Source organism: Chlorocebus sabaeus, chromosome 7, assembly GCF_047675955.1.
Source record: "Chlorocebus sabaeus isolate Y175 chromosome 7, mChlSab1.0.hap1, whole genome shotgun sequence".
Taxonomy (NCBI): domain Eukaryota; kingdom Metazoa; phylum Chordata; class Mammalia; order Primates; family Cercopithecidae; genus Chlorocebus; species Chlorocebus sabaeus.
In genome coordinates, this window is record NC_132910.1 from 50,918,989 (window position 1) to 50,991,077 (window position 72,089).

Genomic DNA, 72,089 nt, shown 5'->3' on the forward strand with positions numbered 1-72,089 from the left:
TTAGAGATTTTGTCACCACTAGGCCTGCCTTACAAGAGACCCTGAAGGAAGCACTAAACATGGAAAGGAACAACCGGTACCAGCCATTGCAAAAACATGCCAAAATGTAAAGACCATCAAGGCTAGGAAGAAACTGCATCAACTAACGAGCAAAATAACCAGTTAATATCATCATGGCAGGATCAAGTTCACACATAACAATCTTAACCTTAAATGTAAATGGACTAAATGCTCCAATTAAAAGACACAGACTGGCAAACTGGATAAAGAGTCAAGACCCATCAGTCTGCTGTATTCAGGAGACCCATCTCACATGCAGAGACATACATAGGCTCAAAATAAAGGGATGGAGGAAGATTTACCAAGCAAATGGAGAACACAAAAAAGCGGGGTTTGCAATACTAGTCTCTGATAAAACAGACTTTAAACCATCAAAGATCAAAAGAGACAAAGAAGGCCATTACATAATGGTAAAGGGATCAATTCAACGGGAAGAGCTAACTATCCTAAATATATATGCACCCAATACAGGAGCACCCAGATTCATAAAGCAAGTCCTTAGAGACTTACAAAGAGACTTAGACTCCCATACAATAATCATGGGAGACTTCAACACTCCACTGTCAACATTAGATAGATCAACGAGACAGAAAGTTAACAAGGATATCCAGGAATTGAACTCATCTCTGCACCAAGCGGACCTAATAGACATCTATAGAACTCTCCACCCCAAATCAACAGAATATACATTCTTCTCAGCACCACATCGTACTTACTCCAAAATTGACCACGTAATTGGAAGTAAAGCACTCCTCAGCAAATGTACAAGAACAGAAATTATAACAAACTGTCTCTCAGACCACAGTGCAATCAAATTAGAACTCAGGACTAAGAAACTCAATCAAAACCGCTCAATTACATGGAAACTGAACAACCTACTCTTGAATGACTACTGGGTACATAACGAAATGAAGGCAGAAATAAAGATGTTCTTTGAAACCAATGAGAACAAAGATACAACATACCAGAATCTCTGGGACACATTTAAAGCAGTGTGTAGAGGGAAATTTATAGCACTAAATGCCCACAAGAGAAAGCAGGAAAGATCTAAAATTGACACTCTAACATCACAATTAAAAGAACTAGAGAAGCAAGAGCAAACACATTCGAAAGCTAGCAGAAGGCAAGAAATAACTAAGATCAGAGCAGAACTGAAGGAGATAGGGACACAAAAAACCCTCCAAAAAATCAATGAATCCAGGAGTTGGTTTTTTGAAAAGATCAACAAAATTGACAGACCACTAGCAAGACTAATAAAGAAGAAAAGAGAGAAGAATAAAATCGACGCAATTAAAAATGATAAAGGGGATATCACCACCGACCCCACAGAAATACAAACTACCATCAGAGAATACTATAAACACCTCTACGCAAATAAACTGGAAAATCTAGAAGAAATGGATAATTTCCTGGACACTTACACTCTTCCAAGACTAAACCAGGAAGAAGTTGAATCCCTGAATAGACCAATAGTAGGCTCTGAAATTGAGGCAATAATTAATAGCCTACCAACCAAAAAAAGTCCAGGACCAGATGGATTCACAGCTGAATTCTACCAGAGGTACAAGGAGGAGCTGGTACCATTCCTTCTGAAACTATTCCAATCAATAGAAAAAGAGGGAATCCTCCCTAACTCATTTTATGAGGCCAACATCATCCTGATACCAAAGCCTGGCAGAGACACAACAAAAAAAGAGAATTTTAGACCAATATCCCTGATGAACATCGATGCAAAAATCCTCAATAAAATACTGGCAAACCGGATTCAGCAGCACATCAAAAAGCTTATCCACCATAATCAAGTGGGCTTCATCCCTGGGATGCAAGGCTGGTTCAACATTCGCAAATCAATAAACATAATCCAGCATATAAACAGAACCAAAGACAAGAACCACATCATTATCTGAATAGATGCAGAAAAGGCTTTTGACAAAATTCAACAGCCCTTCATGCTAAAAACGCTGCATAAATTCGGTATTGATGGAACGTACCTCAAAATAATAAGAGCTATTTATGACAAACCCACAGCCAATATCATACTGAATGGGCAAAAACTGGAAAAATTCCCTTTGAAAACTGGCACAAGACAGGGATGCCCTCTCTCACCACTCCTATTCAACATAGTGTTGGAAGTTCTGGCTAGGGCAATCAGGCAAGAGAAAGAAATCAAGGGGATTCAGTTAGGAAAAGAAGACATCAAATTGTCCCTGTTTGCAGACGACATGATTGTATATTTAGAAAACCCCATTGTCTCAGCCCAAAATCTCCTTAAGCTGATAAGCAACTTCAGCAAAGTCTCAGGATACAAAATTAATGTGCAAAAATCACAAGCATTCTTATACACCAGTGACAGTCAAACAGAGAGCCAAATCATGAATGAACTTCCATTCACAATTGCTTCAAAGAGAATAAAATACCTAGGAATCCAACTTACAAGGGATGTAAAGGACCTCTTCAAGGAGAACTACAAACCACTGCTCAGTGAAATAAAAGAGGACACAAACAAATGGAAGAACATACCATGCTCATGGATAGGAAGAATCAATATCGTGAAAATGGCCATACTGCCCAAGGTAATTTATAGATTCAATGCCATCCCCATCAAGCTACCAATGAGCTTCTTCACAGAATTGGAAAAAACTGCTTTAAAGTTCATATGGAACCAAAAAAGAGCCCGCATCTCCAAGACAATCCTAAGTCAAAAGAACAAAGCTGGAGGCATCACGCTACCTGACTTCAAACTATACTACAAGGCTACAGTAACCAAAACAGCATGGTACTGGTACCAAAACAGAGATATAGACCAATGGAACAGAACAGAGTCCTCAGAAATAATACCACACATCTACAGCCATCTGATCTTTGACAAACCTGAGAGAAACAAGAAATGGGGAAAGGATTCCCTATTTAATAAATGGTGCTGGGAAAATTGGCTAGCCATAAGTAGAAAGCTGAAACTGGATCCTTTCCTTACTCCTTATACGAAAATTAATTCAAGATGGATTAGAGACTTAAATGTTAGACCTAATACCATAAAAATCCTAGAGGAAAACCTAGGTAGTACCATTCAGGACATAGGCATGGGCAAAGACTTCATGTCTAAAACACCAAAAGCAACAGCAGCAAAAGCCAAAATTGACAAATGGGATCTCATTAAACTAAAGAGCTTCTGCACAGCAAAAGAAACTACCATCAGAGTGAACAGGCAACCTACAGAATGGGAGAAAATTTTTGCAATCTATCCATCTGACAAAGGGCTAATATCCAGAACCTACAAAGAACTCAAACAAATTTACAAGAAAAAAACAAACAACCCCATCCAAAAGTGGGCAAAGGATATGAACAGACATTTCTCAAAAGAAGACATTCATACAGCCAACAGACACATGAAAAAATGCTCATCATCACTGGCCATCAGAGAAATGCAAATCAAAACCACAATGAGATACCATCTCACACCAGTTAGAATGGCGATCATTCAAAAGTCAGGAAACAACAGGTGCTGGAGAGGATGTGGAGAAATAGGAACACTTTTACACTGTTGGTGGGATTGTAAACTAGTTCAACCATTATGGAAAACAGTATGGCGATTCCTCAAGGATCTAGAACTAGATGTACCATATGACCCAGCCATCCCATTACTAGGTATATACCCAAAGGATTATAAATTATGCTGCTATAAAGACACATGCACACGTATGTTTATTGCAGCACTATTCACAATAGCAAAGACTTGGAATCAACCCAAATGTCCATCAGTGACAGATTGGATTAAGAAAATGTGGCACATATACACCATGGAATACTATGCAGCCATAAGAAAGGATGAGTTTGTGTCCTTTGTAGGGACATGGATGCAGCTGGAAACCATCATTCTCAGCAAACTATCACAAGAACAGAAAACCAAACACCGCATGTTCTCACTCATAGGCGGGAACTGAACAATGAGATCACTTGGACTCGGGAAGGGGAACATCACACACCGGGGCCTATCATGGGGAGGGGGGAGGGGGGAGGGATTGCATTGGGAGTTATACCTGATGTAAATGACGAGTTGATGGGTGCAGCACACCAACATGGCACAAGTATACATATGTAGCAAACCTGCACGTTGTGCACATGTACCCTACAACTTGAAGTTTAATAATAATAAATAAATTTAAAAAAAAATAAAATAAAATAAAAAATAAATAAAAATAAATAAATAAAAATAATAAAAATAAAAATAAATTGCAAAAAAAAAAAAAAAAGTTTAAGTTATTTAATAAGAAATTATAGCCTAGATACTAAAGAAAATCCTTCAAGCAGAAGGAAAATTGACAATGGCAGTGATAAGATCAGTAGTTCTGTTGGGATGGGGAAGACAGGGAGGGGCAGGAATAGGAATCACAATGTGGCACAAAGGCTTTTGTGGCATAATGGACATGTTCATTACCTTGATTGTGAATACATATAAACAGTTATCACATTGTACACTTTATATCTGTGCAGTATATTGTATAGCAGTTATGATTCAAAGAGGTTTTTTTTTTAAATTTATTTTCTACTTTTTAAAAAATTTCTACTTTAACTTCCAGGGTACATGTACAGAACATGCAGGTTTCTTACATAGGTATACATGTAGCATGGTGGTTTGCTGCACCTGTCAACCCATTATCTAGGTTTTAAGCCCTACATGCATTAGGTATTTGTCCTATTGCTCTCCTTCTCCTTGTCCCCACACCCCTGACAAGCCCTGGTGTGTGATATTCCCCTCCCTGTGTCCATGTGTTTTCATTGTTCAACTCCCACTTGTGAGTGAGAACATGCAATATTTGATTTTTTGTTCCTGTGTTAGTTTGCTGAGAATTATGGCTTCCAGTTTCATCCATGTTCCTGCAAAGGACATGAACTCATTCTCTTTTTATGGCTGCATAGTATTCCATGAGGTATATGTGCCACATTTTCTTTATCCAATCTATCATTGATGGGCATTTGGTTTGGTTCCAGGTCTGCTATTGTAAATAGCACTGCAATAAACATAGGTGTTCATGTCTTTATAGTAGAATGATTTATAATACTTTGCCAAAAGCAATTGCAACAAAAACCAAAATTGACAAATGGGATCTAATTAATCTAAAGAGCTTCTGCACAGCAAAAGAAACTATCATCAGAGTGAACAGGAAATCTACAGAATGGGAGAAAATTTTTACAATCTATCCATCTGACAAAGGGCTAATATCCAGAATCTACAAGGAACTTAAACAAATTTACAAGAAAAAATCAAACAACCCCATCAAAAAGTGAGTGAAGGATATGAACAGGGACTTCTCAAAAGAAGACATTTATGCAACCAACAAATATATGAAAAAAAGCTCAACATCACTGGTCATTAGAGAAATGCAAATCAAAGCCACAATGAGGTACTATCTCATGCCAATCAGAATGGCGATCATTAAAAAGTCAGAAAACGATAGATGCTGCGAGGCTGTGGAGAAATAGGAAAGCTTTTACACTGTTGGTGGGAGTATAAAGTAGTCCAATTATTGTGGAAGACATTGTGGTGATTCATCAAGCATCTAGAACCAAAGAAGCTTTTTAAAAGGCCTACTTACACCTTATGAGATTGATCAGGGTAATCTTTCTTTATCACTCTTCTAACTTCTAACAGTCACCAGGCTGACTTTATCTTCCCATGTTCAAAAACCAAAAAACCAAAACAAAACCAAACCAAACCAAACCAAACAAACAAACAAAAAACCCTTATGTTGCAATAGGAATGTCTTTGATTAAAGGCACTGAATCATAAAGTTATCTTTTAAAAATATTGTAAACTTAAAAGGCAAAATGGTTTGATATATTACATAAAAAAAGATAGAAACTACTCAAATGGTTTCTATCCAGTTTCTATTCCAAATATCTAAAAGTTCAATTTGAATCTATTTTCCTATTGTGGCAAAAAACACCGATCATAAAATTAACCACTCTAGCCATTTTAAGTGTAATGTTTGGTAGTACTAAACATACATAAATTATTGTGAATTAGATCTCTGTAACTTTTTTATCTTGCAGTACTGAAACAATATTTTCATTAAACAAAGATAGAAACTACTTCCTTTACAAAGGAAATAAAATTATTTACTTTTCCATGTGAGTTAACATTAAAAATTTCTCTGGAAGACAAAGAAGTCTGATTCATGCAGTGACTGATATTCCCTTTCTAAGAGCAGCTCTTAACAAAGGAGGAGAGTGAAGGAGTGGAAAACTAAACAGAGGGTGACTATATGTCCTAATTTTTCTGGGTTCCTGATGGCTTGTGTCCCCTGTCTTACCATAGTTATCAATAATGAAGCCATTCATTCTTAAAACTGTACTTGTTGGAGGAGCAGAGCAAGATGGCCAAATAAAAGCCTCCACTGATCACCACCTGTGCCCCCACCAGGAGCACCAAATTTAACAACTATTTACACAAAAAGCACCTTTATAAGAACCAAAAATCAGGAGAACCATCACAGTACCAGACTTTAACTTAATATAGCTGAAAGAGGCACTGAAAAGGGTAGAAAAGACAGTCATGGGTCACTGATGCTACCCCTCCATTATACCCTGGCAGCAGCTTTGTGGTGCAGAAAATCTGTGAACTTGGGGGAGGGAGAGTGCAGTGATAGTGGAACTTTGAAGTGAACTCAGTGCTGGCCTGTCATAGCAGAAAGCAAAAGTGGGCTGAACTCAGCTAATTCCCACCCACTGAGGGAGCATTTAGACCTGCCTAGCCAGAGGGGAATTGTCCATCCCAGTGGACTAAACTTAACTTTCAGCAAGCCTTGATGTCACAGGCTAAAGTGTTCTTGCTAACTTAGAACTTTAAGGCCTTGAGTGAACATAGTTGGTAGCCAGGTAGTGGTTACAGTGGTTGTGGCCACAGGGGTGCTTGTGTCATCCTACCCTCAGATTCAGATGACTCAGCACAAAGAAAAAATTCCATTTGTTTGGAAGAAAATAAGGGAAGAAAACAAGTGTCTCTGCCTGCTAATCCAGAGAATTCTTCTCGATTTTATTCAAGACCACCAAGGTGAGTCTGCAAGAACAAAGACCACCTCTGTGAGTCTGCAATAACTACAGCATTATTGAACTTGGAGATCTCTAATCAGATATGGCTTAGATCACGACACTCAAGTCCCTTTCATATCTGGAAAGCCTTCTCAAGAAGGACAGGTACAAACAAGCTCAGACTGCAAGACTACAATAAATGGCTAATTCTTTAATGCACAGACACTGATGAACATTCACAAGCATGAAGGCCATCCAGGAAAACATCATGCCACCAAATGAACTACTTAAGACACTAGAAACCAATCCTGGAGAAATAGAGATATGTGACCTTTCAGGAAGAGAATTAAAAATAGCTGTGTTTAATTGAAAGAAATTGAATTGAGGAAATTCAAAGAAATTCAAGATAACACAGAGAAGGAATTCAGAATTTTAATGGATAAATTTAACAAAAAGATTGAAATAATTAGAAAGAATCAAGCAGAAATTCTGGAGTTGAAAAATGTAATTGACATGCTGAAGAATGCATCTTACTCTCTTAATAGCAGAACTGATCAAGCAGAAGAAAGAATTCGTGAGACTTGAAGACAGACTATTTGAAAATACACAGAGGAGACAAAAAGAAAACAGAATAAAAAAGCAAGAAGCATTCTTGCAAGATCTAGAAAAATGCCTCAGAGGGATAAGCCTTAGAGTTATTGACCTTAAAGAGGAGGTAGAGAAAGTGATAGGAGTAGAAAGTTTATTGGAAAGGATAATGTAAGAGACCTTAAAGTTGGTCTTTTGGAAAGATAAACATATTTGACAAACTTTTATCCAGGTCACTAAGAAAAAAAGAGAGCAGATCCAGATAAATAAAATCAGAAATGAAAAAGAAGACATTATAACTTGTACTTCAGAAATTCAAAGGATCATTAGTGGCTACTATGAGTAACTGTATGCCAAACACTGGAAAATCTAGAATAAATAAATTCCTAGACACATACAACCTATCAAGATTGAACCATGAAAAAATATAAAACCTGAAAAGACCAATAAGAAGTAACGAGATCAAAGCCATAATAAAAGATTTTCCAGCAAAGAAAAGTCCAGGATCTTATGGTTTCACTGGTGAATTCCATCAAACTTTTGAAGAAGAACTAATACCAATCCTACTCAAACTGTTCTAAATATAGAGGAGGAATATTTCCAAACTCATTCTACAAGGCCAGTATTATTCTGTTACCAAAACAGACAAAGACACATTGAAAAAAGAAAACCACAGGCCAATATCTCTGATGAATATGAAAGCAAAAATTATCACCAAAATACTAGCAAACAGAATTCAGAAACAAATTAACAAAGTCATTCATCATGATCAAGTGGGATTTGTCCCATGACTTCAAGGATGGTTCAACATATGCAAATCAATCAATGTGATACATCATATCAACAGAATGAAGGACAAAAATCATATGATCATTTCCATGGATGTTGAAAAAGCATTTGATAAAATTCAATATTGCATCATGAGATGTTGAAAATCCTGAAAAAAACTGGGCATAGAAGGAACGTACCTCAACATAATAAAAGCTATATATGACAGACCCATACCTAGAATCCTACCAAATGGGGAAAAGCTGAAAGCCTTTCCTCTAAGGTCAGGAACATGATAAAGATGCCCATTTTTACCACCATTATTCAACATAGTATGAAATCCTAGCTAGAGCAATCAGACAAAAGAAGGAAATAAAGGGCATCCAAATTTAAAGGAAGAATTCAAATGTATCCTTGTTTACAGATAATACAATCTTATATTTGGAAAAACCTAAAGACTCCAACAAAGAAACTATTAGAACTGATAAACAAATTCAGTAAAGTTTCAGGATGCATAATAAACATACGAAGTCAGTAGCATTTCTATATGCCAACAACAAACAATCTGAAACAGAAATCAAGAAAGTAATCTTATTTACAAAAGCAACAAATAAAATAAAATACCTAGGAATTAACCAAAGAAGTGAAAGCTCCCTATAATGAAAAGTATAAAACATTGATGCAAGAAATTGAAAATGCTACAAAAAATGAAAAGATATTTCATGTTCATGGATTGGAAGACTCAATATTGTTAAAATGTTCATACTACCCAAAGCAATCTACAGATTCAGTGCAATCCCTATCAAAATATCAGACATTCTTCACAGAAATAGAAAAAAACAATCCTGAAATTTATATGGAACCACAAGAGTTCCAGAATAGCTAAAGTTATCCCAAGCTAAATAAGTGAAGGAATCACATTACCTGACTTTAAATTATAGCACAGAGCTATAGTAAGCAAAACAGCATGGTACTGCCATAAAAACAGACACATAGACCAATGTAACAGCATAGAGAACCCAGAAACAAATTCATACATCTAGAGTGAACTAATTTTTGACAATGCCACCAATATCATACACTGGAGAAAAGACAGTTTCTTCAATAAATGATACTGGGAAAACTGGATATCCATATGGAGAAGAATAAAACTCGATCCCTATCTCTGACTATATACAAAAATCAAATCAAAATGTATCAAATACTTAAATCTAAGACCTCAAATTATGAAATCACTAAATGAAAACTTTCAGGAAAGATTCCAAGACATTGGAGTGGGCAAAGATTTCTTGAGTAATACCCCACAAACACAGGCAACTAAAGCAAAAATGTACAAATAGGATCACATCAAGTTAAAAAGCTTCTGCACAGCAAAAGAAACAATCAACAAAGTGAAGAGTCGATCCACAGAATGAGAGAAAATATTTGCAAACTACCCATCTGACAAGAGATTAATAAGCAGAATAAATGAGGAGCTCAAACAATTCTATTGGAAAAAATCTAATAATCCAATTAAAACATAGGCAAAAGGTCTGAGTAGACATCTCTCAAAAGAAGACATACAGATGGCAATCAGCTATATGAAAAGGTGCTCAACATCATTCATTATGAGATAAATGCAAATCAAAACACCAAGGAGATGTCTTCTCACTCCAGTTAAAATGGCTTTATTCAAAGGCAAGAAATAACAAATTCTGGCAAGGATGAGGAGAAAAGGGAACCCTTGTAAACTGTTGGTGGGGATGTAAATTAGTACAACTGCTACACAGAACAGTTTGGAGGCTCCTCAACAAACTAAAATAGAGCTGCGTTATGATTCAGCAGTCTCACTGCTAGGTATATACCCAAAAGAAAGGAAATCAGGATATCGAAGAGAAATGTAAATTCCCATGTTTGTTGTGGCACTCTTCACAATGGCCAAGATTTGGAAACAACCCAAGTGTCCATCAACAAATTAATGGATAAAGAAAATGTGAGGCCGGGTGTGGTGGCTCATGCCTTTTATCTTAGCACTTTGGGAGGCAAAGGCAGGAGGACTGTTTTTGAGTCCAGGAGTTTGAGATCAATGTGGGCAAGATGGCAACTCCCCATCTCTACTTTTTTTTTGTTTAATTAGCCCGCCATGGTGGCTCACATCTCTAGACCCAGCTACTCAGGATGCAGAGGCAGTAGGATCACTTGAGCCTGGGAGTTCAAGATGGCAGTGAACCATGATCACACCACTGTCCTCCAGCCTGGGTGACAAAGCAAGACCCGATCTCTTAAGAAAAAAAAAAAAAGAAACTGTGTTACATATACACAATGGAGTACTGTTCAGCCATAAAAAATGAGATCCTGTCATTTGCAACAACACTGATGGAACTGCACATCATTATGTAAAGTGAAATAAACCAGGCATAGAAAGACCCAAACTTCACGTTTTCACTTATTTGTGGGATCTAAAAATTAAAACAATTGAATTCATGGAGATAGAGAGTAGAAAGATGGCTACCAGATGCTGAGAAGGTTAATGGGGGGATCAAGGGAAGTGGGAATGGTTAATAGGTACCAAAATATTGTTAGAATGAATAACAATTTGACAGCACATCAGGGTGACAATAGTCAATAATCATTTAATTGCTCATTTAAAAATAATTGAAAGGGTATAATTAGATTATTTGTAACACAAAGGATAAACAGTTGAGATGATGGATACTCCATTTATCCTGATGAGATTATTACACTTTGCATGCCTATATCAAAAATTTTCACATACCCCATAAATATATATACCTACTATATGCCCCCAAAAAATAAAAATTAAAAAAATTGTATTGGTCAGATAATGATCTATATAGACATCTACCAAGGTTGGCTAATACACAGGAGATGGATGACTCAAGAGATGAAGAAAAGGGGCAGAAGATGAACATGGGGGATCACAAAGTGAAGGTCTTCTGTGTCTCAGAGTTGCCTAAATACCCTGCTTCCATATCAACCCTTCTGTGAAAAGAACATGGATCATTGGTGGGAATGGAATGGAGGACATGAATCATTGGTGGGAGTGGTACTAATACCCATTATGTTTCATGACATGTGGAGAAAGCCAGTGTATAGTGAAGTAAAAGGAAGCAAACTTACACAAAGAAGTAGATATAACAGTAAAGAGAAACTCTGTGCTGAAGCCAAGTTCTCTTCCAGCATTGCCAAGGCCCAAGTGCCTTCCTATGCTGTTCTTGGTTTGGTTGCTCACACTTCCTTGTATTCCATGACGACATATTCTCAATTTGTCATGGATATCTGTTGTTACTGAATCCAGAGCATTTGATTCTCCCTTCTTTTTATGTTAACTCCTCTTCATTTGGGAATTACCCTTCCTTTACTCCATGTTTTTCCAATGAACTTGCCACTGCAACAACCCAGCCATGGAGATAAGCACAAGAGCCAACTCTGTTCAATCACAGCATCACATTGTTCCATTCAAAGATTTTGGCTCTAGGATGAACACATGGCCCCAGCCATGCTTGTTTGACCTCTTCTTTGGGATTTTTAAGAAAAGATTCTAGCAGAGGGAAGTTTTCTTTCTTCTGGAACTGCTATGCTGGGATGACCTGAGTCTTGAGTCATCTGTATTCTATTTATCCACTGCACAAGGAAAGCAGATTGCAGTAGGAGGGGATGGCAACCACACAGGGAGAGCTGCTCAACAAACCTTGAGGGTGAATTTCTCTCATCTGCAGTTGGACAGACCTCACCATCTCCATAGTTTATCATGGACATGCTACAAGATATTTACAGGCAAAAACTGAAGCTGAGTGATTTGAAGTAACTGTTCCAAAGGTTAAACAGTTAGTAGAATAACAGAAACTTAAACTCCTCGTGACTTCTCCGCAGTGTCTTGGGAAAAATATTGCTTGCCTGTAACCTTAAGGGTTCAGAGAGTGTAAGAATCCACTGATGCCACTGAGGACCTGATTATCCCTCCTGATTTATCTGCTTTGCATGATTACTCAGCGACGAGATGGGGCAGGGGATTTTGCCCATTTTATAGACAGGAAACGGGGATTTTGCCCATTTTATAGACAGGAAACTGAGCATTTCCCATAAGGAAGAATATGATTCTGACCTTTCCTCTTTCCTACTTGGTACATCTAAACATGTCCATTGCCCTGACCTACCCATCTACCCACTCCGTGTGCATGGAAGCATCAGAGTTTCTCATAATGGAAGCTCTACTCTGAGCTGGTGAGACTTCAGGCAGAGACTACAGTCTAGGCCATCACCAATGAAAGGATTTTAGGAGGATCTGGGAGATATTGAAAGCTCTTATTGGAAGATGAAATGGGAATTGCATTGAACTGCAGTGGCAGCTCTCAACTCTGGTCTTTCTAGGCCTTTGACAGGGAACCTCCAAGATCTCAAGTGAGGGGGCTCTGGGCACTAGGTTACCCCATGGGCCTGAGAGTCAACGAAAGGGTGTTATGTGATCTCTTAGTATAAATTTATGTGCTTCAGTTAGTTCTGAACCCCCTCACTCCATGACTTTAGGGAAAAGAGGATAACGGGGGTAATGGGAGATGCCCTGAAACACCTAAAAGCTTTTTACTCTCAGCATGTATTCTCTAGGACGTGTAGTCTAAGATGTGAGACGGGACTAGGAATACTCCCTCAGTCCATTTGGGCTGCCATAACAAAATACCATAGACTGGGTGGCTTATAAACCACAGGAATTTATTTCTCACAGCCCTGGAGGCTGGGAAGTCCAAGATCAAGGTGCTGGCAGTTTGGGTGTCTAGTGAGGGCTCTCTTCCTGGTTTGTAGGAAGGTACTTTCTTACTCACTGCAGCCTTGACTTCTTGGGTTCATGTGATCCTCCCACTTCAGCCTCCTGAGTAGCTAGGACTACAGGCACGCACCACTACGTTGGGCTAATTTTAAAATTATTTGTAGAGGTAGGGTCTCACTATGTTCGCCAGGCTGGTCTTGAACTCCTGGGCTCAAGCGATCCTACCTTTCAGCCTGTGAAAGTGCTGGGATTACACGCATGAGCCTTCATACCTGGCCTCCAGCCTCTTTCATAAGAGCACTAATCTCGTTCATGAGGCCTTTCTCCCCATGACCTTATTACCTTCCAAAGGCTCTGCCTCCAAATACTATCACAGGGATTGGAGGTTTTAGAATTTTAACATATGAATGCTGGGGTTTCATAAATTTTCAGACTGTAGCAAACACCTCACAGGTAGAACTAGCATAAGGGCTCTGGCATGTTTATTCATCCAAAAGGGTTTCTTTAGGGCCTAAGTACTCCACGGGCTACCCCCAACATATAAATAAACAAGACAGTCATGTGACATTTAGAACTTGACCCACCATTCTACCTGTGCAGTAACTGAAAATCTGGTGAGTGGAGGTTTAAGGAAGTAAGTTGGAGAAGCCCATGTATTGCAGCAGTTCCCAAGCACTGAAAGTAGTAAAATTCTTACTTTAGTTCACTGGAGACTGAGGGCATCAGATTCTCCCACCTTCGGCATCAGTTCCCAAGGCTGTTCTCACTTTCGTTCACAGGATGCAGAAAATACTGACCCCAGCAGGAGGCAGTCTCCTGCTATGTCTCCAATGCTACAGAGAAGCACCAAAATCATAAGGATCCAAATGCTCAAAGGCTAATAGAAATAATCCTTCATCCTGATGGAGAGTTGCGGGCATATCTCCTTCATGTCCCTATTTCTTCAGAAAAGCATTGCATGCCCTGCTCCCAACCTCTCCAACCCCATTTCCCCTTCCTTAGCCAAACCCATGTCTGAGCTAGGAGAAGAAGGTGAGCTCTTCTGACTATATATAAAGCCATAATAATAATAATAATAAAGTCCACTTTGGATTTCTATCACTGTCCCTTTTCACCATGTGGTAAGCAGCTAAAGCCCAAAAGGACCTGGGGCACTCATAACTACATGCTTTGCATGCATCACTCTTCTGCTGGAACCAAGGCAAAGGGGCTCCACTGGCACCCCAAAACGTCAGTTGAGACCATTGCAACCTCACTTAAGACCACTTCTTAAACACCCCTTTCACTACCCCTGTGCTTCAACAGGACTTCTTTTCTATAAAGTTCTAAGAAAGTGGTAAGATTTTCTTAATCAACTCCCCATGTTGAGGGGACCCAGCCCATAAAGAAGCCCCTTCTTTTTAAAACTCGAGGCTTTCATAATCACTTTGGGAATACTGGTGAAAACTGTTAAAAGTTTGTCCTGGTGATTTTTACCATATTTTTGAATTCCGTTTCTGAAAGCTGAGCTAATCATACACAGGATTAACGATGTTTTAAAAGTTAATGGTTAATGATGAAAACACTTATGTTCTTGACCCTCCCTAATACTGAATTGTGGATGCAAAGTTCAAGAGAGAGAAACCCGTCAATACTGGAGTTTAAACAGACTGAAAACAAAATACGTTACCTAATATTGAGCCTGTAACAGCCATGCAACTCTGAAACCAGATATGGCCTCATTGCTTCCCAGAATCTGAAATAGTTATCTCAAAACTGATACTCAAAATAATGTCATAAAAATACATAAAGTTCCAACTTTGTTTCTCAAAGAACAAGATTTTTCATTCTCATTTTTAGGGAAAGAAACCATGTGTTCAATGAGAAAACAGAATCCAGCTACACAACAAAGTGTGGGTGTGATTAGAAGGTGTGGTGTCAAATATCCTGCTTAGGGTCCCAAGTGTGTTTCATAAATTACTAGGTTACCTTGGTAGAGAAAACAGATTAATTTTTCCCAGTAATTTGCCTTTTCAAGATGGAAATCTGCTTTTGAGCAGCACATTTTTCTATAGCCCTGAAAAAACAAATTTATATATAAATGCATAATACACTCAGATTATAAAAGGGGAAGGTAGTCAACTGCAAATTTCAACTGCAACACAAAAGTCAACTGCAAATTTCACATTGGCTTTCATTTCCCAATAGAACACCAGTTTATCACATCTGAAGACTTACTTCATCAGTTCTTGATCTTAGAGGGTCCTTCAGCTTTGAGAAGTATCAGGGGCAAAGTGCTAGTTTAGACGATAAACAAGCACATGTCTTTCTCTTGCTAAGCCTGCAAAGAGTAACAAGTATGTCAAATTGCTTTTCTTTTGAATGAGCTGTAAAAACTCAGTCTGGTATCCCTAGTTATTTTTTACTTAACAGAAGCTCAGCATTAATGTGTGGTTTTGGTTAATAGCAATGAGAAAAACAGTTACTACTTTAAAATGTAAGATTTTAGAGTAAGATTTAAGTAGTTACTACTTTAAAATGTCTAGTAGAAGAGTTACCTCAAAATCTGAAGCCTAATAGGGGGCTATCAAAATGAAAGAGAAATTGATGATGACTCATTAATGAAACATAAGTTATTGAAAGGAGGCCTATGATGGTCAGCCTCTGCCTGTGGTTGGTGAATCATTTCACCAGCAATTCTCAATCACATTTGGCCACTGCCCCTCTCAGGCAGCCCCTTGGCTATAGCTCCATTCCATCACTTGCCAGATTCTAATAACTTCCTTGTCATCGACCTTCAGGCCTAGGGGAGATAATAGCTTCCCACTGTAGCGAAACCCTGGATACTTCAACATCCGTTATTGGAGTGATTAACCCTGCCTGTACCTCTGGAAAAAAAGTATTAAATTATCTCCCATTAAGCCCTAACTTGATTAAACAGTGGTTCCCTGCTAAGACCCTGACTGATACAGGTCCTACCTTCAGGTTTTCCACCAGACAAATCAATAAGCAGTGACTACTCAGCATGAGTACTACTGTGATGGAAATTCTACTTCTCAGCCTAATCAGTTAGAAGTTAACCAACATAAGGAACTGAGAAAACATAACTTGAAGAATGTAGCAACCACTGAATGCTTAGGGTTGAATGAACAAAACCATTCTTTCAACCTACAATTATATATTTAGAACGCATAGGTAGAAGAATTGTGTGCCAGAATTAGAACACTTAAAATAGGCGAATGGGATAATTCTGTGGGATTAAACACTAATAAATGCAAATGAAGTATAAAAAGATAGACTTGAAGTCACATTGAAGATATAAGCAATCTCCCCCAATAACTCCCTTAGTCTATGAAACTGTAAGCCAGATAATAATTTACATACTGATTAGACCATTTTATGTCCATTTTTCTCATTCCTAAAGCAGTTCCCAGGGCCTGCATGACAAAAGGGAAGATGGGCTTTACTCAAGTTGCTCAGCCAGTCCAGCATTTCTGGGTTTGATGTCTCCATCCAGCACAAAATTCTCAACTGTGGCCTTATTTTTCTCAGTTCTGCTGGAAAAGAGAAACAAACAAGGCAGTTGGAAAAATGTCCCAAGATACACTCAAAAAGGAGTGCTTATTTCTGTTTCTCTTCCTAGCATCAGCATGAACTCACTGATAGCTAAATGCTGCCACCTTCCTGCCCTCCTAAGTCCTGCAGAGGAAACCAATCCTGAAAGGACAAAACTCGGTGGAATTAGAGATCATTATTCTAGTAACTCAGGAATGGAAAACCAAACACTGTATGTTCTCACTCATAATTGGGAATGCAAATGAGGATGCAAAAGCCTAAGAATGATACAATGAACTTTGTGGACTCAGGGGAAAGGGTGGGAAAAGGGTGGTACAGTGTACACTGCTCAGGTGATGGGTGCTCCAAAATCTCAGAACTCACCACTAAAGATTTATTCATGTAACCAAACACCACCTGTTTCCCAAAAATCTATTGAAATTTAAAAAAAGAAAAAGAAAAAGTATTACTTTTTTAAATCGAGTACTGAGAACCTCAAAAAAAAAAAAAAAAAAAAAAAGAAGAAAGAAAAGAAAGAAACGCTAGCGAATCTCTATTCTTGTTAGCTTCTCTGCCAGCAGCTGGAGGTAAATGAATAGACCTGTGAAAGAACAAACACATAAACAGAAAACTAAATGATAATATGGTACACGAAAAGACAGACTTATACCAGGTTACTGAGAGACTACAGACACCCTGAGATCAGAGGAGATGTTCTGGAGGAGTGAAGACAAAACTAAACCCCCCATAATGAGCAGGGATTTGCCAAGACAAAGGGGAAGGATGAGAGAATATTCAAGGAAGAGGAGTAGCAAGAGAGAAAGCAAGAAAGAAAATAAAACCCTGCATGGTGAGTGCAGCATTTTAATGTTGCCTGAGAATGTTGGGTAGGGCAGGGAGCAATGGGAACCCATCTCAAGGGGCCCTCGATGCCTATTAATAATCTTGGAGGCAAAGTAGAGCCCCCTGAATATTTATTAAGCAAGAGTGGCATGGTCAGATTTGCCTTTTGGATATTACACTCTGGGGACGGTGGGAAAACTATACCTGAAGGGAATAAGACAAGAGGCAAGGTATGCAAAATTTCCTGAAGTTCTCTTTGTAATTGTCTTAAAGAAAGACAAGAGGATAGCAAAATTTCTCTTTAAGTATTGGTGATTTTCTAAAGAAAAATGAAAAATTAAGTCACAAAGACCATGTTTTTGGTGAGTATTGAGTAAACATTTCGAAACTCAGTAAATCTCACTAGAAGAATGTCGTAATTCCCAAAGTAGAACAAAGCTTAGAACCAAGCTTGTCTCCAATGAACGATAATGGAGGTAAATCCATGGTAATTAGACCCTGAATCCTCTGCCTTGATTTTAAGAGAGAAATAAGCCAATGAAAGATAAGTATCCGTCTTCTTAAAGGAAAGAGAGGAATAAGAAAGAGTTCCTGCTCTGATGGAAAGAAGGAAGGTAGAGATAAGACCTAAGCCTAGGAGGCACCTGTGTTTGGTATTACCGCCATCCTTTTCAGGTGGTGGTCTATTCCCCTCACTCCTACATGAAGAAGAATCAGCTGGGGCTCAAGCAGAGCTGGTCACAATGAACAGAGCATCGTCTCTCCATTCTACACATCCTGTCCATGCTGGGACGGTGAGGTATCCTGCTCTAAGGCTTGAAGTGAGAGAATGTGAATGTATTGGTTCATTCTCACACTGCTATAAAAAACTGCCCAAGGATGGGTAATTTATAAAGGAAAGAGGCTCAGCTGACTCACAGTTCAGCATGGCTTTGGAAACTTACAATCGTGGCAGAAGGCAAAGTGGAAACAGTGCACCTTCTTCACAAGGCAGCAGGAAGGAGAAGAGCCCAGAAGGAAGAGCCCTTTATAAAACCATTAGAAGTCATGAGAACTCACTCACTATCAGGAGAAGAGCATGGGGAAGCTGTCCCCATGATTCAATTACCCCCACCTGGTCTCTCCCTTGACATGTAGGGATTATGGGGATTATAGGAATTATAATTCAAGATGAGATTTGGGTGGGGACACAAAGCCTAACCATATCAGTGGAGAATGAGTGTGATGCTGCTTTCTCTTTTCTCTCAAAAAGTCTTTTTGTATTTAAAGCACAGAGGAAGAGAGTGCTCAATGTAGCATTCCCATGGGTGGGATTGGGGGATTTGAATAAGCCATTCAAATTAATTCCAAGGCCATTCTACAGTAGGCAGGGACATACATTCGGTGGTTATTGCAGGAATACAGGCAAGAGATAAAGGAATGAACTAGGGCAACAAGCTCGCAGGGAAGTAAGTTTCAAAGGGACAACAGTCCAAAGTAGGATTAGAATTCTGCCATACCAAGCATCCTGTAAGCAGGTAGGGATAAAATAAGGCTTCCTGATGGTGCTGGGACTGAGGTCCTAGAACCCAGTCCTCTCTTGTTTCTTCTGAGGGATTTTGTCTTTGATCAAGCTATCTCTTTTGAGTGTTTCTTTCAAATGTAGCCAAGTGCTTCCTGGAACTTTCAGTGGCTTCCAGGAGAGACTATGTCTATGATTCTAATTTCCTAGAACAAATGCACTAGACAAGTCCCCTAGTTTGAAGCAGCAAATTGTAAGTGCGTTAGCACCTTTTATTCCTTAAGGAGACACTCCTCAGTCTTCTTTTGGAAGGTAAAGAAAAACCAACAACCAACTTTATGACAATTTCAGAAACCCTCTCAAAATCATGGTAGGTACAGAAAAGTCAGTAATAACAAGAAAAGAACCCTTATTCTAGTTAAAAACTTTAAGAATGCTATATGAGACTTCAGGAAATAGTTACTGTGAGTTTTAATTGGAGGTAGAGTTGTACTCAAACCCAGATCTCTTGAATTAGGTCACCACATCACACTTTTGACAAGTTGTAATACACAATCGGAGTACAATATTTGTACTTCCTTTTTTTGGAGGGAAGTTTGTTTTATAAAAGGCCTTTCTGAATAAATAGTACTAAGATGATGCATGTCAGGGAGTTATATAACTATGTGGTTCTTTGCCAAAAACTTGCATTGAAATTTATAAAATGCTAGTGAAATTAAAACAATGTATCCATTTTTTTTCAAGTATGCCATGGCAAATTCAAGTAAACATTATTTTTTTAAATTTTATTTTAAGTTCTGGGATACATGTGAAAAACGTGGAGGTTTGTTACACAGGTATACATGTACCATGGTGGTTTGCTGCACCTATCAACCTGTCTTCTAGGTTTAAGCCCCACATGCATTAGGTATTTGTCCTAATGCTAGTAAATGTTATTTTTAATTAAAATGTTGACTTGAATCTGAAGTGTAAGTCTCATTCATTTACAGAACAGAAAAAAAACCCAAATTTAAAATTAAAAATTTGACTACCTGAAAGAGCTGTTGCCAAAAACATGCTTTACTATTTCATTCAGTTATTTGGCTCACATGAAGATGCAGTTAATGACCTGGACACGTGACACAGCCAGAAATACATAATCCTCTCAATTCAATTGTGGAATCAGCTAAGAATTTGCCTAGTGTCCTTTGGGTACATGTTCTTTTAATACTAGGTACTGTTTTGAGAAAGAACTTAGAACATAATTCTTATTTTCTGACACTTTACATGTAAAATGGGGTGGACTTTCAGTGAAGGCATCCATCACTTTTCTGTACCCTATAGGGTAATAGACAAAGTCAGATACATGGTGGAAAGAACTGCTGGAACCTAAAGCTGGTGGTCTCGGTAATCGAGATTTTCCTTAATGAAGGGAATTTAACTCTGTGAGGGAGTAAGGAATAAAAAAAATGGACAAATACCTATGCATGAAGAAGATGAATACTACAAACTAGTTTATGAGGCCTTGGTTAGTTACTTATTACATAAAAATATAAATAATTCTAGATGTAAAGAGGAATGAGAAACAAAAAAGAAATTGCTGGTGGAAGAAATCTTTGCAGAGACTGGAGTTGAAGCCATGGGCAAGAGGGTACTCTTGGGAATGCTCTTCCTATATAGTCCTTTTTTTCCTCTAAATTAAAATAATTTCATATCAATTTTGGCACTAATCAAATCACATTGTCTTCTGGAAATGTAGATAAGGAAGCTGGTTATTGAGATAAATGTATTATTGAGATAAAAATGTCCACAAGGATTTGGCATTTTTTTCAGCTTCATGAACCTAAACAATATCATTAACGTTTTGCAGCAAATACCAGCAACACTGGCCCTTTTATAGTTTCCAACAATAAATGGGTGAGTTTTTTCCAAATTAATGGCCTTTGGCCATGTTGTTCATTCACCTGAGAAAATTTTGCTCCTCTCTTCTTAGAACTGGCTCTAGCTTATCCTTTCATGTAAGCTTAAATTTACCTCTTCAGAGAGGCCTTCAAATACCTTATAGAAAGCTGGAAATACCTTCCTGTTTTCCCTCTTTTATCTCTCTAACACAGCACCTTGATCATTGCCTTATTTATCATTTATCAAAAATTGAAGTAATATACTTATATGTTTATTTACTTATTAAATCTCCTACTGTTACAGGATCCTTGGGGTGTCGCCTTGCCAGCCGGAAACCTCTGTGGCCAATGGTACCTTTGCTTGTGTTTTGCTCTGGCCTGCTGGGCACATTCTGCCCACTCAACCTGGCAGGCTATGCTCAACTCATGCTACTGGTCTGGGCCCCACACCTGTCAAGGGCGAGCCAGTCATGGAGTGATGAGGGGTGTATGAGGAAGTGTGGGGTCTGGCAACTGCACACAGCCAGGCATGCTGGCTGCAGCAGGTGGGCAGCTCCAGGTGCTGGCATGAGCACCAGCTTCCTGCAAGTCTGCGGCTGGACCAGACATACCATAAGCAGCTTCCACAGCTGACACCAAGAATGCAGTGGTGCCCGGAAGCTTGGAGACATCAGGAACCACAGAGTTCCAAAGAGGGTGTTACAGCCCTGGCTTAGGGAGCTCCTAGGTCTGGGCTCCCCAAAGGGTCGCAGTTCTTCTCTCCATCTCTTTTCTCTCCTTGTCGCCCGCAACTTGGTGAGCAAGGGGCATGTTTCAGCCCTGTTGGTGTTACAGCTCTTTTACCCCAGCTATTTGGTGGGCCCCAAGTTTTTGTCCTGAGAACAAGAAGAATGAGGTACGCAGACAACTGAAGGGTGAGCAAGGCGAAGCAGAGCTTTATTGAGTGACAGAATAGCTCAGATGAGACCTGCAGTGGGTCACTCCTTTCTGCAGCCAGGGTGTGCCGAAGAGTGTTCAGTTCCTAGCAGAGAGGAGCTGCTATCACTACTAGACCATATGCTCTACAAGGGAAGAGACTTTATCTGTTTTATTCATTACTGTATACCAAACACCTAGCTCAGTGCTTGATACATGGTTGAAATTAAAGAAAAAAAAAATTGCCCAATGAATGTTCTCCACATATCAGTTAAATGATTAAAAGTCTAGACTATTCTTTAAAGAAGAAGCCGGGTATTTCTTGTAGCATTCCTCTAGCTATTTATTGCTTACTTATATTTTGATTTATATTCAAGAACTCAGTTTGACAATGCTTTGTGGTTTCATTGACCAGAAATAAGAAATATGCAAAAATAATCAGATTTCCTGATCTCTTCTTAGAACCAGTGTTTTCTGATGACTCAAAATGCTATTCATGTGTAAGTTACCCTGAGAAAGATAATAGAAGGTCTTTCTCTTCATTATTTGGCCATGACAAGCTCAGATATGAGGAATGATTCCACAAAGTATCCTAATAAATACTAAATAAATAAAATTGTCACATATGCAGCGTATTTGTCAAATTATAATTTGTAGGAAGTAGGCATAAAGTGGATTTCATTTAAAAAGCTGTGATCTGAGAATATAAATGTATTTATTCCTTCTTGGATTTATTTCTTTTGATGCACCTATATTTACATATTGCTTTCAGTATCCTTATTTACATGTTTTTCAAAATTTGAGGCAAGAGAATTAAAGGAATTAATCCATTCTACATATTTTTCTTGTTAAAAATGCTTTTTTGGGGGACAGTTTTCTTTCCTTAATGGATTCTGGGATCCTAGCTATAGATATTGATAATGGACAGAGGAAATGTCTCCAAATGATTATTGGGTAGAGATTTTCTATACTTATCTATATCTATCTATCTATCTATCTATCTATCTATCTACCTATCTATCATCTATTTATTGATATAAATACAGATATATATGAATACATAAAATGTAATTCTTATAAGCTGTAACTATTCATAGTATTTTGAGAATTGCCATAGCTAAACCCAGTTGATGATGAAGATACTTCAAAATAATTATTTATACTTTTCAGCTATTTTTTTTAAACCTAGATTAAGCCTAGATTGACAAACTGGTAAAAGAAAAAGGAAATTTTACCCCTTGAGTTCATGACACTTTTCATTGGGAAATATTCATCATGTGAAACTGGTTCATAAATACCTGGACATTTTGCAATTTACCATGGTAGAAGTGTCCAATCTATATTATGCCCTAATATTGGAAGCCTCAATTTCTGCTGTGACCACCCAACTTCTTATGTGTCTTATAAAGTATTTTTATGTTTTCAGGTGCTTCAACACTTCATGTTTAACAAATAAAAGCTCAATAACAACATAAAACTGCCTGTTTAAAAATATATGACCACAAAACATTTTATACAATTTTTAAAATTTTCTGTTCTTGCGATAGTTTGCTGAGAATGATGGTTTCCAGCTGCATCCATGTCCCTACAAAGGACACAAACTCATCCTTTTTTATGGCTGCATAGTATTCCATGGTGTATATGTGCCACATTTTCTTAATCCAGTCTGTCACTGATGGACATTTGGGTTGATTCCAAGTCTTTGCTATTGTGAATAGTGCTGCAATAAACATACGTGTGCATGTGTCTTTATAGCAGCATGATTTATAATCCTTTGGGTATATACCCAGTAATGGGATGGCTGGGTCATATGGTACTTCTGGTTCTAGATCCTTGAGGAATCACCATACTGTTTTCCATAATGGTTGAACTAGTTTACAATCCCACCAACAGTGTAAAAGTGCTCCTATTTCTCCACATCCTCTCTAGCACCTGTTGTTTCCTGACTTTTTAATGATTGCCATTCTAACTGGTGTGAGATGGTATCTCATTGTGGTTTTGATTTGCATTTCTCTGATGGCCAGTGATGATGAGCATTTTTTCATGTGTCTATTGGCTGTATGCATGTCATGTTCTCACTCATAGTTGGGAACTGAACAATGAGATCACTTGGACTCGGGAAGGGGAACATCACACACCGGGGCCTATCATGGGGAGGTGGGAGAGGGGAGGGATTGCATTGGGAGTTATACCTGATGTAAATGACGAGTTGATGGGTGCTGACGAGTTGATGGGTGCAGCACACCAACATGGCACAAGTATACATATGTAACAAACCTGCACGTTATGCACATGTACCCTAGAACTTAAAGTATAATAATAATTTTTTTAAAAACCCAATTTTTAAAATTTTCTTAAGAATTTTAAACATGTTATAGATATATATAAATACATCAGTGTAGTTGTGAAAAACTAAAAACACTTTATTAAATGGAGTCACTACTAAGCACAGTGAATAGGGACTTAGGAGCTTGCAATTTTACTGTATCAAATTGAACATTATGATAAATATGATAATGTGATTCTAGCTCTATGTTTATATTCGGTATTACAAAAAGGAATATTTTCTAAAATATTAATATATGCCAGCAAATAACCTCAAATACACATATGATATACTTTTTCAGTTTCATCAAGTTATGTAATGATGATTCTTAATCTGTGAAAAATGTGCCCTTCCCTTAATCTTTTCTGCCTTTCTTAATCTAATCAAGTAATATGTATCATAGAATGAACTGATTTCAAAACCTAATCCAAGTTAACTCATAACAAGTGTTTAAAAAGTACACTTATATTCAAATCTAAAAAATAATAATTTCAATGTGTTAAGTGAATGTTACTCTAGGAGATGCATTTACTGTATCTTTATATGCTATACCTGTTTTGAGATATGTATCTGCAGCAGCTGGTTAAAGCTCTTAAAAATCTCCATTACAATGTAGAAATCCAAGTCTATGTTTTTTTAAAAGATACAATTATAGCCTTACAAAATGTAAATTAAAAATATTAGCATTGCTATTATACTAATTCCCAGATGCTCACAAGACTTTAAATGTTTATAAAGGTTAATAATCCTTTATAAGGGTTCTATGTCTTCAACAAATCTTCTACTTATGCTTGTATTTGTGAGACAGATACATGATTTCAGATGAGGGAACTGTCAAAAGAGAAACTCCAGTTCACCATGACAACACAGACCTCCTGCCACTTTGGATCTCAAAACGTCAGGACAGTTCGAATGCTGAAATGTAAAATGAGAGTTTTTAATGATTTGTTTCAATATCTTTCAAGAGAGGATAGTTTAAACAATTGTCTTTTCTATCTGTCATAGAAAATTCAAGTAAATTCTGTTATTGGAAATCCTTTGGACTCAAAGTCCTTACCAATTAGTTTTCTTCTTATGCAACTCTGATAAGGGTATCTGAGCTAATTTTGAAAACATCAGTATAATTTCAGTATGCCAACAAGAGGAAAGTGGTTTTCAGGCTGAGGAGAAAGCATGAACAAGCCTAGGAACATATGAACAGGAAAGGTAATCCAGTGTGCTTAGATTTCTGGATGCCCAAGAGATCCTGCAAGTAGATGAGACCCACTTCCCTCACTTTATCCCAAAAGCCTGCTGCAGAGGGTGATAGAATGAATGCCAAATTCTTACCTGTTGAAAAAAAATAGGTTTTAGTTCAATAACAAAGCTTTCAAAACCATGCTAAGACATTGACATTTTGGGGAATCTTGAGCTCGGCAGCTGAGTGAGAGACTAATTGGAATGTATTTTAATACGGAAGGTGGAAAATGTATTATCTCACTACCATGTCCATGTCAGAAATGATTAGACTGAATTAAAGCAATGAGCATGGGCAATGAAAGAGGGATGCTGAAGGAGAAACCAAGGGTTGCATCATCAAGGGTTAGCATTGGTTTGTATGTGGTAGGCAAGAGTGAAAAAGAAGTCAGACATGATGCTATGGCTTCTCATCTGTAAAAGGGGAATGCATAATACAATGACTGAGATAAAAATTACTGGCAAAAAACATATTTTGAGTGTAGTTGATGTAAGTGGGACATTCAAATGGAGCTGTGCAGGAAGTAGATGGAAATTGAAGAGTTTAGGTTTACAAATATTAGTTTGGCTGTCCCTGCATTAAGATGATATTTGAAGCAAAATTCCTGAAAGCAGAATTTATGTTTCTCTGGAAAACAAATAGTAATTATTTTCCAAGCAGGCCATACTAAGTTTTTAGTTTTGCTTATCTGGGTAAAGTAGTATTGAGTGGTTCTGACAGTTTTTCTTATGGAATCCCATTGTTTACTTGCTTAAAAACATGTATGTTCATAATATGATGATCCTGTAGGCTAGACCAGATGTGGAGACAAAACACAACATTGTAAAGCTCTCAGGTAAAAAAAAAAAAAAAAAAAATAGTAAAAATTTGGATCTCAATATGTAGATCCTTTTGCTAATGAAATCAAGTCCTTGGCACATAGTGGAAGCTTAATAATTATTTATAGACCCAATGAGTGAAAGTCATTTCATCTTGTAGACAGGCTTTTTGATTGCTGTTTGAGACCTCCATGAGGTGGATGTTGTAGATAAAATTTGCATGAATTCATACTTGACCTCAACCCTTGCCACACCCTCAGAAACAGCAAGAGTAAAAATCATCACACCCATGTTTAGCCAGAGCTTGCCAAGCTCTGTCAGAGAAGTTTGTTATGTGGTCAAAAGAGCACAAGTTTTGCAATTAGTTTGTATCCTGGCACTACCCCAGGAGGTTTGATGAGTTATTTATTTGCTTTCACAACCTTAGTCTTCATCTAAAAATGGTAAAAATAATACCTGGCCTACAGGGATCTGAAAAATGCACATTTGAGAAAGCACTTTGAAAACTGTAAAATAAGAAAATTTTGTGGCCTACTTGAAATAACTAGCAGCTTTATGATGAAATAAAAATAGCCACAATGAGATCAACTAGGTAAACAAACAAAATCCAAAAGATTTTAAAAACTTGATTAATAGAGTACAATGGCATACTAAGTTGGTGATATGGTTAGACTTTGTGTCGCCACCCAAATCTCATTTTGAATTGTAATCCCTATAATCCCTACATGTCAAGGGAGAGACCAGGTGGAGATAATTGAATCGGGGGGCAGGGACAGTTTCCCCCATGCTGTTGTCATGATAGTGAGTTCTCACAAGATCTGATGGTTTTGTAAGGGGCTCTTCCCCCTTTGCTTCCCCTCTTCTCCTTCCTGCAGCCTGTGAAGAAGGTGCCTTGCTTCCTCTTTGCCTTCCACCATGACTGTGGGTTTCCTGAAGCCTCCCAGCCATGCTGAACTGTGAGTCAATTGAATCTCTTTCCTTTATAAATGACCCAGTCTTGGGCAGTTTTTTTTTAATAGCAGTATGAAAATAGACTAATACAGTGGGTAAAGAGAAGTAATTAACTGAATCAATCTGGCTAGATTAAATAATTAGAAATAAAATATGAAGAAAACAGGCACATTTATAAGTACTAAATTTTAAAAAGTAGCCTGTGGAGAAGAGACAAGATCATCATAAGAAACAGTTACCTTTGTCCTGAATTGAGTAGCTCAAATCCTTCATTGATTTTTTTAAATGGTAAAACATGAGTTATCAACTGGTCCAGGTCAAATTTCTTTGCCAGGAACTCAGTCACTAGTTTTGGGACATCATCTCTGCTTTTCAAACCTGTAAATAAGGACACATTTTCTCTTTAGACATTACTAAGTAATCTTTACCTTTTATTATCTTATGTTTATTCCTTCTCTTTCCTGTACTATCACCTTCCCTGTGTTAGATAATTCCCAGCAGCGTACAAATAAGCTGTATTTGCCCCAGCATAAGAAACAAAGGTTATGCAGCCATGAAAAAGAATGAGTTCATGTCCTTTGCAGGGACATGAATGAAACTGGAAACCATCATTCTCAGCAAACTAACACAGGAACACAAAACCAAATACTCTATGTTCTCACTCATAAGTGGGAGTTGAACAATGAGAACACATGGACACAGGGAAGGGAACGACACATACCAGGGTGTGTTGGTGGATGGGGGCAAGGGGAGGGAGAGCATTAAGACAAATACCTAATGCATGCGGGGCTTAAAACCTAGATGATGGGTTGATGGGTGCAGCAAACCACCATGGCACTTGTATACCAATGTAACGAACCTGCACGTTCTGCACATGTATCCCAGAACTTAAAGTAAAATAAAAATAAAACCAAATTAAAAAGAAACAAAGGTTTAAAACAACTCTTTTGATACCCACATCTTTTTCCATTCACCCCATATCTTTGCTCTGTAAAGAGAAATTTCTTCACTTTACAGAAAGAATTGTCTCCAGTTCATTGTTTCTGGATCCTGTTCCTTTCCTCTCATCCTCTCTGAGCCCACTCTGATTATGCTCTTGCCCCCAGCACTGTCCTGTAACAGCTATCATCAAGGTCATCTTTGAGCTCCATTTTGACCCAGACAAGGGTCATTTCTCAGTCCTGCTCTTATACGAACTGTTAGGTAGAATTGATACTGTTGGTGGCTCCCCTTTTCTCAAACACTGTATTCTCTTAGCTTCTAGATACTACATCATCACCATCATCATTGTCATTTTCCTTGCTCACTAGTTACTTCTTCCACAGATCTTTGCTGGATCCTCTACATCTCTCAGACCTCTAACTCTAAAGATTCCTAGGGCTTGGTCCTTGGTCCATTTCTCCTCTTTATCTACATTTACTTCTAGGGTGGCTGCTTCTGGTCTTGTGGCTTTCGATATACTCCACTTAAAACACTTAGGTTTGTATACCCATCCTAAACCTCTACCTGTGCTACAGACTCATACCCACTTGCCTACATTTTATAGACATCTTTATTCAGATATCTCTGTGAGTGTAACCTGCCCCAAACCACTCCTGGTATCTACCACTTCCATCATAGCCCCCAATCTATTCCTTCCATAGTCTTCCTTCTCAATAAATGATGATAGTGACATGATTCCTGTTGTTTAGGCCCCAAAATCTTGGATTCTACTCTTTTTGCCATGCAATAACTATTTCAGCAAATCTTGTTGGCTGTGTCTTCAAAATGTATCCAAGATCTGACTACTTCTCACCAGCCCCATCACTCCAAGCCAGCATCCTTTCCTTCCAGCATTATAATAACTTCTTCCATGATCTCCCTGCTTGTGCTCTTTGCCCCATATAGAGTATTCCTCATATTGCAGCCAGAGGGAGAGTGTTAAAATGGAAGTCAGATCAGGTGACACTTCTCTCAGAAGCCTCTATGGTTTTATTTCTCTCTCAGAATAAACTCCTAAAACCTTGCAATGGCCCAAAGGCCCCATATAATATAAGGTCCTCTGACCCCAGCTGTGACTGTTCTTCTGTCCTCACTCCATTGTAGCCATACTGACCTTTTCCCCGTTCTTATGGTTCTTGCCAACACCCTTTTGTATTTACTATGTTCCCTTCCTGGAATATTCTTTCCCAAGATTTTTGAATATCTTATTTGTGTTTTTGCCTCAATGTTACCTTATCAAGGAGGCCTTCCTCGAGCTTTATAAAATAGCATTCGCCTCCACCTCCACCCCGGTCCTCTGGCACTGCCTATTACCCATCCTCTATTTTTACCTTTACACTTGTAATCATATGGTGTACTCCACATTCATTTATTTATTGTCAGTCTCTCTGTACCAAAATGAGAGGATTCTCACACTTCCTGAGATCAGGGACTTGGTATGTTTTGTCTCTTCTCCCTTCCTAGCTCCTGGAATGGTACACTGTATACACAGTGGTGCCTGTACTCAGTATACACTCAACAAATATTTGCTGAATAATTGAATTGTATCTCTAATATTTCTGAATAATCTATAATCTTCCCACTTCCCACAAATAGTCAAAGCAAGGAAGTTTAGCTTATATCTCTTATTGTTTTGTTCTTCAATTCAAGTTTTATTCTCCCTAAGAAGCCTTCTCTATAAAATCTCATCCATATCTACTGGCCTCTTGCTTTTGTTATGCCCCAAGTAATGTTGCAGAAAGAGGAAAAATTTTGTTCTCCCGTGGACCAGTTTTAAATTTCAGTTCTCAACTTGAGAGCTATAGGGGCAAAAAACTTAATAGTTCCAAGTCTCAGTTTTTTTATTCATTAAGTAGCTTCCTCGGAGAGTTACTGAGAAATAAAATAAACTAACACATCAATGTAAAACTTTTAACATAGAATAAATGCGAAAAACTCCTCTTATAATTTGTTTTATAATATCTATAGCTACACTTATTTTCATATCTTTCTTTTATATTTGTTTTTGTATCCTTCACTATATTATGTACTTCTCTAAGTGAAGAACATCATTTTCTCCTTTTTATACTCTTCACAAGTACTTGAACAGTTACTATTCTCTTATATTGTTTAAGGCAGACTCCAATATTGGAAGTACTCTAAAGCACCCAGTACAGCTCTGTATGAAGGCACTAGAAAACGAGATTTTGTGGAGGAGGGAAATAAAAGGATTCACTGTGTCACCTGCCTTGAGCAGAGTGACCCTGGCTCCATCTTTCCTAAAACAATATTAATTGTTGAGTGATAATCTAAGTCCTTCCAGTGTGAATCTGAACTGTTCCCATAAAATGTGACAATTCTTTTTTAGGTTGTTGTTCGTTTTGGCTTTGGGTCCGGGATTTTTGTTGGTGCTATTATGAATCGAATACATTCATTTTAATACACATTCTTGCATATATTAATAAAAATGGATTAAATCAGAACTTCCTGTCACATAATTCATCCCTATAGAAACACTACTGGTGTCTCTCATTCAGGCCTTTGGGGAACTTCAGTTGCAGATGCTAATATCAAAAATGTGTCCACCAATATTAGTCCTACATCAAGGTGAGCAGTGGAGAATTATCTTTTGTGTTTTTATTGTCACAGTTCCATTTTAAATCCCTTCATATTCATTCTTGGAAGAAAGGCCTGAGGAAACAGGCTTCTCCCACTTGCCAAGCAACAGAGAGAAAGCCATCACTCCTCATCCAGAGGCTTTGCTTTCCTCACCTCCAAAGACACATCCCTTCCACGTGCGTCCAGTGAAGAGCAACATCGGGTCGTAGGTGAGCATCTTGGCTGATGGAGGAGCTCCTACTACCACGCTGGTCCCATAGTTCATATGGCAGGATGCCAGAGCATCAATCTGAGTTTAAAATAGAGGAGATCGTTTGCTTCCTATGTCTCTTATAGTGTAACATAAGCTCTGAAATGACCTATGTACTATGGCAAAGTCATGGAATTAAATTAAGCCATCTTCTGTTTTTCACTTGCTTTAAAAATGTTTCAGTGCAACTTTAGTCCTTAATTAAATTTCTATACACATTTGCCCTTTAAGGCAGAAAACAGCAATCAATGTGGTCAGTGTTCGTGGCATTTTCAGTGTACCATGGACTAAAACACAGGGAAAATTTTTGTGATATTTTCATACCAATATCACCACTTCAGATAAGCCTTAGAAAGCCATTTGAACTAAACTAAATTGAATTAATATACCAAATCATTTAGCATAGTTTTCTTTTTAAGTTTAGTCTCAAAATTAAATAAAATACTAAAATGTGGGACAAAAGAGTCCGTTTTCTTGGGAGCATTTCTGAGACTAATCTCTCATTTTCTGGTCATTAGCCCATCTAGTTATTAATAATTTAATACTTGCTAGATTGGAGCGACAGATGGCATTGTTTTTAGAGACCAGCCTTCATCAAGTAGCGACTGGAAATCAACAGGCTCTAATAATATATCCAGTATCATGTATGGCTTCATAAACTTACGACCTAAAATGCTATTTGTTGATATGAAATAAATCTAAGTGATTCACTAGGAAAAGAATATGACACAATGATAAATTAAGGACTATTTATTCCTAAATTACCAAAAGCATTAGGTGATTTAATCTGCTACTCAATCTTGAGCAAAAGTGGCTTTATTCCATTTTTCCAAGTCTCCTTATGCTACGCCAGGCTGGAGCTTTCTAGTCCCAGGAACCCTGGATCTGTTTTGCAGGTCTAACTGAAGGTCTGGTGTTGCAGGTTGCTATACAGGAAGCATGGTTAGAAAACTGAAGGTTCATATTCTAGGGGAATTCAGATGAGGGCAAAAAAAGCTCAGGTGTAAAGAGTGAGAAGGTCGATGGATCACAGATTTGGGGGAAGAGACCACAACATTTGGAATAATTCCTTTTCACCTCTCCTCAGTCACCTTCTGATGCTTACTTTGCTGACATTCAAGAGACAGAATCGCTTTTGCCAAGAAATCTACATACACAAGGAAGGTCATACTTAAAACAATTATCTAGAAGGGTTAACTACCTTGCCCTCCGGTCAGCTGAGAGTTGTATGATATGGTATTTAACTTTGATCCAGCGAACCTGCTCTTAAGTATTTGACTTTTTAGGCAAAATCGCTATGTGATTATCAGTTTTTGCCTGAGTAAAACTGACAATCACAGAGATATTTCCATTATTAACTATTAATAAAGTTATAGAGAATTAAATTTACCTTGTGCATATCTAATAACTTGGGTATTTTGTGGCTTCTCAAATTTTGGGTCTTACCATGGTTTCAAGACGCCCAATAACTTCAAAGGTGTACCCCACATTGTTGCCTGTCATTTCTGACAGCACCTCACTGATGGGTTTGGTAGAGTCCTTGGGGCTGATACACTCAGTGGCACCTACAGCCATGGCCTTCTCAAATTTGTCTTTGTTGAGGTCAATCCCAATGATCCTAGATGCACCAGCTGACTTACAGCCCATGATGACTGACAGGCCAACTCCTCCCAGGCCAAAGACGACGCAAGTGGAACCAGGTTTGACCTGTGGAGAGGAATGTTCTTGAATATGTTAGGTGTTAGGGTCAAAAAGTGAAACCTGAAAAGGGCCTCCAGTTAAAACCACAAATCATGAGTGAACTCCCATTCACAACTGCTACAAAGAGAATAAAATATCTAGGAATACAACTTACAAAGGATATGAAGGACCTCTTCAAGGAGAACTTCAAACCACTGCTCAAGGAAATAAGAGAAGACAGAAACAAATGGAAAAACATTCCATGCTCATGGATAGGAAGAATCAATATCAAGAAAATGGCCATACAGCCCAAAGTAATTTATAGATTCAATGTTATCCCCATCAAGCTACTTTCTTCACAGAATTAGAAAAAACTACTTTAAATTTCATATGGAACCAAAAAGAGCCCATATAGCCAAGACAATCCTAAGCAAAAAGAACAACGCTAGAGGCATCACACTACTTGACTTCAAACTATACTACAAGGCTACAGTAACAAAAACAGCATGCTACTGGTACCAAAACAGATACATAGACCAATGGAACAGAACAGAGGCCTCAGAAATAACACCACACATCTACAATCATTTGCTCTTCAACAAATCTGACAAAAACAAGCAATGGGGAAAGATTCCCTATTTAATAAATGATACTAGGAAAACTGACTAGCCATATACAAAAAAAAACTCAAACTGGATCCCTTCCTTACATCTTATACAAAAATTAACTCAAGATGGATTATACACTTAAATGTAAAACCCAAAACCATAAAAACCCTAGAAGAAAACCTAGGCAATAGCATTCAGAACATAGGCATGGGCAAAGACTTCATGACAAAAACATCAAAAGCAATTGCAACAAAAGCCAAAATTGACAAATGGGATCTAATTAAACTAAAGAACTTCTGCAAAGCAAAAGAAACTATCATCAGAGTGAACAGGCAACCTACAGAATGGGAGGAAACTTTTGTGATCTATCCATCTGACAAAGGTCTAATATCCAGAATTTACAAGGAACGTAAACAAATATACAAGAAAAAAATGAACAACCCCATTCAAAAGTGGGCAAAGGATATGAGCAGACAGTTCTCAAAAGAAGACATTTATGTGGCCAATAAGCGTAGGAAAAAAGCTCAACATCACTGATCATTAGAGAAATGCAAATCAAACCCACGGTGGGATACCATCTCATGCCAGTCAGAATGGTGATTACTAAAAAGTCAGGAAACAATAGATGCTGGCAAAGCTATGGAGAAATAAGAAAGCTTTTACACTGCTGGTGAGAATATAAATTAGTTCAACCATTGTGGAAGACAGTATGGCAAATCCTTAAGGATCTAGAACCAGAAATATCATTTGTCCCAGCCATCCCATTACTGGGTATACACCCAAAGGAATATAAATCATTCTACTGTAAAGACACATGCACACATATGTTTACTGCAGCACTATTTACAATAGCAAAGACTTGGAACCAACCCAAATGCCCATCAGTGACATACTGGATAAAGAAAATGTAGTACATATACACCATGGAATATTATGCAGCCATAAAAAGAAATGAGATCATGTCCTTTGTTGGGACATGGATGAAACTGGAAGCCATAATCCTCAGCAAACTAACACAGGAACAGAAAACCAAACACCGCATGTTCTGACTCATAAGTGGGAGTTGAACAATGAGAACACATGGTCACAGAGAGAGGAACAATACACACCAGGGCCTGTTGGGGGATAGGGGACGAGGGGAGGGAACTTAGAGGATGAGGAGCAGCAAACCACCATGGCACACATATACCTGTGTAACAAACCTGCACGTTCTGCACATATATCCCATTTTTTAATAGAAGAAATTAAAAAATCATAACTCTGAGTCATTTGTAAATAAATTTAGATACACATATAAATTTTAGAAATTTGAATCTGAAGGAGATGTGGAAGAAACAAAAATTAAATCTAGAAATTTAATTTTCAATTATGTTTCTTGATAAAAGTTTTTTCTTTTATACTGTATTAGGTCAAAGATTCTTAATTCCTTGAACTCCAATTTCCTTGTGAAATTCATGTGATTAATTTAAAATTCCAAGGATCCTATCTAACATCACAGTTGATGTAAAAATGTATATTGAGAAATCAGTTTTGGTGAACTGTAACAGCATTACTGATTATAGGCAATAAACACTACTGTATTTTATTTCTGATATGCATCATAGGTGGTAATCCAAATGATTAATGATTTTATTGATCTTTATATTATCTATAACAGGTGATTTGACATAATTATACTTTTTTTCTGAGGAGTTGGTAATGTACTTATGACTCTATTTTGTAGTTATACAATAATTCTTACTTAGCTGACAAGAAACTAGGAGTAAAAGTTCTGACAAAAAGCCTGAAATACTGAGATCATTCTACCTTAACAAACTTAACAGACGGGGAAGGGACATATTTTAAAAATGGAGAAATGGTGCAGTTTGCAAATATAATCAATAAATATTCTCAAGCGTAAAAAAAGAAATAAAATTTCTAATCTGAATTTTGTATTTTTCTTTCAGTTGATTTGGCAGCCTGATATGCAATATATTTTTTAAATCTTTTTTTTTCCCCAAAACTCTTCAAGATTCCAAGGACATCATTTAAGAAAAGGAAATAAGAAACAAAGAAACTAGCCTACTCTGTTTCTTACCTTGCCAGTTTTAACAGCAGCCCCATATCCAGTGGAAAACCCACAGCCAATTAAACAGACTTTCTCAGGGGGAGCTGCGTCATCAATCTTAGCAACCGAAGATTCATCCACCACTGTGTACTCAGTAAATGTACTAGTGTTCATGAAGTGATAGACTGGTTTGCCCTTGCATGTAAATCTGGTGGTGCCATCAGCCAGTACTCCACGACCAGTAATACTATTTGATACATCAAATACACGTATTAATTAACTCAATTCAAAAATTAGCACAGGAACAATTTGAATAACATTAAAGTAAAAATGACTGAAACCTACTCGCTCCTAATGCAAAGGTTGCCATCTGGGTTGCGGCAAGCATTGCATTCTCTACATTGTGGCAGAAAGAGAGGGATGACTTTGTCACCTATAGGAAAAAAACATCATGATATAAGATGCTGTTCATTAATGTTAAAATATGAAATTAACAAATGTGAATTGAGCCCATACTGTAGGTAAAACTTTTAAAAAGATAGTCTAAGGTTTATAAAAACCATAAGGTTTGCCTTCTAAAAGTTGAGGTTTTGCCAAATTAAACATTACTCAGTAAAATCCATTCTTGTATCCTTTTATTTCCCTGAATGGTATTAAGGATCCCTCTAATAATTCCTACTGTGTGCTATTTCCTTTGATAGGCTAATCAAAGTCTAATTATTTCAAACCTGTGGCTTGACACCTGCATATACCTGGTTGTACTGTAGTCACTCCTTCTCCAATGCTCTCTACAATCCCAGTTGCCTCATGTCCCACAATCACTGGAAACTTAGACACCATTGTTCCTTTTATCACATGGTCATCTGTGCGACAGATTCCTGTGGCCAAAATCTGTGTTCAAAGACAAAAACATTGCACCAATCAACAATCTGATCATTTCACTGTTGGGAGAATATTTAACTTCTTGAGGAAATTATAATTGTTTAGTCAATATCATTGCCTAATGTAACAACATTTACTCTTAGATGATTCTGAGCCAAAAATCAACCATCACACAAGATCCCTCTCTGATGGAACTTATAATATTGCTCCCTCAAACCCTAGGTTGACTCTTGGTGCCTTTCTATAATAAATTGGTGCTCTTGTGAGGGAACCAGAATGCGGATGTTACCATGTGATGGCCCGAAAGTAGATTTTTATAGCTAGGCCCTTCTTGGGCTCTCTTAACAAAGAACAGAGGAAATGGCATACAGGAGCAAAATCTTACTGCTACTCTAGTGCTCAGGTAACAGTAAGAGGGTCAAAGAAAGATTGGTAGCAATTCCTACTCAACAACTGATATCCAAAGCCAAGGTTAAGCTCTGTCCAAAGAAAGGGAGGAAAATGTTCCATGAAGTTGTCATTTCTCCAGGCACAAGTGAGTTCTTCATTCTTTGTGAAAAGTAATCTCAAAACAATCTGCTTCCCAGAAGATTTTTTAAAAAGTCTTTAGCTATGATTATTAACCATTTTTTAATTAGATGCTATATGAATAAAAATTCAACAAATCAAAGGTATAATAAAGCACATTGTTTTTTAAAGGGATAATGAACTCATTAATTTCACATCGACTACAACCAGATCCTTAACAATATACAAGAGCCAGTAAAGGAATTAATACTCCAAACATGGGAAGCATCTCCTTATCTAAGAATCCAGTCTCACAATAGTGCTATATTCAATATATGTTTGATAACGCTTTTGGCTTAAGTTCTCCAGGGCTCACGCTTACCTTAATGCGAACTTCTTTGGTCTTTGGTGGGGCAACTTCTATTTCCTCAATGGAGAAGGGTTGCTTCTGCTCCCAAAGCACAGCTGCTTTGCATTTAATAACCTAAGAAATAGGCAAGTGTTATAATGAGTCCAAATTATGCCTTTAAACACAGACTCCTTGAATAGTATATATATGAACAGAAGAGCATATATAATATTCTAAGTTTTCCAGAATGATTTTCATCAAACACTAGAATTATAAGCCTTGTGTGTGCCTTTGTTTAAGGTATGAGAAATGCAGCCCAGAGTGACTAAATGTTGAAGCCATGGTCACCTAGCACATGAGATGCAGAGATGGACTAGACCTGAGGTACTTTTCCCAACCTATTGACTTTTGTTTGCTGTTCACATAATATCCCTCCCCCCAAAAATAGGTTATTTTGTTACCATTTCAAATCTAATAGATTAACAAAATTGTCCTCTGTATATCACTTATTCACAAGAGACAAATTTATAAAACAGAAAATGCTGCTGGCTTCTCTGTATTTAAACCAGTATTTAATAACTGTATATAATCATAGCAATGGTGAAGAAATGAGACTATTAGCATGGCAAGGTTGAAGGGAACCATGAACATCATGAAGCATATAGATTATGACTGTGAGTTCCCAGGTGATTGAATTTGTGTCTGCATCTCTGTATCTCTTTTGCACCTAGCCCAGTTCTTGCACCTGGTAGGGCTTGATAGGCAGGTTAAAGCTTGTCATCTTATAGTAGTGGAAACTAGGTGTGGAGATACCAGTGACTGGCGTCCAGTTATTCAACTGGTTATGCTGTAGTTATTCAATTAAATGATTTCATGAAGATTATTGAATTCTGACAGAGAGAGAGAGAGACAGAGACAGAGACACACAGAGAAACTGTTTCCACCTTCCTCCCTCCAAATCTGTCTAGGACTCCTATAAAATATTTTAATTAATTTATTCAGATGCAAAATAAGTTACCTTCCTCTTGTCAACAAACACAATGGTCCTAGAGAGCTCCTATGGATTCTTAAGTGGCTCTTTTGTAAAAGATTAAATGTGAAAAATGATACACTGGTAACAGATGGGTGGCTGAAAGCCATCAGTAGTTCACTTTAATATTTACCCTCTGCCTTACTAATGAAAATGTTATGGGTTACAGTGTAATATGACCCAATGTTGAAGTTAGAAATCTCCCACCACATTCCCAAACAAATTCAAGGTGGATTAATTGTTAAGATTTTTATTTTTTTGTTTTTTTTTTTTTTTAGATGGAATCTTGTTCTGTCGCTAGGCTGGGGTGCAGTGGCGCGATCTGGGCTCACTGCAACCTCTGCCTCCCAGGTTCAGCAATTCCCGTGGCTCAGCTTCCCTAGTAACTGAGACTACAGTTGTGCACCACCATACCCAGCTAATATGTTTTTGTATTTTAGTAGAGACAGAGTTTCACCATGTTCGCCAGGATGGTCTCGATCTCCTGACCTTGTGATCTGCCTGCCTCGGCCTCCCAAAGAGCTGGGATTACAGCTGTGAGCCACTGTGCCTGGCCCAAGATTTATTTTTTAAGTCAAACTATTTTATCAATCAATGAAGATGTAAATATCAATCATACTGAGCATGGAATAACTTTTATGCTTAAGAGTGATAGAAAAAATAACAAAGGACAAGCAATGGGGAAAGAATGCCCTACTCAATAAATGGTGCTGGGATAACTGGCTAGCCATATGCAGAAGACTGAAGCCAGACCCCTTCCTTATATCATATATAAAATTAACTTAAGATGTGACTTAAATCTAAAACCTAAAACTATAAAATCCCTGGAAGATAACCTAGGGAATACCATTCTGAACATAGGACCTGGTAAAGACTTAATGAAAAATATGCCAAAAGCAATTGCAACAAAAACAAAAATTGGCAAACGGGACCTAATTTCACTAAAGAACTTCTGCGCAGCAAGAGAAACCAACAACAGAGTACACAGACAACATACAGAATTGGAGAAAATATTTGCAAACTATGCATCCAACGAAGGTCTAATATCCGGCATCTATAAGGAACTTAAACAAAATAGTAAGCAAAAAACAAACAACGCCATTAAAAAAGTGGGCAAAGGACATGAACAGATGTTTTTCAAAATAAAACATACATATGGCCAACAAGCATATGAAAAAATACTCAACATCACTGATCATTAGAGAAATACAAATCAAAACCACAATGAGGTAATATCTCATACCAGTCAGAATGATTATTGTTAAAAAGTCAAAAAAATAAACTGGTGAGTTTGGGGCGAAAAGGGAACACTTATGCTCTACTGGTGGGAAGGTTAATTAGTTCAGCGATTGTGGAAAGCAGTCTGGCCATTTCTCAAAGAACTTAAAACAGGATTAACATTTGACCCAGCAATCCCATTATTGGGTACATACCCAAAGGAATATAAATCGTCCTATCATAAAGACACATGTATGCATATGTTCACTAAAGCACTATTCACAATAGCAAAGACATGGAATCAATCTTAGTGTCCATCGATGCTAGACTGGATAAAGAAAATGTGGTACATATATACCACGGAATACTGTGCAGCCATATAAAAAATAAGATCATGTCCTTTGCAGGAACATGGATGGAGCTGGAGGCCATTATCCTAAGCGAATGAACGCAGAAATGTTGGGGTCTGCGTGTTTCCTAAACAAAGGAATGAACACACAAGACAACACAGGACAATGCAAACATGGGGGCCGCACCAAACGACACACTCTGCTTTGTTTTATACAGTCGTTTGTAGAATGTTGCCAAGTCACAAAGACACATTGTTGTTTTTCTGACCGTTCCCTGACTTTCTGGATTTTCAAGATGTTTACACATATATCAGCCCCCAGGGTCTGCTGTTTGCAGCTGGCTCCTTTGTCCTCCCTGTTTGCAGGGAAGGAACGCCCTGCTTTGTTTGCAAGAGCAGGACTTATCGGGAACGTCTCGTTTGGGAGCACGTAGTCCTCTACACAGAAACAGAAAACTAAATAACTACATGTTCTCATTTATGTACCTTGAGTACATAGGTACTCAAGCTAAATATTGAGTACCTATGGACACAAAGAAAGGAACAATGGATACCAGGGCCCATTTGAGGGTGGAAGTTGGAGGGAGGGTAGGGATTGAAAAACCACCAATTAGGTACCATGCTTATTATCTGGGTGACAAAATAATTTGTACACCAAACCTCACAATACACAATTTGCCTATGTAGCAAACCTGCACATGTACCCCTGAACCTAAAATAAAAGTTAAAAAAAGTCATAAAGGAAACAGCTTCTAAGAATTAAAATTTTGTATGTTGAGAAATAGTAAATTTTCCACATTGACAGCAAGTAGTACTGAGGGAAAATATTAAAGCGAAATAGATAAAAGTTACCACATTTGATAAATACAATGCTTACTCAAATTTACAGAGGAAGCGTTAACAACTTCACTCCTAACACTCCTTCCCACTTCCACATACCACACTTACACCTTGGGAGATAACATGGCAGGCAAAGGACCTATGGAAAAAACTGCAACAGATTAATGAATAGATTGTGACATATTTGTTCTCACTCATAAAAATGCCTTTTTAAAAAAATAAAAATTAGATACAATTCTCTGCCTTTCAAGCCTATAATGAAGTTTAATTTTTTTAATACAATATCACACTCTGTTGCCTAGATTGTACTCTAGCTCCTGGGCTCAAGTTATCTTCCCATCTCAGCCTCCCCAGTAGCTGGGACTACAGACACAAGCCACCGTGCTCTGATAATGACTTTTTACCTAATGAGAACTTAATGAGAATACACAGTATCGTCAGAGAATAGTAAAATGGGCCATCTTACCTATGTCAACCCTTTAGGAAGTAATTTGCATGGTACATCAAGATACTTAAGGATGTTGTGACATGTTTACCCTGTAATTCCATTTTTAAAGCCTACCTTGAGAAAATACTATCTTTAGAAAAATCTCTCTATATGGTAGATGTAATCACAGCACTATTTATAAAGGAAAATATGTAAACAATAATAGAGGAATGATGAAATAAATTGTGTAAGTGCAGAAAATTAGACATTTAAAAATGTTTATAAATTGTAATAAATTGAAAAAATGTTTAAGTTGGAAAAATAGGATAAAAATATTTGTATATTATATGAGTATGGCTACATAAACTATGGATGGAAAAATAGAAGGAAACACACACACAAAAATGATAGTCTGGGAATGTGATATTATGATTGATTTTTTTCCCTCTTATTTTCTGACCTTCCAAATTTTCTAGAATATTCACTGGTATGGGATGAATTGTGTCTCCCTCCGAATTCATATGTTGAAGTCCTAACCCCCAGTACCTCAGAAGGTGACTGTATTTGGAGATGGGGTCTTTCAAGAAGTAATTAATTTAAAATGTGGTGATCAGGGTGGAACCTAATCCAATATGGCTGGTGTCTTTATTAGAAGGGGAGATTAGGATACAAACAAAAAGGGAAGATCGTGTGAAGACAGGGAGAAGAGGGTCATCCACAAGCCAAGGACACAGGCCTCAAAAGAAACCAACCCTGATGACACCTTAATCTCAGAATACTTGCCTTCAGATGTACAAGAAAACAAATTTCTGCTGTTTAAGCCATTCAGTCTGTGATACTTTGTTATGGAAGCCCTAGGAAACTAATACAGTTATCTTTTACTTTTTTAATGAAAAAGAACACATTTATTATAAAGAGAAAAAAATCAATCCCAATGTAAAGGGAAACTCCTTTCATGAACTACACTGGAACACTACAGCACCTTGGGAAATATATAATCCTTATGCAAACTACACTATTGCATGACCATATATCAAAATTATATAGCTTTTATAGTCTTTATATATTATACACTGTATTATTAATTATAATTGGAAAGCGCTGCCTGGAGGCTACTTTCTACATCATTAGAAATGTTCTTACAAAGGATGAATATCCACGTTCTAGAAATAGTGTAACCAGACCTGAGGCGTGTGTTGGGTGGTTAAAGTTGCAAATTTTTAAGATTCCTTTCAGTTATAAGATTCATTAATTTCCATGGATAGATTTGCTAGCTTCTGTAGTGTAAAATTAAATTCCTAAGTAATCTAGTTTTGCTGGATTTCTGACCCAAATTAGGATGGTTTTATTCCAGTTCTACTCAATTCTAGTAAAAATTATTTCAAATTCTAACATCATAGAGTTTTCTGACTTGTCACATTACCCAGACTTCACATGTCATCTTTATTTTTCCAAAACCTTAAGCAGGCTAAATGCAAAATTGTTCAAGTTAAAACAAAACAAACCAAAGCACTTAGTCCTTTAAGCAATTACGTACCCATTTAAAGCAAGGAATTATACTGACCTACTTTCAAATAAAAAAAAGAAAGTAAAGCTATTTCTAAAGTTAATACCAACTCTGCTGACTCTGTTGTTTTTAAAACAATAAACATAATTTACCAATAACATAGTTTGATTTTAAAGAATTTTAAAATATATATTTTGATAAAAACTACATTTGTAAGAAACCTAAAAATCATGACACTTTCTTGTCCATTTTGCATCCCAGAATTAGCATGTTCCATTCTTAATGGCAGGAATGTTTCTTCCAACATCTGGGCATGAGACCCTGGTCTCCCATTGAACTACTGCAGTGAGGGCAGCGCATGCTACTGAGACGATTGAAGTGTCCTTGTGGAAACATTTTGCTTCCTGGAGCAATTACCCAGCTATCCTGAAATCAAATTATGAATAATGCCAATATAAATCACATTTCTCTATTTTCCTCCAATGTCTTGCTAACATTGGATATGCTATTTCCAACTTACCCCTGCTTCCACTGACATTCTCTGAAACACTGTACCCAGTGTTTCCCTCACTGTATGCCTGCTCATGAGGCGTTTCATTCCTCAAGGAATATCTCCAAGTGTTTAATTACTTTAATGGATTCAAAGTTCTAAGTATCAGTCTCACACCATTAGGTCATGATGAGGAGGAGATAGAAATGTTCCACTTACTTTTCCAGCAGTACCCATCCTGTCTTTGTCTTGGATCTGTATTTCTGCAAACAAAGACTTTTACTGACTGAATCTCAGTTCACTCTGTTGTAAATAACAGCATCTTGTTCCTTCACGTAAATAGTCTGGCTCAAAAGTTCTGCCTTCAACAATATGACTCACAGCTGTTACAACTTCCCAATGGTCTGCAAGCCCCACCCTTTGCAAACCAACTTATAAAAAGAAATAGAGTAACTACTATGATCAAACCAAGAGGAGGGATCTAACAAAAACAGGATAATCAAAGCTACTGACAAGGGCTGAAAGCATTCATACCCACCTTATTTTGAAGGATATAAAAACAGGTTAGGTTACGTCAGTTCAACACAATCATGAAAAAATGTATTGTGTGTTTAAGTGCAGGGTGCTTTGCCTAGGCCCGACTGATTTTAGAGATGCATGTGTACATTTCTACTCCTTTATACTCTCCTTCATTCTGCAAAGACTTGATGTGGTTTCTGGAATTAAACATAAATGAAAATAGAGCCAAGGAAATGTAAAATGATTGCAACAGTGGGTCAAGTTTCGGCAAGAGAAGTTGAGATGATATAAAATATCAATATGGATGACTATGGTTTCTAAGTATTTTAGGTATAGAAAATTAAGTAAAACTTTCTGTGTCTGCACATAGAGAAATTATCATCTGACCCTGAATCACATTAACCACAGGGTTGTCTCATATCGTTGTACAGTTTGTTTATGCCACCAATGTAACACAGTGCAGGGGCTCAAGAGAAATTGAAATCCAGCCTGCATACTGGCTCTCGAATGCCAGAGGGTTTTCATTTACTTGGGAAAGTACCTAGGTCTTCTTCAGTAGCTGTTTAACCACTATTTCTTAATATAAGTTGCAATGGCACCAGAAGCTTCTGGATCTACTATTTGATAGGAGAATGTCCAGTATAGATGTTATTTTTGACAGTAGGTGGTCAGCGTACTGGTACACCACCACCTCCAAGAAAACTTTACACAAAGGAGATTTTACTCTTGTTAAGTGATCCGGTGAAGCAGGTTTTCTAAGTCTTCAGGCAAAGCTGTTCAAGCTATGAAATCCAGAACCTGGGCTCTTAACAACCCGGAGATGAAATTTGTTAAGAGTTCATTTTTCAGATACAAACAAAAGTTTCTTTTTGAAAATGAGTATACATTTTTTCCACAAATCTCTCTCTCAATATAATATAGTAAATGTACATCCAATTAACATATATTATGTCAAATTCAGAATTTGTAATTAGAATTTGTTACTATAACTCATTAGCCAAATGAAATCCACCAGGAAAGAGCATTGCCAGTTGATTTGGCTTGTGAGTAAGCACCATTGCTTTAGCAGTAAATGCTGAAGAACTCCAGTATGTTTGCCAGCACGGTAAGACAAAGTTAAACAGGTGTGGACAAGAACAGGTATTCTTAGTCTCAACTTTCAAACAAAAACTTGTTTACTTATGCACAAAAGTAAATGCATTCAAACATGGGTAGTGACAGCACAAATGCAAAAGCACTGAATTGATAAACTCCCTCTTAAGGGCTTGGCAAAACTTTGTAGCACATTAATCTAAAAATTGTTTTACACAAAATAATGTATCATGTGAAGTTTAATATCTGAATAAGTCTTATGGTCCTAATCCAGTCTCCATGAGACTTGACTGGATGATAAAGTACCAAAAGCTGAATCTTGGAAGGCAAAAAAAAAATTGGTCAGTTTGAATATATAGCAGCTAAGTCTTAATTTTAGGTTTAGAGGATTTACCAGATGACTCTTTCTTCTAAACACCATATTTCTATGAAATTCTGGGGAACTCTCAGGGTACTCAATCGCCTAGTTACCGTGAGCCTGGTCCTACTCCCAAAGTTTACAAAAGCCTTTAATGATTACCTCAAAGCACCCATGCAACTGTAATTTCCTCAGATCAAGATACAGGGGAACTTAGAGGAACTTTGAAAAGTGTACTACAGGAATATGGGCTTTGCAATTAGATCCACTTGGTTCAGGACCTGGAGCCTTGCTTGAATATGTATGACTTCAGTTTCCATATTCATAAAATGAGACTAATGAATAGCCACGTTACATAGATGTCCTGAGGATTGGAGGTGAGGGTCGGAAAGCACTGAAGTATACTGCCTGGCTCATAATCAGTAGCAGATGTCATTATTATTAACTTGACCACCGTTGGCTGCTTGGATTATTATTATTATTATTATGGATTGGTTGCTCAAATATTCAAATATGTAACCACTTGAGACCAAAAGTCTTGGAGTCCTGGCTCAGTAAAACTGTCTTGCAGCAATTGACTGTGAGGTCCTGGAAGCCACTAGAATTTCCTAAGAGTCTGAAGACTAAGTCTTTTGAACCTGGAAGTGCTACCAGAAATTTAGATGAAACCAAAGAGGCAAAATACGATCCACACAGGGGTTGACCAGCCATTGGTGTGCACAGAATTGAGGGAGTTCCCAGGATGCAAGATTTTCAGTTCCCAAACCAGGAGAGTCCCGGGCAAATGGAGACTAGTTGGTCACCCTTTCCACACTCTGCATCACCTGTAAGTGTGGGAGTCTGTGAGTGTGGGAAGCTTACAGGGTCATGTTATCAGTGCTACTCTTCCACAGCCTTGCTCCTTCGCCCTTTGGTAACAGCTTTCTGTTACGGACTCTGTCCAGAAGTGTTCTCACTCCAGTCTCATAATGACAGCAGAGAAGTGAAAGAGTCACTGCAATCAGCAGAGCTAGGTATCTGCTCCAGTAGGGACCGGTAGGCACTTATGGTGAGAAAACTAAATGCTCCAACCTTCACAAAGGGAGGAAATAATACCCACTTCAGGGCTTGCTGTAAAGCACAAGTGTGGAAGTGCTTATTAAACTGTCAAACACTCAGTAACTGAAAATTAAATAGGTATTTCCCTGAGGTTAAGAAGGGAAGAAAGGATCTCTGTTTATTGCTAAATCATTCTTAATAGCATAGTTATGCAATTGTACTTACTGAGTGGCATATAACTAGTCACCCAGTATTAGGGTGAATGCTGCTCACTTACACTCCACCTTAGTAAACTCCAAACCTTGAGGGTGGGGTTTTATTCTTGCCATTGTCTCTAAAATTTTCTTTCTCCAACACTGAAAACTCAGGTGGTAAATCCTATGGCTAGATGCAAGCTGAAACTCATTCTTTCATACCATCAATTCTGCCAAGTCAACTGGGAATGAGGCTGTGCCAGGAGTAGGGCAGAGATCGGTCCTCTGCAGCTCTGCCCAGATTTGTCATGCTTTTGCTAATCCTTGTTCAGGCACACTGTGCCAGCTTTCAGAACTGCCATGTGAGATCGTGCCTAGTAGTTTCAGAAAATTTGCTTCTGCACACACACCCTACTCAAGAAAAGAATCCAAAGCAGATTTTTCACAACGTGAGGGCTTCACATCTGCTCCACATAAACTGTCCATTTCACCCAGCTCATGAAATCAGTGTGCTGGCTGATGGGAATTTCATTTCAAGGAGGTCAAGGATTGTGAAAAAAATAAACCCAAGTTTTTTGGGTTTTTTTTTCCTGCTCATTATCTCCCACCCCCGCCCCCGACTAAAAAAAAAACACACACACACACACACACACACAGGAGATTCAGTTTTGTGATGTATGCGACTAAAGATATGTTGAAAATGACCCCAAGGCGCTAAGGCCTAGCAGTTCTTTACAGAGACTGAGCCTAAGGGCTGTTTCTGGCAGGGAAGGACTGGCATCAAAACACAGCAACTAGAAAGAGAGTGTGCCTAAAAACTGGAAGATGGGAGGCACAACCTTGCGAAGAAGACAGACATGGCTCTGGGAAGTGTTCAGTATCTCATTAAGTCAAGTTAAATGTCCTCTCTTTGCATCTGTTTCCGGAGGTCCCCTCAGGACTCATGTCACTGAAATATAGAGTCGGCACCTGGAATGGTATGGTAGCACCAGAAGTGGCCTTGGACCAATTGTTCATTGCAGAGCTTTGCACATACTTAGTACCTCACCTCACGCTGCAGCAGTGTGGTCGGGGCAAGCTTGGAAGAAAGCTCAGTGACTCAACTCACTCAGTGACCACACCTCAACTCTTGAAGTTTTGCTTTAACCTGTTTCATATTGGCAAGCCTTTATTTGGAAAAAAGAGGTTCCTCAGGGTTTCTGTAGGAAGGAGGAAGTACCCCCCTTGTATTTTCTAAAGCCCGGAGGTAGAAACATGAGTATTCTTAAGACTAACTTGGTATCTATATGGAGAAGAGATTTCTAATCTTAAATAGGTTCACTTATGAAGGTTTTGAGCTGCTTATCATGAAAAGGTCACAACCATCTGCAAGTAACAATACAGACCAAATTCCTGCATTGTGGGAGAGGTTAGACTAACTTCAGTATTACCTTAGACATGAAAAATAAGAACTGATCATTGGAAATGCAAGGGATAGTGAAGAGTACACATCTAGGCTGCAGCCAACAGAGGTCATTGTGACTTCCTTCATTCACCCCAGTGAGTTGCTATTTCTGGCTGCTAGAGATCGGAAGCCAGAATGGATCCAAGCGTGGATCAACATATCCCAGGAGGTGAACTGGAAAGTCTTTGGAAGTCTAAGTCTTCAAATATAATTATATCACATGAACCTTGAAATGTAGAGTATTTGCAAGAATGGGGGAGGAAGGTAAAAGAGAGGAAGAGGAGGCACAAACAATTTGCTAACAGGTTGGTACAAAAGCAATCCATTACTTTTAATATAAAAACTGCAATTACTAACCTAATACAATATTAAAAATGTGATAAAAACCACAACACTCATTAACTTATTAACCTTTCTTTTTCATCTTATTGAACTGGCGAAAGTTTCACTGCTGTCTGGGCCTTTCAAGAACAAAGGGAATGCTGCTCTCACAGTGAACCAGGGATTTCTGTTTTGCTCTCCAGCCAGGTGCTCCATGAGTTTTATATTGTTTTTAAGGTGGTTAAGGGAAGATCCAGGATAATATTGAATCTCATCTCCTTGGGATTCTTATAGTATGATAAGGTTATCTTGGGTCTAAAAAAAATTCTCAGCTCTGTAAGTTTGAGAGCCTGATTTTGATTAGATTCTGAGTTTGATTAGATTCTGGAATCTGAGTTTGATTAGATTCTGGAATCCGATTCACATTAACCATGTACATGAAAAATTGATAAACAAGGTACCAATTTGTTAATATATAATGTCTGGCACTATAACTTTGAACAGATTCTGCATAAGAAACATGATTGGTAGATGTAATATTCAAAATATTCAAAATATTTATCAACCCAAAATATATGCACATTGATCAATCAGTGGATCCACAACTTAGTTTAATAGATGCCAGCTGACTTGCCGTTTCAGGGCATATCGGATAGATGTCAGCGTTGGAAATGAGTGAGGGTTAATATTTGAGTAATCCTACTACCTGCCAGACACTAAAATATAATCAATTTTTGCGGGTTATTTTATTGAAAACTCACAATGATCCTTTGAGGAATGCATTTAAGAAACAAGGGCATAGAGATTTTAGATAACTTCCTCTTGGTCCCACAGGTAGTAAAATGTAGTTTGAGGAAGGCATTTAAGAAACTGGACTCTCCCTGCTTGCAGATGAAATGATCCTATATCTAGGAAACCCCATCATTTTAGCCCAAAAGCTTTTTAAGCCAATAAGCAACTTTGGTAAAGTCCCAGGATACAAAATTAATGCACAAAAATCACTAGCAACTGTACACCAACAACAATCAAGATGAGATGAGAGCGAAATCACAAATGAGCTCCCATTCACAGTTGCCACAAAAAGAAAAAAATATCTAGGAATACAGCTAACAAGGGAGGTGAAAGATCTCTATAAGGAGAACTAAAAACCACTGCTCAAAGAAATCATAGATGACATAAACAAATGGAAAAATATTCCGTGTTCATGGATAGGAAAAATCAATATCATTAAAATTGCCATAGTGCCCAAAGCAATTTATACAGTCAATGCTATTCCCATTAAACTACCAATGACATTCTTCACAGAACTAGAGAAAACTATTTTAAAATTCATATTGAACCAAAAAAGAGCCCAAATAGCCAAGGCAACTCTAAGCAAAAAGAATAAAGCTAGAGGCATCCTGCTACTCAATTTCAAACTATACTACAGGGCCATGGTAACCAAAAAAGCATGGTACTGGTACAAAAACAGACACATAGACCACTGGAACAGAGCAGAGAACCCAGAAACAAGACCACACACCTACAATTATCTGATCTTCAATAAACCTGACAAAAACAAGCAATAGGGAAATAATTCCCTATTCAATAAATGGTGCTGGAATAACAGGCTAGGCATATGCAGAAAATTAAAACTAGGCCCCTTCCTTAAGCCATGTAGAAAAATTAAGTCAAGATGGATTAAAGACTTAAATGTAAAACCCAAGAGTATAAAAGCTCTGGAAGACAATGTAGGCAGTATCATTCAGGACATAGGCACAGGCAAAGATTTAATGAGGAAGATGCAAAAAGCAATTGCAACAAAAGCAAAAATTGACAAATGGTATCTAATTAAACTCAAGAGCTTCTGCACAGCAAAAGAAACTATCAACAGAGTACACAGACAACCTATAGAATGGGAGAAAATTTTTACAAATTATGCATCTGACAAAAATCTAATATACAGCATTATAAGAAGCTTAAAGTTACAAGGAAAAAACACCATTAAAAAGTGGGCAAAGAATATGAACAGACATTTGTCAAAAGAAGACATACATGTGGCCAGCAATCATATGAAAAAAAGCTCAACATCACTGATCATTAGAGAAATGCAAATCAAAACCACAATGAGATACCATCTCACACTAGTCAGAATAGCCATTATTAAAAAGTCAAAAAATAACAGATGTTGGCGAGGTTCTGGAGAAAAAGGAGTGCTTATACACTGTTGGTGGGAGTGTAAATTAGTTCAGCCATTGTGGAAAACAGTGTGGTGGTTCCTCAAAGACCTAAAGACAGAACTGCCATTCGACCCAGCAATCCCATTACTGAGTATATACCCAAAGGAATATAAATTGTTCTATTATAAAGACACATGCACATGTATGTTTACTATGGCACCATTCACAATAGCAAAGACATGGAATCAACCTAAATGTCCATTAATGGTAGACTGGATAAAGCAGATGTGGTACGTACACACCATGGAATACTATGCAGCCATTATAATGAATGAGATTATGTCCTTTGCTGTGACATGGATAGAGCTGGAGGCCATATCCTTAGCAAACTAATGCAGGAACAGAAAACCAAATGCCACATGTTCTCACTTATAAGTGGGAGCTGAATGATGAGAACACACGGACACGTAGAGGGGAAGAACACACACTGGGGCTTAAGAGGGTAGAGGGTGGGAGGAGGGAGGGTATCAGGAAAAATAACTAATGGGTACTAGGCTTAATAACTGAGTGATGAAATAATCTGCACACCACCACCCCATGACACATGTTTACCTATGTAACAAACCTGCACATGTATTCCTGAACTTAATAAAAAGGAAACTGAAGTCAGAGATTTTAGATAACTTGTCCCTGTTCCCACAGGTAGTAAAATGAAGTCTGGTTTTACACACAGGTCCATGTGTACCATACTGTAAAATGTACCTCCTTCTGGTAAATTCACACAGGAAACAAATTTAGATCAAATGGTCAATTAATGCTGATATCAGAGCAAAGAATGTCATTTTGTCTTAAAGAAATTCCTTAAGAGTTTTTTTTTTTTAATGACTGCCAGGGCTCTCTCTAAAAAATAAAAGCTAGAATTTTATTTATGTAATTTGGCTGGACAGGGATAGAATGTCTAAGCTGTCTGTACCTTCAGGGTTATTATTCTTTATGTAGATCTGGCTGTTTGTCAGTAATTGACAGAAATGAAGCTTAAATAACAACAAGGCCTGTTATTCTGGAGCAATGTTTTTCAACTTCACTGCACATTAGAAAGAATTGAGAAGCCGTTACAAAACACAATACCAGAACAACATCCACATGATTCCCCTTTCAATAAACACAAGTTTTGGGACATCTTCCCAAGTGACCCAGTGTGAAGCCTATCTGGGACCACTATTCTTCCATACTAGCAGTGCCACCCAAAGCATGGTCCTAGCCCAGCATCAACCCTCTGATTATGAGTGGTCCGTGAGGAGATGGACCTCAAAACTAAGAGTGTTTAGAAACTTCTATAGAAACTTGACAAATTAAGTTTATATCTGTTAAATGTCATAAAAATATAGACTAGTATTTTGCTTTTCATTTTATTTTTCTAGTAATCCATTTTTATTATATTTTATAAAAGGATCAGTCCGTGAAGGACTGGAGGAGGAATAGAATGGGTCTTCACCACGGATAGTTTAAGAAACACAGCTCAAAACCATGTATTAGATCACCCTAGTTCGTTCCAAAGACTATGCTTTGTGAGATATGCCCCTGTACTTTCTGTCCTTCCAAGACTGGCACTGCATCCTCTCACTTTTTGTATCATTATCGAGGTAAAGCATAGCATCCTCAAAGGGTTAGCTTGTCTTTGCCAGTTTCCTCTCAGATAACATAGCTGTGCTCTCTCACTTCTTCTATAATTTGCCTGGAAAAAATGGAAATGTATGAGTATAAAATGTACATTTATTCTAAGGGATAAAAGCAAAAGGAAGAGTCCAATTGAACCTTAAGGAGTAGCTGCCTGTCTGATATGAAATCTGAGGTTGCTCAGCTAAACACACCTCTGGAGGAAAGAGCCCTGGACATTATTGAAGAACTATGGTCAGACAACACTGTGGCCTTGTGTGTATATATATATATATATATATATATATATATATATATATATATATATATATTTGGTCCTAGGAATGAAGTTTTGTGACAAGATTGAGTCTTATGACAGTGCTGACTCAGGACGAGACCAGGAATTATATAACTATGAGGAAGCTGGTGGCTAAATTGAGGTCAGAGCTATAATTGTGTAAGAGAGCTCTAAATTGACAAGAAGCTGTGGTTTGTCCTGGATTTCTTCAAAACGAACAACTTCTAGTTTTAAAATAAAAAGGTTTAACTCCTCCTAAACTACGGCGAAGTAATTAAATAAATTAAAAATCAATGCATAGACTGGTAAAGGGTTTTGGCATTGTTGTTGTTGATGTCACTTCCATATTTGACACCTAGTGTTGGAAATGTAACTTGGACACTGAAATGGAAGAATTTCTGAAATATTTCAGTGCTTTATGAAAAAAGTAGAACAGGATATTTTATATCAAAAGATGCTTGAAAGTCAGAGATCTGGCCAAATTTGTGCCATTGTGTAAGGAGAGTAGGTAACCTCCTTTTATCTGAAATTATGGTCTGTAATTTGCCAGAAATTACCTTGATTAAATTATGCTCTATATCTTTCTCTTTTTAACTGAATGTTCCTTCAATTAATCATAGCTAATGTTTCTTAGATCACTAAATAATTATCTCATTTGATTATAAAACTCTTACAAAGCAGATGATATTGTTCATTTTAGAGAAAGAGACTGAGACACAATTTAAAATAAACCTCAAGGTATTCTCAAAGGGGAAATGATATGCTACATGGGTGACATGAAACCTATTGGTGGATTGTGGAAATATTTATAAAATAGTTGAACAAAGGGGATAAATAAGAAGAAGGAAAAAGGAGAAAAAGAGGAAAGGAAATGAGCTGGAAGCCAGCAAGTGGTCTGAGTCCTAACACCAAGTTCTAAGTTGAGCCATCATCATTTAATCAAGTAATGGAGTATCCCTTGATTAAAATTGTAAGTATTAGGTGTAAATATTTACAATTTTAAGTATTTAAAAGTTCTGCCTGGTAGAACTTTCATTTACTAAGTAGTTTACATTAAGTATCGGTATAGTCAGTATTATCATCATGAAGCCCCCTAAATGGGAGTTTCTGTGTCCTCTGAGGACATCCAGAGAGCCGAAGGCAGTGTCTTGCTCACAGAATCTCAGCATCAAAAGGAAAGAAAGGGCTCCCAAATTCAAACTCAGGCATAGTCAGGCTAGTGTGGGTTTAGCAAACTCTTGGACAAACCATTGAGGTTATTACTCATGGTTCAATCTCCATTTTTTTGTTGTTGTTGTTCTGCTGAATCCTCAAAGAGCCAGCTACCTGCTTTCCTCCATTGCTGTCATCACCTGGGCCCCTGTAGAAACAAACTTGCAGTCAGGTGCTATAAAAAGAATTTAGATTTAAGGGAAAACAGATCAGAATTTTCATGTCAGATGTATTGGCTACAACACTTCAGACAAATGACTTAATTTCTTGTACCCACATTTTTTCTCATCTGCCAAATGGAGAAGACAATGTATTTTTTATGAGGAGACCACATTGAAGTGTTTAAAAGTTTCATCTCTGGACTCTGACATCCATTTAAGAATATTGTTACCTTTGATAAACTAATTTCTGCAAGTCTCAATTTCTTCACCTGTAAAATGAGGATAATACCAATTTAGTACTTCTTTCACAAAACTGTTACAAAGATTTAATGAGATACCATTTATGAAAGGCTTGAAATACTCCCTAAAAACTTGTTTATGATCAACAAGTGTTAACTTTTATTATCATTACTGAACATCAGTGATAAGCCTGCCCACTGCAAGCTAACTGCCCTTATTAGGATACCACCAGGCAAGCTTTGAATAATTTATATGCACATTATTTTCTCTGAGCTGCCACTCTTAAATGTGCATTCAAATGACAAAAGCCTAGCTTTCTAGTTCTTTTCTCTTTAGATAAATGGGCTTGCACATATATATATAGGCTTAGGGTGTGGGCAAAATCTCAAGAAAGCTCGAATGATGCCTTGTGCTCTTGTAAGACCCGGCTGGGAAGAAAGGAGGTGTATTGGATTGAATAGCGTTCCTCCAAAATTCATGTATGCCAGAACCTCAGAATGTGGCCTTATTTGAGAATAGGGTCCTTGCAGATGTAATGTAAGTAGTTAAGATGAGGTCATATTGAATTAGAGTGAGCTCTAGATTCAAAGATTAGTGTCCTTATATGAAGGCTAGATGAAGATGCAAAGAGACACACAGAGGAGAACAGCATGTGACCACAGAGGCAGAGATTGGAGTGATACATCCACAAGCCAAAGGATGCCAAAGATTGCAGGGAACTACCAGAAGCTAGGGGAAAGGCTTGGAACAGATTCTGCCTCAGAGACTCCAGGAGTATCCAATCTTGATAACACTTTGATTTTGGACTTCCGGTGTTCAGAAACTATGAGAGAACAAATTTCAGTTATTTTAAACTGCCAAGTTTGTGTATCTTGTTATGGCAGCCCTATGAAATGAACACAAAGGGGGTCTCTAACCGAAAGGAATATTATAGGATCTCTCCTCTCCAGGCAGGGTCAACAAGGAGGAGTGAAGAAAGTGTGTGTACAGGAGTACCAAATGTATCCATAAAAACACAGGACATGAGAAAGTGGGTCCTGGAAGACACTGCAAGGGCAGGCACACATTCTGTTACATCAGTGGCGCATTGGGCAACTGAGGGTAGTTCTGTAACATCCCAAGAAGGGGGCCAGTCATGAAGAGGCAGGGAAACATAATCATATCGAAAGGAACAAAGTATTTAGACTTGGGGCTGCCCAAGTACTGCAAGGGTGACTCTCCATACAGATTCAGAGTCTGGGCACTTCAGCCAACACTCACTCACAAATCCTTTTAAGCATATAGCAAAAAGATGACCACCTTCTTACACTTCAAAGACGATACTGATACCTAAATGTAAACTACTTAGTAAATGAAAGTTCTACCAGCCAGTTTTAAATCAAATGCTTACAATTTTTTTTTTTTTTTTTTTTTTTTTTTTTTGAGATGGAGTCTCGCTCTATCGCCCAGGCTAGAGTGCAGTGGTGCGATCTCAGCTCACTGCAACCTCCACCTCCCGGGTTCAAGGGATTCTCCTGCCTCAGCCTCCTGAGTAGCTGGGACTACAGGTGCGTGCCACCATGCCCAGCTAATTTTTTATTTTTAGTAGAGACAGGGTTTCACCATCTTGGCCAGGCTGGTCTCGAACTCCTGACCTTGTGATCCACCCACCTTGGCCTCCCAAGGTGCTGGGATTACAGGCGTGAGCCACCGTGCCCAGCCAAATGCTTACAATTTTAATCAAAGGATAGCCCATTAACCAAACAATTCTTTTTATGAAGTGTTTTTTTGTTTTGTTTATTTCACATATCTAGGAGACACCTTATCAAGACCACATTTATTTTAACACTTCCTAGGAGACCTTTCTTGTCAAACTCGACCGGATTTATTCAACAAACAGCAATTCCTACAAGCAGTGGAAAAGAGCTGAGTCACAGTGAGAGTGACATTTCCCTTTGCAGCTGAAGAAACCACCAGCTGTGATTAACTGCTTGACTAGTCCTCCAGTGTGAAGGATCAGAATGGGATCAAGAAGGCTTGGCTGGGCTTTGAGAAAGAAGAGAACTGACCGAATCGAACTGGAGTCTGGGAAACTCAGTTCACAGGTTCTCCTAAAAGTTACAAATGTCACAAGTGTGAGTGAACATTCATTTACTTAATCAGGCAATAAATCTTTTATTCATTCAATGAGATTTTTTATTAGTTTCTACTGTGGGCCTAGGTGCCGGGATATTGGTGGTGGGGTCAGATACTAAAATGATTCTGAGACAGTTTCGGTTCCAGTAGGCTTAGAATATAGTAGATTCTCCACAATCTTTTTTTTTTTTTTTTTTTTCCCCATAGTCCTTCATCCCCATATAATCCGATCTTTAAAAGAGAAGAGTCACCTGAGGAGTGGCTGGAGAGCTGTCCATTCAAATTTCCCTTATTGCTGAAATGTTGATAATGGAGTTTGACATTGACTTCTAGTTGCCAATCACTCTCTCCGATGTGGAACAGAGCAGCAACTCAGTGCAGGTTCATTTGGGTACTGAAGGACAATCAAAACCTAACTACAGGATGATTGATCTGTGATACCTTCAGAGAACAATCTTAATCAAAAAGAGAAATATGAAAGTGATCAGAATCAAAATGGAATCATGTATGTTTAAAACAAACAAATAAACACAAAAACCCCAACAAATAGAGATGGGGAGGGCTATGAAGAGAGGCTTCTCACACTAATATGCCAGATAACAAAAACTCCCACAAAAGACTCTACAGAAACCACAACGATGCAGAAAAGTCATTACAACCTTAAAAATACTTCTGTGAGGATATCTGCCCAGCAACTAACTGCCTGTCCAAACTCAGACTGGCATCACCTTTGTTATTAATCTTTGTAGCCAAAGATAATTATCTCAAAACAATTATAAAATTCTGCTCCTTATTTTTAATGTTTACTTTAGGTTCAGAGGTACATGTGAAGGTTTGTTACATAGGTAAACTCATTTCATGGAGGTTTGTTGTACAGATTATTTCATCATCTGGGAATTAAGCCAGTACTTAATAGTTATCTTTGCTGCTCTTCTCCCTCTTCCCAACCTTCACCCTCAAGAACAGCCCAGTATCTGTTGTTTCCTTCTTTGTGTTCATGCTCATCATTTACCTCCCACTTACAAGTGAGAACATGCAGTAGTTGGTTTTCTGTCCCTGTGTTAGTTTACTGAGGATAATAGCCTCCAGCCCCATCCATGTTCCTGCAAAAGACTAATCTCATTCCTTTTTTATGGTTGCATAGTATTCCATGGTGTATATATACCACATTTTCTTTATCCAGTCTACCACTGATGGGCATTTAGGTTGATATCATGTCTTTGCTATTGTGAAATGTGCTGCAACGAACATGTGTGTGCATATGTCTCTATATAGAACAATTTATATTGCTTTGGGTATATACCCAGTAATGGGATTGCTGGGTAAAATGGTAGTTCTGACTTTAGGTTTTTGAGGAATCACCACACTGTCTTCCACAAAGGTTGAGCTAATTTATACTCCCACCAACAGTGTATAAGCATTGCCCTTTCTCCACAACCTCGCCAGCATCTTTTTTTTTCTTTACTTTTTAATAGTAGCCATTCTGACTGGTATGAGATTGTATCTCATTGTGGTTTCAATTTGCATTTTTCTAATGATCAGTGATGTTGAACTTTTTCCACATGATTGTTGGCCACATGTATGTCTTCTTTTGAGAAGTATCTGTTTATGCCTTTTGCCTACTTTTTAATGGGGTTGTTTGTTTTTATCTTGTAAATTTGTTTAAGTTTCTTATGGGCACTGGATATTAGATCTTTGTCAGATGCACAGTTTGTAACTATTTTCTCCCATTCTATAGGTTGTTTTTGTATTCTGTTGATAGTATCTTTTGCTGTGCTGAAGCTCTTGAGTTTAATTAGATTCCATTTGTCGGTTTTTGCTTCTGTTGCAATTGCTTTTGGTGCCTTTGTCATAAAATCTTTGCCCATTCCTATGTCCAGGATGGTATTGCCTAGGTTGTCTTCCAGAGCTTTTATAGTTTTGAGTTTTACATTTAAGTCTTTAATTCATCTTGAGTTAATTTTTGTATATGGCATAAGGAAGGGGTCCAGTTTTAATTTTCTGCATATGGCTGGCCAGTTATCCCAGTACCATTTATTGAATAGGGAGACTTTTCCCCATTGCTTGTTTTTGTTGAAGATCAGGTGGTCATAGATGTACATCTTTATATCTGGGTTCTCTATTCTATTCCATTGGTCTATGTGCCTGTTTTTGTACCAATACCATGCTATTTTTGTTACCGTCACCCTGTAGTATAGTTAGAAGTTGGGTAACATGATTCCTCCAGCTTTGTTTTTCTGTTTGTTTGTTTGTTTGTTTTTGTTTTTTTCCCCTTAGGATTGTGTTGGCTATTCAGGTTGTTTTTTGGTTCCATGTAAATTTTAAAATATTTTTTTCCAGTTGAAGAATGTCATTGATAGATTGATAAGAATAGCATTGAATCTGTAAATTGGTTTGGGTGGTATGGCCATTTCAATGATATTAATTTTTCCTATCCATGAACATTAAATTTTAAAATATTTTTTTCCAGTTGAAGAATGTCATTGATAGATTGATAAGAATAGCATTGAATCTGTAAATTGGTTTGGGTGGTATGGCCATTTCAATGATATTAATTTTTCCTATCCATGAACATGGAATGTTTTTTCCATTTGTTTGTGTTATCTCTGATTTCTTTGAGCAGTGTTTTGAATTCTCATTGTGGACATCTTTCACCTCCCTGGTTAGCTGTATTCCTATGTATTTTATTCTTTTTGTGGCAATTGTGAATGAGATTCCTTTCTGATTTCACTCTTGGCTTGGTTATTGTTGGTATATAGGAATGCTAGTGATTTTTACACATTAATTTTGTATCCTGTGACTTTGCTGAAGTTGTTTATCAACTGAAGGAGCTTTTGGGCTGAGACTATGGGATTTTCTTAGATATAGAATTATGTCATCTGTAAACAGATAGCTTGACTTCCTCTCTTCCTATTTGGATGCCTTTTATTTCTTTTCTTGCCCGATTACTGTGGCTAGGACTTCCAATACTATGTTGAATAGGAGTGGTGAAAGAGGGCATCCTTGTCTTGTGCTGGTGTTCAAGGGGAATGGTTCCAGCGTTTGCCTATTCAGTATAATGTTGGGTGTGGGCTTGCCATAAATGGCTCTTATTATTTTGAAGTATGTCCCTTCAATACCTAGTTTATTGAGAGTTTTAACATGAAGTCATGTTGAATTTTATCAAAAGCCTTTTCTGCATCTACTGAGATACAAATGTGTTTTTTCTTTAGTTCTGTTTATGTGATGAATCACATTTATTGATTTGCATATGTTGAACCAACCTTGGGTATCCTAGGGATTAAGCCTATTTGATCATGGTGGATTAGCTTTTTGATGTGCTGCTGGATTCAATTTGCAAGTATTTTGTTGAGGATTTTTGCATTGATATTAATCAAGGATATTGGCCTGAAGTTTTCTTTTCTTGTTATGTCTATGACAGTTTTTGGTATCAGAATAATGCTGGCCTCATAGAAAGAGTTGGGGAGGAGTCCTGTCTCCTCCATTTTTTGGAACAGTTTTTGTAAGAATGATAACAGCTCTTCTTTGCACATCTGGTAGAATTTGTGAATCCATCAGGTCCTAGGCTTTATTTTGGTTAGTCAGATATTTATTACTAATTCAATTTTAGAACTCATTGTTGGTCTGTTTAGGAAATCAATTTCTTCCTGGTTCAGACTTGGGAGAGTGTATGTGTCCAGGAATTTATCCATCTCTTCTAGATTTTCTAGTTTGTGTGTGTAGAGGTGTTTGTTGTAGTTTCTGATGGTTACTTATAGTCCCATGGGGTCAGTGGTAACATTCCCTTCATCATTTCAGATTGTGTTTATTTGGATCTTTTCTCTTTTCTTCTTTATTATTCTAGCTAGTGGTCTATCTTATTATTTTTCTTTTTTTAAAAAAACAAGCCCTTAGATTCACTGATCTTTTGAATGGCTTTTCATGTCTCAATTTCCTTCAGTTAAGGTTTGATTTTGGTTATTTCTTGTCTTCTGCTAGTTTGGGGGTTGATTTTTTCTTGCTTCTCTAAATTTTTTCAGTTGTGATATTAAGTTGTTAACTTGAGATCTTTCTGAATTTTTTATATGGGCATTTAGTGCAATGAATTTCCCTTTGAACACTGCCTTAGTTATGTCCCAGAGATTCTGGAATGTGGTATCTTTGTTCTCATTAGTTTCAAAAGCTTATTGATTTCTGCCTAAATTTCATTACTTACCCCAAAATAATTCAGGAGCACATCGTTTAATTTTCATGTAATTGCATGGTTTTGAATTATTTTCTTAGTCTTGACTTCTGTTTTTATTGCACTGTGGTCTGAGAGTGTGTTTGGTATGATGTAGATTTTTTTTGCATTTGCTAAGGATTGTTCTATGTCCAATTACATGGTCAATTTTAGGGTATGTGCCATATAGCAAAGAGAAGAATGTATACTCTGTTGTTTTGGTGTGGAGAGTTCTGTAGAAGTGTATCAGATCCATTTGGTCCAATGTTTAGTTCAGATCCTGCATATCTCTGTACCAGGGTCTAACCTCCCGCTTTGCTGGAGTTGCAAACTTTTGCTGGAAAGCCCAGAGAACTTGAATATCTAAGGATCCTGCATCTCTGATGTCCTCCATCATCTTGCCTGAGCAGCTGCTCTGCTGGGACTCCACGCAGCTCTGTGTATCAGAAGGCCCCAGTGGAATGGGTTCATGAGGGGATCTCCTGACCCAAAGATTGCAAAGATCTGTGAGAGAAGCATGCATTCTCAAGGTTGCACATTAGCTCACTGCTTCCTGTGAGTGTTTAATCAACTTTTATATCAATAATCTTTTGTCCCCAAATAACTCTACTTTCCAAAAAGAAGAGTAAACGTTAAATCTAGGCTAATTTATTCTCAGCAAAAGCATCCTCTATGAAGAATTACCAGTCCACATTTTTGTATTCTTTCAATGAAAGACATTTTCTTGAACATCATGTTTTAGTCTCTAAAATTGTAATGTCACTTTTGATTAAAAAGTAGCATTTTTCGTATTTTAAAGCTTATCTGTTTTTCAAGTCCCTTTGAATTCCTTAGCATTTCTATAAGCTCAACTGCTCCTCTAGTTTTGGTCTTCTCATATTTCCTTATCAATTTCTCTGCTAGAGATGAGAGATGTTATGAAGGAATGCTAGCCAATGTCATTTATCAGAGAGACAACTAGAATAATACTTTAATCATGTGCTGCTTTAAATCAGGCCAGTGCTAGCAAGCAAATTTGGGGTCTGAGTCTAATAGACATTAGTTGAATTCTGACTCTGATACATAGCAGCTGACCATAATAAGTTACTAACCCCATCTAGATCTCAGTTTAAACTTTTGTGAAAAGGGAATGTTTTAATACCATACAGGGATTATGTAGGAATATGATGAGAACACCCAAAGTGCATAGGTAATTCTGTTATACTGTGCCTCATACAAAGTGACTGCTTTCCTGTTTCTTCATAGAAACAATTTTTATTCTCTTTTATTGTTTTATACAAAATTCCTAAAGCAAACAATCAAATTTATCTTGAGGAGATTCCTTATGACAGTTAGAAATTTTTCATCCAAGAAACAGAAATACTCTAAAATAAAACTCTGTGTGTGTGTGTGTGTGTGTGTGTTTAAAAAAATCCAAAATAGCAAGAAGTTTAGAGGTTGGTGATTGCTGGCCTTGGTCTAGGACCCTAGTGATGTCAGGACTTTGGGCTGGCTTTTGTCCTTCCTCTCATGCTAGCAAGATGGCTGCTGCAGTTGCAAACATCTCATCCTCACACAAACAGAAAAATCCAGAAAAGTACTAAATAGGACATTCCCATTCACATGCCTCCTTCTTTTCATGGAAAACAATCTTTCCTAGAAAACATCCTGGTGATGTCCCTTCACAACTTTTCACCAGAACTAGGTCACCTGTGAAACCTAGACTAGCAGCAGGGAAGGGGATACTTGCCTTGAGATGTATGGCAAATAAAGCTCAGATTCTGTTACTCAAATAGAAAGGAAATACCTGGAAAATGGTCTGTGAGCCATACCGTTGTGTCTAGGACCACAGTCCTTAATGTTGAAACTATTATGAACAGTAAGGAGAAATAAATCAGTCCCTAAATAAATCGGATCAATCCAGGAGTTGATCTGACACAGCAAGTTCAGATGTTCTTTGTTAAACTTAAATAACTTCCTAAAATACCAACATTACACAAATCTGCTGTGTGACCATAATGGATTAAGAAAAACATGGCCACTCTGTAATCATGTCAGAGCATGTATACACACATGTCAACCTACATGATCATTGTTCAAATCACAAAAGTGACCAAACATCATACTTTCCTAATGTGGAAGTGTGAAAAAAATGTCTGCAGTTTTTGAATCCTCCTCCCCTCAGGAGGTAGAGCTTTCCCTCCTTTGGGTGGCTGGACTTAGTGACTTGATTCTAATGAATAGAATCAGGTGGAGGTGACAATGTGTAGTTCTAAGACTCTATCATAAAACTCTTTGGACCTTATTCCTTCTGTGCTCTCTTCTCCATCACAGTGGGGTATGCCATGTCACGAGCAGTCCTGTAGACAGGAACTGGAGCCTTCTGTCAACAGCCACTTGAAAGAGTTGGAAGCTCAACTTTGGCTACAGTCTTCTAGGACTGCAGCTCCAGCGGACAGCTTCAATGAGACCTCAAGAAACACCTTGAGCCAGAACTATGGAACTAATCCTTTCCTGGATATCTGATCCTTAGAAAGAGTGAGAGACAACTAACTGGTGGTTGTTTTAAGCTGCTAAGTTTTGGGATAATTTGCTGCACAGAGAAGATAACTACAATATCTGGTTAAATGAGTAACTGCTGCTTCTTTACCAATTACAGGTTCATTTCCACTTTATTCCTCTTGCCTTCTTGATAAATGCTATTAAAATGCCCAATCATAAAATTGCCCCTGCTTCCTGACAGCATACATTCCTAGGCAAAGCTCTACTTCCTTAAACCCTTTGCAGACTCATCTAACACAAACACAACTCTTATAATAACTTCTTTCTGAAATCCTCTTATGAGATACCTCACAGTTCCCAAAGTCATGCTGTCTCTTGTTGCAATGAGCAAACCCAAATCTTTCTTCGATTTCAGGTGTCTCCCTGGTGAACTTCAACTAAAGTAATCAAAAGTAGTGTGGATTTGTATTGGACAATAAGCTTTCTGCACTCTGCATAAATGGAAATCAATTCAAACTGTTAAGAGATATGATTATACAAATGTTAGCTAATATTTATTGAATATTTATCATGTGCCAGATGCAGGGCTAAGAGCTTTACATGCATTATGTCGTTTCATTTTTATAAAATAACTTTATGAAGTGGTTGATATTAGTATCCCCATATCACAGATAAGCAAACTGAAGTGTTGCTAGGTTAAGTAACTAATCCAATATCACACAGCTAAGCAGTGGTGGAATCTGAATCCAGACTTCATCAAGACCAGTATTTCTAACCATTAATAGATTATCCCCCACCAATGTGTACCATAATACTGACTTAAATCTAATAGTCAGTGATTCCATATCTCCTCAGCCTGATAGCCAACTAACTTAGCACCCCACCAACTGGCACTGTTTGGAGTTATACCTTTTCCAATCATCTAGAAACAGATTTCAAGTGTTCTTTATTGATTCCCCTCAGGGACAGCACAAGGGAAGAGTGGTAAGAATTTTATGGCTAAAGCAATTTTAAAAACCATGTATGAAACCTTCTCTTCTATAATAGTCACAAATCTGGACTCCAAATCCTGTACAGACTCGATTCTTAGGATATTTAAATGCAGAAACTTTTTCTGGGAAATAAATATATATTCTATTTCTTTTTCTAATCCAGTAAGTAATCACAAGAAGAAATCATAAATATATTAAACAATTTTACTGTTTCTTATTTGTTTCTATATATTACTTTTCACAAAAGGCAATTTCCCCCTAGAGCTGGAAAAATAAAGGAACAGAGGCCTGGAGACTCTTGGCATGGCGGAGGAGCACAGGAGGTGAGGACAGCCTTGGGGTAAAGGACAGCCCCCAAGGAAGATGAGCTGCTTCCAAGGAACAGGCTCTGAGAGAAGAGGTATACACATTTTAACCAAAAGAAGAAAACCAGGAAATTGGAGTTGCCTGAATGAGCAATCACTCCTAAGGAATGCTATGAGGTGAAACCTGATTCCTGTCTCAGACTCCCCCAACACCTTCCTATCTCTGCCCTAGTCTGCAAAGATTCTTAACTACCATTCCTTCATTCCACTCATTCATTTAGCTACCAATTATCCTAACAGTGGCACAACATTGTACTATGTGCAACATAAAGGACACATTTACAGTATAGCAGAGAACATAAGACATTGTCCTATGAAAAGTTTAGTAAGACAATAAGGAACTAATATTAACTAATCAAACAAGGAGCATTTTATTAATTCAGAGGCAAGGGCACTGGAATCTGGGATGGGCTTGGAAACAGGTGAGCTCACAGAATGACTCTTGCCTGTGGCTAGTGCCAGGTATAATTATGCATATTTAGTCATGAATCTCCTGTTTCCTTAGTTTCTGCCTTGTCTGCCCACTAGATTGCCTCACACAACACACACACACAAAAGAGCTCCCTCCTTGAAATGTTTTGAGATCTAGGTCTTTCTTACATCCTCTCTCCTGACTTATAACATTCCTTCTGTTCTTGTTTTGCTCCATGTAAGGAGAGAGCTCACCAACCCATCTGACAAACTAATTTGGGCTCATGGATTAAAATGGCACTATGCTGGGAAATGTGCCAGCTAAAGGTTGATTCTGTTATTGGGACTTTGAGAAAGGCATCGAGTCGGTCTGAGGCAGTCATGCCATGGTTGCACTATACCCTGTCTATTCTGTTCCTTTGGGGAGCCCAGCTTCAGGAACCCCACCTCAGTTTATGTTAAAACACAGCCCTGTGTAAATATATCTCTCTCCATCCACCCCAGTGAAGGAGTGAAAGTCAACAAAACAAATTAGGTAAGTCTAAACTGATTCAGCAAGACAGGCCAATTATTAACTTCTTTTGAGTGCACCATTACATTGGAGTATTTCCTTTTAAAGAGAAAAATGAGAGAAGACTGAGCAACATCAATGTTTTTTATACTTTGAAATATCATGTTATAAAAATGATTTATCTAAAAAATATTAACTATATTTTTTCTTCTTATTCTTTCAGGTCTTTCTAGATAAAATTATTTGCTTAGTCATTTTCAGTTTGGCTCATTTTCAGTGTTTTATGGTGAAAATAAAACAGGTTTTGGAGTTAGACTCTAAGCTTGGCCAGGTACTAACTACATACCTTGGAAGAGGTACTGCATTTTTCAGAGACCCAGTAAATAAGGCATGTCTTGAAGAGGTATTATAAACGTAGAATAACATAATGCAGTTAAAGTGCACACTGTAATAGGTACTTACTAGGACAGTTTTATTTGTGATTGCTAATCATTATTTTGGAGGGTAATACCTTTCATTTTTCAACCAAAGTACCTAAAGATTATATATATTATATAATATATATATTCTGATATATAAATTTTCTGATCTATATCTACATATATATGATATATATATTATATATACACACTTTTTTTTTTTTTGGAGACAGGGTCACACTCTTTCACCCAGGCTGGAGTGCAGTGGCTTGATCTCAGCTCACTGCAACCTCCATCCCGGGTTCAAGTGATTCTCCTGCCTCAGCCTCCCAAGTAGTTGGGATTACAGGTGCATTCCACCATGCCTGGCTAATTTTTGTAATTTTAGTAGAGACAGGGTTTCACTATGTTGACCAGGCTAGTCTCGAACACCTGACCTCAAGTGATTCACCTGCCTTGGCCTCCCAAAGTGCTGGGATTATAGGTATCAGCCACCATGCCCGGACCTAAAGATATATTTTAAGTCAATATAAGTCTTCTTGGTAGCACCAACTTCCTTTCCCTGCTCCCCTGTCCATCCTGCTCCGTAACTGGGTGGGCTAACTGACTCAGGTGGACTAGTCAAGGGCTTTCTTGCCCCCTTGGCTGCATTTTGGCCAAGGGAGAAGTCAGTCGGAGGCTGAGAAACAGAGTGCGGGAGAAGAGTGAGGCAGTCAGGTAGTGGTATTATTCCCCAGATGCCTCTTGGGTGGCTCCCTCTACCCAGTGAATCTCTGTCCTGAGGCCCCTTCATAGAGCCCTGCCTCTCTCCAGCTTCCAGCAAGTGCTTCCTCCCCTGCTCCCACATATACCAGCTCCACGGTACCAGACCCTTTCTGGTTGCTTTTACAAAATGCTGTCCATAGGTTTATAAATAAGCTATTAAACTCTTTGCAATAACTCACCTTGATGACACCACCTATTTATTTCCTACTAAAGCCAGAAATGGCACAATGATTGTTATATTTTCTACTATTATTGCTTCCAAACTGCGTTGGCTTTTGTTTCAATAACCTATAGGTATTTTCAGTCAGATTCTTTCATGAAGCTTGCCTCCATAGATAAGAGAAATATGTGCTCTGGAGGAACAGAAGCTTTGGTTTCAAACACAAGTTGGTTCTGGTCATGACTCTGCCGCCTTCCAAACTAAGTGATCCATCCACAACTTCTTTATAAGCCTCAGTTTTCTCACCTGTAAAATATGGGTAATAAAAGTTCCTGCCTCGTAGGATGGTTGTGGGGGTTAAATGGAATAAATGCATATAAATTGCTTAATGGAATCTAGAACATTGTGATCATTCAATCAGTATTAGTTATTAATATTATTAAGCTAGGAAAAAGAAAATGATGTCCCCCCAGCCGACCATAAATGAGCAGCTGGGCTGTCGAATTTGCCTTTAATATTGCAACATTTCTGGTATTGGTCAAGCTACTGAAAACTCAGTATTGTATAAGCCCAACACGACAGGGAACAGGGTGACCTGACATTGGTGTAGCGGTCAGTGCCCTCTGGCCCTGGAGCAAGTCTTTGAGGTATGGTTCTAGTTATTTTTCTCAACCCTGGCTCTTCATCAATCACCAGGGAAGGCTTTTGAAACATAAACTGTTGACTGGACTTCAGAGCCTACACGATTTTGCAAAGCTCCTCAGGTGCTTCTGATGTTTGACTGAAGTGCAAAAAATCTTTATTCCAAGGGTCATTGGTACTGTCCTGGGCAGAAGTGGTCCTGGGTTATGCTCTGTAGGTTTCCTCTAGTTCATAGCCAGAGAGGACCAACATATCTTCAGAGAAAGCAAATACTTAGAAAAGGGTTTCTTTTTTCTAAAGGAGGGTTAGGAGGATAATATTTATCCTTGAGGCAGGGTTACTAGCCACAGATTAGAAGTAGGAGAAGCCTCTTCAACTTGGAATAAAGGTCTGGTACCAGAGATTAATAAACTCAGTATTCTCGAAGGGAAACTCTCAAACTGCTGACTTTTGCACATGGCCTGTTAATGTCCAGATGTTTCAGGGTTACTGCAACTACCCAAACTCCAACTTTTCTGGAAGGACAGTGCCTGTCACTGACTGGAGATCCTTTGTGTCTCCCCCTCTTCCCTTGCCCTCCTTTCCCACAGCCTACTGTCCAGCCAGAAGAGTCTATCTCTAAGTCAGTACCTTTCATTTCACCAACTCCACACTTGTCTTATATATTCATTCATTAAATCACTCATTCACTCAGTAAATATTTATTGAACTATCACAGAGGGTAAATCCCACTTAAATATCTGGAGAATCTTCTGCAAAAAGTCCCCAAGTGATCCTTTGGTATTCCCAGGAGTGAGAAGCACTCTTCTAAATATTCTCATCCTGGAATACAAACTTAAGAGTCAAGCATAATCCATATTTCTCTGGCACTTGTGAGTTTGTAAAGCATTTTTGTAGGGATTATTTTAATTGTTAACTCTGCTTGTCTCGGGATGTATTATTATAAGTATTTGTAGCTCATCTTTAGTGAAGAAAAAATGGAAGAATATTGACGTAGGATGTTGCAGAATGTCAATTATTGAGGTAGGATGCAGATTGTCAATTATGTCAGTGGAAGTAACATATTGCAGAATGTTCCAACTTATCAATAATGTCTTATTGAAAGGGCTATACAGTAGCCTTTATTTTTACCTTCTAAGGGTTTTTAGTTCAGGGAGGTAAATGGCCACAGCCTTTCCTGCCTCCAATCTTGTGTTCCACCGCCTCTCTTCCCTAGCTGACTGGGCACCGTGATGGCTGTGCCTGGTGTGTTACCACCACCTAGTGGTGAATATAGCACTTAAACCCTGTGACTGCAATAAAGATTTTAGAAGAGAATATATAGGTAGAGTTAGATTAACATCGGTTTGAAGAGTCTTGAATTTCTCTTCCCACTCCAGAAAGCCACCCTGATATAGATATATTCTTTTGACAAGGGCTCACTGCACCCTCCAACCCCTGGGTTCAAACAGTTCTCCTGCCTCAGCCTCCCAGGTAGCTGGGATTACAGGCATTCCCCCACCACGCCCAGCTAATTATTTTTTGTATTTTTAGTAGAGACATGGTTTCACCATGTTGGCCAGGATGCTCTCGAACCCTTGACCTCAAATGATCTGCCCTCCTCAGCATCCCAGAGTGCTGGGATTATAGGGGTGAGCCACTGCACCCAGGCTTGATTTGTATTTTTCTGATTATTAGGGATGTTGAGTACCTTTTAATGTACCTGTTAGCTATTTTTATGTGCTTTTTGTAGAAATGTCTATGTCAAGTCCTTTGCCCATTTTAAAAGCAGGTTATATATGTTTGTATGAGCTATTTACAAACTTTGAATATTAACATCCAATCTGGTACAAGGTTTACAAATTTTTTTTCCAATCTGTAGATTGTATTTTCATTTTGTTGGTTCCTTCCTTTGCTATGTGGAAGCCTTTCAGTTTAATATAGTTCCCTTTGTTCATTTTTGGGACTAAATTCAGTTTCTCAGCACCATTTGTTAAAGAAACTATCCCTTCCTCATTGTATTTTCTTGGTGCCCTTGTTGAAAATTAATTTGGATTTGGATTTATTTATTTCTGGGCTCTATATTCTGTTCTACTGGTCGATGTGTCTGTTTTTATGCCTGTAGCATGCTATTTGGGTTGCTATAGCTTTGTAGTATATTTTGAGGTCAGATCATGTGATACCTGCAGCTTTCTTCCTTTTGCTCAGGATTGCTTTGGCTGTTGAGGGTTTTGTAGTTCTATATATATTTTACATTTTTTTTCTATTTCTGCGAAGAATGTCATTGGTATTTTGGTAGGAATTGCGCTGAATCTGTAGATTGCTTTGAGTAGTATGGTCACTTGAACAATGTTAATTCTGCTGATCTGTGGTCATGGGATGTCTTTACAGTTGTTTGTATTCTTTTCAATTTCTTTAACTGTTTTGTAGTTTGCCTTGCAGAGGTCTTTTGCCTTCTTGGTTAAATTTATTTTTAAATATTTTATTTTATTTTTTGATGCTATTGTAAGTGAGATTTTTTTTTTTTCAGCTAGGTCATTATTTGTATATAGAATGTCACAAATTTTGTATGCTGATTTTATATCTTGCAACTTTACTAAATTTATTTATTATATTAATGGTTTTCTGGTGGAACCTTTGGGGTTTTCTACGTATAGGATCATGTCATCTGAAAATAGAGATAATTTTACTTCTTCATTTCCAAATGGATACCTTTTATTTCTTCTTCTTGTTTAAAAGTGTTATCAAGAACAATTAATTAGTTTTCCCCCATTGATTAGGATGTTAGCTGGGAGTTTTTATAGATGACCTTTAAGTTGAGGAACTTTCCTTTTATGTCTAAACTGTTAAGAGTTTTTATCAAGAAAAATCTTGAACTTTGTCAAATGCTGTATCTGCATCAATTGATAAGATCATTTTATTTTTGTCTTTCAGTCTGTTAATATGATGTATGATATTGATTGATTTCCATATGTTAAACCAGCCTTGCGTACCAGGAATAAATCCCCTTATGTAGTTATTTTTGGCTGTTTTGACTTTTAACTTTTATACTAGAGATGTACAAAGCATCATAACAGTATTGGCATATTCTGAATTTGACTATATATTTAACTTTACTAGCGAATTTTATATTTAATCTTTAATTTCCTAGTTATTGCATTATAAAATGCAAAAAGGAACAGGTGAAATTAATCTCAGTAACATTTAATCTAACCGGGTGTATCCAAAAATATTATTTCATCATGTAATTAAGATCAAAAACTATAAATCAAATATTTTGCATTACACACATAGCATACCTTAATTGGGACTAGCCATACTTCAAGTGTTCAATTGTCACATGTGGCTAGTGGCTATCATTGGACAGTATGCCTCTAGAGTTTCTATATTCTCTACATTTATATCACTTAAATTTTTATAATGAAAATTTATTCTTATATTACTTTTACAACTAAAAAGTGAATAAGAATAGAAATTGAAGAAACAAAAGTTTTTGCTGTCCAATCTAAAAACAAATTTTTATAAAACAGTAATACACTGATGGAGGAAAGTTAGAAAATAAAGACTAAAATAAATACATCAAATTAGCTGTCCTCCTACGTCCAGAAAAACCACATTTAGGCTGGGCACTGTGGTTCACATCTGTAATCTCAGCACTTTGGTTGGCCAAGACGGGAGGATCACTTGAGCCCAGGAGCTTGAGACCAGCCTGGTCTCAAGACCCTGTCTCAAAAAAAAAAAAAAAAAAAAAAAAAAAGAAACAAACAAACAAAAGAAAAGAAATCAGAAAAAACACATTTAACACTTTGGAGAATTTTCTTTCAGGCCTTTTCCCATAAGGTATATAACTGCCCTTTATAAAACCATCAGATCTCATGACACTTATTCACTATCACCAGAACAGCACAGGAAAGACTTGCCACCATGATTCAATTACCTCCCACTGGGTCCTTCCTGTGACACATGGGAATTATAGAAGCTACAATTAAAGATGAGATTTGGGTGGGGGGACACAGCCAAATCATATTGGTTGCCCAACCATAAAACCTGCAATCTTAAACATTTCAGAGGGGAGTGCACCTTGGTTTTAACAAAGCCTGTAACTTCAAATACCATGTTGTCACTCACTTCAATGAGCACCTGTCAGATAGGCTTCTCAAGATCCCTGGAACTGATAACATTCAGCAGCTCCCAGAGATATGACTTTCTTAAATTTGTCTCTGTTGATGTCAACATCAATGATCCTGGAAGCACTAGTAGCTTTGCAACCCATAATAATAAAAAGACCAACTTCACCCAGGCCAAACACAACACAAGTTAGAAAGAATTTGACCTAAATTATCAGAAGACACAGATATCCAAAGGCAATACAGGCTGAGAAAATGAGTGGACCCAATTCCTCTGGGAAAGGGAGGTCATGTTTCTGATCAATTTGTCTTTTTAAATTATTAAATCTTTCAAACAACACTTTCCTTTGAAAGGAACTTAAGAGTTTTATATGATGTACTACCAATCTCTAGACAACAGAGGAAAAGATTTCTTACAGGAATGTCAGAAACTAATATTAGAATTGTCAAAATTATGATTCCCCTAAGGGCTTGGAGAGCAGTTTCCAATTTTTCTTTTTTAGGTTGAAGACCAGATGAATAGCAGTAGCTGAAGATGTAACTTTCTCCCTTTGGGCATTATATTTACATGAAGGAAGCTGCAAAATTTTTATTTTACCCAGCCACTGTGATTCAGTTTTTGATGTCTACTTATGAGGTCACCATGCATAAAAAAACAGAAATACATGACTAAGAATTTCCTAGGAATGCACATAAAAATCTGTGCTGACTGCATGTCCTTTAACCAAAGATACACATGTAATGATTCTAAATGATTCCATTCTAATGATTAGGCTAAACAATTCTAATACAGTAAGCATCCATAGAATCCATTTAGTAAATGTCATTCCTTAGAAAGCCTTTATTCTCCTTTGAAATAACTGGAAGGGGGTAGGAAATGAGACTAGACTCATAAAAATGAGAAAGGGCAACAAAAGGTAGCTGAATTGTTATTTTATTTATTTATTTATTTATTTTTTTGAGACAGAGTCTGGCTCTGTCGCCCAGGCTGAAGTATAGCGGCCTGATCTCTGGTCACTGCAAGCTCTGCCTCCGGGGTTCATGTCATTCTCCTGCCTCAGCCTCCCGAGTAGCTGGGACTACAGGCGGCCGCCACCATGCCCAGCTAATCTTTTGTACTTTCAGTAGAGACAGGTTTCACCCTGTTAGCCAGGATGGTCTGGATCTCCTGACCTCATTATCCACCAGCCTCAGTCTCCCAAAGTGCTGGAATTACAGGCATGAGCCACTGTACCTGGCCTGAATTGTTAT

General features: G+C 37.7%; 1 protein-coding gene across 1 annotated transcript; it reads right to left on the reverse strand.

Moving 5' to 3' along the window:
• Positions 1–24,713: 24,713 nt before the first annotated feature.
• ADH7 (alcohol dehydrogenase 7 (class IV), mu or sigma polypeptide) lies at positions 24,714–43,074 on the reverse strand. Its single transcript, XM_007999352.3, has 9 exons — positions 43,009–43,074; positions 37,151–37,252; positions 36,132–36,270; positions 35,725–35,812; positions 35,410–35,626; positions 32,491–32,751; positions 30,948–31,083; positions 27,455–27,593; positions 24,714–25,124 (listed from the first exon to the last, which is right to left on the reverse strand). Exons 1-9 carry the CDS (start codon positions 43,072–43,074, stop codon positions 25,100–25,102), a joined length of 1,173 nt encoding a protein of 390 aa, XP_007997543.3. The 3' UTR covers positions 24,714–25,099.
• Between the last annotated feature and the right edge of the window lie 29,015 nt (positions 43,075–72,089).

Bases quoted from the DNA above. Each gene is read 5' to 3' on its own strand.
- ADH7 (XM_007999352.3), bottom strand. From the start codon at position 43,074: ATGAGCAGGCATACAGTGAGGGAAACACTGGGTACAGTGTTTCAGAGA. The intron at 35,627-35,724 runs GTAGGTTTCAGT...TGTATCAAATAG, and splicing joins AACCTTTGCATTAGGAGCGA to TATTACTGGTCGTGGAGTAC. The intron at 31,084-32,490 runs GTAAGACCCAAA...TTTTAAACTCAG, and splicing joins TTGGGCGTCTTGAAACCATG to ATTGATGCTCTGGCATCCTG.